We start from the raw sequence: 71070 nt of genomic DNA on the forward strand, positions 1-71070 counted from the left end.
AGCTGGCTGGGTCGCTGTAGACAAGCAACTTGATCTCTCTGCACCTCAGCTGCCTCAACCATGAAATGAGAGAACTGGGCTAGGTGACCAGGGTACGGGGCTAAGGTTTCTGTCACTGAGGTACAGGAAGTTAACAATTATGGGAGCAGTGTGTTAGGCATTCTGAACTTTCCTAGGAGATGGCGGGTGACTGAGCTGAGATTAGAACTGGAGCCCATTCAGTAGGCATCAATGCAGAGCACTGTGCCAGGCCTGGGGGGCCACAAGAGTGAATGACACCCCTAAGGCCCCCTTCTCATTCTCACTGGGAGAGAAGGGAAAGACAGCCAATCCAATGTCAAGGTTCAAGTGAACAAAATAGGGTTAACTAGAAGTAAGTGCTATGGAGAAAGTAAAACATGGAATCACGATTGTGATTTGGGGATTCTTCATTCGGGGGGCCTGGGAAGGCCTTTCTGAGGAGGTGGCACTGGGGCTGAGACCTGAAGGGCAGGAAGAGGTCAGCCTAGCTGTTGAGGGGCATCAAAGGCCCAGCTGAGGTGTTCAGATTTCTCAGCATGGGCTAGGCCCCCACTCTTTCTTTGGGAGAAGCAGTTGCTTTTTATTTTTCAAAGATCATGGAGGACAGAGAAAACAAGAGGGTGCCAATTATAGAGTCCAAATATGGGCGTAGGGCTGCCAAAGTAACATTGGAAACCTATGAGCAAAGCTGGGAGAGGACGTTCCCATGAGCTCTCCTCCCTTCCCTGTTAGAAATACCAGAAAACTTCAGAAGGTGATGATGGCAGTCATCCTGGAGGGCCAAGCAAGGCTTGGTGGTAATAATAATAATAAGAAGAAGAATAAGAAAATGAGAATGGTAACAGCACTGCTAGATAACGTTTTACGTATTAAGCACTTCTGAGCACCGTTTAGGTATTAACTCATTTAGTCCTTATGATAACTATAGAGATGGGTAGTATTATTATGCTAATTTTTGTAATGGAGAAGCTGAGGCTTTGGGGACTCACTGGACTGCACAGCTGAGGTTGGTGGAGCCAGGACGCACGTCTGGGTCCTCCAAGTCTGGGTTCTTCATTATCAAGCTATACAGCCTTCCACAGGCCGCACACAGTCATGCAATATTGGATCTGGAAGTGATCTTAGATATTTTTCTAGACCAGAGATTTCTAATGCAGTCTGTGACTGAAGACCTCTGACAGGTCAGTCCCTCCGCTTTTGACAGGTGAGAAAATGAAGTCAGAGAATTAGATCAGTGTTGCAAATGGGGTGACCGCTGCTCTCATGCGCTGCGTGCTCTACTCCAGCAGATACTAGATCCTCGATGCCTGGTTAGGAGCCCCTGGCACAGCGATTGACTAGAACTGCAGCTTCCCAAGAGGGGAGAGACAAGCGTTAAACAAGCTAATGTGCAGGAAAGTCTTGGTGCGGCGTTTAGCACAGAGTAAGTGCTCAATGTGTGCTAGTGCCTTTGAGAAAGTCCACACGTCGGGTTTCCGTGCTCAAGGGTGCGACAGTTGGGCTGTCACTGGGGAAGGGGAAGCTTGATTGACATGCTGCAGCCCTTGTCAAGAGTGAAAGTAAAATGTCTTTGGAAACCTGGTAACCCACCATTAAAACTGCTGGGTATAGGAAAACAATTGCTTGCCCTATATAAGTGGCTTATGATTGCCCTTGGTTGTCTGAGTTTTTCTTTAATTATAGGCCCTCTTTAAACACCCAGACACACAAGGCCTTTGTAAACTTGAACTTCCTCTCTCTCACACACAATCCCCCCACATGCACACTCTCCCTTTCATTTACAGAGCATAAACAGCCATGTCTTACTCATTCACATAATGAATTTCAGCCCCATGAATCTCCATTGAAGAGGGGCCCCTGGAGAGCTGTGGGCATCTGGGCAGTCTTCCTGTCCCACAGCCCCAGGGGACTCTGGGAAGAGTGGATCCTTTATGGGGAGAAGATAATGGGTAAAAAAGTGCTCTTCACTGATGGACTGGTCTCAACGTTCTTTTCCCTTCAACAAAATTATTTACTTGGGCAGTCACTTCCCTAAGAAAATTGCAAACTTCTCGCACACTTCCTTCTTTTTATACTTCATAATCCTGTCCTCTCTTCTTCTAAACTCAACGCAGAGCCGTTTGGTTCTGGGAAGATATTCTAGGCATCAGGAGAGACAAGGAAGACTGCCTGACTGTATTTGCCTTTCTTGCTTGCCAGAAGAAAGAAGTTGATTTTACCGAAAGATAAGGGGAATCTCAAGGACCGGAGCTTGAAACAGGGCTCTTCAGACTCCCCTCCAAATTAGATGGGGTTCCCGGCTTGGTGTCCCTACCGAGTCACACTCAGTCTCACCCCAGTGCCCTGTGTGATACTTGGTCAAGGATGAAATGAGATAAACTCATGGGGGAAGTGCCTTAGGATTCTTCTCCTGTCCGCCAGTCCCTCAGCCCCTCTCTGGCAGGAAGACAACCTCTTTCTCCACACCCCCTCCAGGCAGCGGCGTGCTGGTCAGTGTGGAACAAGGGCTCCCCTCTCTTCCCTAAGCCCTGAGTGGCAGTGTTTGCCCATTTCTATGGTGCAAATACTCTCACCAGGTTTCATTCCAAGCTCCTGTTGTGATGCCCTGAGTGGGGAGATGGAGAGTAGGTAGCTTGCCATTTAGCCTTTCCATCCTCCTTTCATGTCCCTGTGTTCTCTTCTGGGAGCTGTGGGCTGTCCTGCAGGGTTGGTGGTTGGGAGGCTAGTAGTTAATTAGGAAGTGATGAGGTTTGTTTTTAAACATAATTTAAATTGCAAGTTTATATAATTTAACTTTTAGTCATGGCTGTGTTTAACAGCTGACTGGCAACCTTCCTGAAAATTTAACAATCTGTACCAATCCATCTAACACACCATGGAACCCCCCCCCTCCCCGCCCCCCTCTCCCTGCCGCCCTTAGAGGAGACTGTGGGCCTTGTTTCAGAAGGGCTCTCCATGTTCCTAGGAAGTTGCCCTTCTGGCAATAGGACATTTACAGGGATAATTCTTGGTTCTGGGTCTTTGAGGGGACATAGCAATGAAGAAAGAGCAGGAACGCTGCAGCAGGAGGGGCTGGTAGAGAGGGTCAGTGGTGGGTCTTCATTCCCAACTCCTCACTAGACCTGCCTTGAGTTAAAGGCTAAGGCCCAGGGAGTGGACCGACAGAGGTCCGCTGGGGCAGAAGTAACCGGTGTGTAGGGCAATAGGACATAACTTGAGGGCAAAAAACGAGACCCGAGATTCCAGCGCCGGTTTCTCTGGCCAGCCCACGCCTCCTGCCTCAGCTCAACGCCACTCCCTCCCCGCCAAGTGGCTCTCGGCTCCGGAGGCGGGACCGAGTTCTCCGGTGGCCCCTGGAGGCTCCCAGCTGCAAGCTTTGGGAGGCTGGGAGACGAGAGAGGGAGGGGCGCTGACTGGGCAGTCCAAAGAGAAGGGGGCCTTTAATAGGCTCGCTCAGCGCCCGGTTTGTGGCGCTACGAGTGGCTGCGGTTCGGAGCAGAAGTCCGGCACCTCCCTCTAGTTCTCGGCTGCAGATCCTCGTCCTTACACTTGACAGCGATTGCACTTAGGTTCCCGGGGCGCGCTTTGCTTGGGAAGGCACAGGTAGGAGGCGCGGGCTGACTGGCGCACGCTCACCGTTCAGGGAGGAGGCGTCCTCGCTTTGCTCTCCTTTCTGGGAGCTGCTGGCTGCTGGAGCGTTGGTGGTTCCGGTGCGCGGGCTGCACAGAGACCGTGCCGGCGGCTGCTCGGATAGCACGGTTGTGCGCTGCACGGCGCCATGCTTCTGCTGGGCATCCTAACTCTGGCTCTCGCCGGGGGACCCGTTGGAGGCTCAGAGCCAGAGCGGGAGGTGGTGGTGCCCATCCGATTGGACCCGGACATCAACGGCCGCCAATACTACCGACAGGGTCCCGAGGACCCCGGGGATCAGGGGCTAATTTATCAGATTACAGCGTTTCAGGAGGACTTTTACCTACACCTGACACCAGATGCTCAGTTCCTGGCGCCCGCCTTCGCCACTGAGCATCTGGGTGTTCCCCTCCAGGGGTTCACCGGGAGCTCCCCAGACCTGCGACGTTGCTTTTACTCTGGGGACGTGAACGCCGAGCCGGATTCGTTCGCTGCTGTGAGCCTGTGCGGGGGGCTACGCGGAGCCTTCGGTTACCGAGGCGCCGAGTATGTCATTAGCCCGCTGCCCAACGCCAGCGCGTCCGCCGGGCAGCGCAACAGCCAGGGCGCACACCTCCTCCAGCGCCGAGGCGCCCCTGGCGGGCCTGCAGGAGATCCCACCTCTCGCTGCGGGGTGGCTTCAGGCTGGAACCCTGCCATTCTGAGGGCTCTGGACCCTTATAAGCCCCGGCAGACTGGCTTAGGGGAGAGTCGCAACAGGCGCAGGTCTGGGCGCGCCAAGCGCTTCGTGTCCATCCCGCGGTACGTGGAGACACTGGTGGTGGCGGACGAGTCAATGGTCAAGTTCCATGGCGTGGACTTGGAGCATTATCTCCTGACGCTACTGGCCACTGCGGCGCGACTCTACCGCCATCCCAGCATTCTTAACCCCATCAGCATCGTCGTAGTCAAGGTGCTGCTACTCGGAGACCGCGACTCAGGGCCCAAGATCACCAGCAACGCGGCCTTGACGCTGCGCAACTTCTGTGCCTGGCAGAAGAAACTGAACAAAGTGAGTGACAAGCACGCTGAGTACTGGGACACTGCCATCCTTTTCACCAGGCAGGTAAGTGGATCTGTCACCTCTCTGGACCCAGATAGCTTCATTTTCTCAGGATCACTGTCCTTAGCTCTCCAAATGCCCTTTGTGCTGCGCAGTGCCCCGGGGGTTTAAATTTCGTTGATGTCTTCCAACATCCACTTTGGATCTTCCAGGGAAAGCCGGCTCCTGTGCTCAGCAGAGCTCTCGCTCACGTGCGTCTGGATGCACGTGGGCGATCGGAGGAGCGCCTGCTCCTTCAGAAGGTGTTGGCCTGGCGTGGCCAATCAGCGCCTAGTAGATCTGGCGCCAAGGGGCCGGAACCCAGGAAGTTGCCGCCCAGGAGTTACAGTTCGACTCCAAGGCAGATAGGAGGCGCTCTGAGGATGGCGTTGGAGAGGGCGGGGAAGGTTCACCCCTTTCTGTTGGGGGCGTCTAAGTCGTTTCAGACACTCAGATTCCCACCCCCTGCTTGTAGAACTGGAAGGTAATCCAAACGGCCCAATTAAGCTCCTGGCTACATTTCTCATAGGTAACATGTTCAGTTAACCTCTCTGCTCTGGGCCTGGAAAAGCTGGACTGGGAGGAAGGGAATCATTTGGATTATTCTGTAGGTTGCTGTGAAAGGGTAGACTCAAGTCCTGGGGTCATTCCCTCTGTTATTGCTGCCTCTCCTATACCCTTCTGTGCTGGGCCTCTTCTATTTGAGGGGCTGCCAGCGCATCCAGAACAGGCACTGTAGGTAGGCCGCCTGTTTGGAGCCTGGAGTTTCACCTGGAGCTGAGCTGGGAAGATCTCTCTCAACTTTCCCATGCCCTTGTTGGCGGAGAGTGACCTGTTTGCCCTGAGGTATGCAATGAACGGAGCGGGTAGGGTTGCTCAGGACCTGAATCACTGCAACCTCCTGTGACCGCCCTTGACCGCAGCGCTCCAGCGTCTGCCCCTGGCAGTATGGAAGTGGTGTGAGCTCGGCAAATGGCATCTAGAGGCTCTAGCTACAAGGTTGGAAAGACACTGAATATTGAGATTAGAAAGCAGGTCAGAAAAGCAGCTCTGCCTTTTGCTCTGGATCTGTGAAAGTTTAGATTGGTAGATGTTGGAGTGATTGGGTACTGTGAAGTTTTTGGATTCTTGAAATTTCTTAGATATAGGAGACTGGGAGGAAATGGGGCAGTCACATGACCTGCTTCCTCTGATTTTGGGGGTTGCGACTTGAATCCGTGCCATGCTCTTATTTTGTTATTTTAACCACAGTACTCTGGGGATGGCACAAAATCCACGGTTACCTGTGGGGCTCTGAATCTCCATGGTTTCCAAGTGGCCCCTCGAAGCTGGACTGGCGCACTTGGGGCTGGAGCTGGAGTCTTCCACACTAACCCATTTGGCACAGCTAGTCCCTTCCTGGAGTTGAACTTCCTCCTTTCCCAGCCTTCTCCTCCCACCACCTGGTTTCTCTAGGGAGGTCTTTGGCCTGAGTCTGTTTCCTTGCTCTCATTCTTCCAGTGGAGTTCTATAGAGCTGCCACTGCCCAGCCCCGACGAACACTGCCTGAGTCACAGGGAAACTAAAGAGGAGGTGGCTTTGACCTCCGCTCACAGGCCAACTCGGCAGTCAGATTGCTGGGGGAAGAAAGCAAAGGCTGAGAACAGGATATCTTAATGGGCAAAGCAGCTGTTGTTCATCTGCTACCTGGGATGCCCCTGTGGAAGTCACTCGCTGGCTCTGAAGTACCAGACCTCAGTCTCTGCTGCCTAGTGGCTAGGCTGACTTTTGGAACCAGCCCTTGGAGGAGGACTCCTACTGCAAGCATGAGCCATGCCATCAGAAGGACCTGCCTTTTGAAGAAGAAGCCATCAAACAGCACGGCAGCTTCTGTTTGTCAGTGGTGTGTGCGAGACCCCCAGGGGGCTATGTTGACCATGCATAATGGGTACAAGATGTATGACCGCTTAGGTCAGAAGCAATGAAGTGCAAGATGGGACTTTTAGAAGCTGTCTTTCTCTTAGGCATCTAGCGGGCAAAGCCAGAAAGTGGGAAGGCTGTGTTGGCAGGTCCATCCTGCACGTATGTGCTTTCCACTTTAGAGTAAACATCGCTCCGTCACCTCGTTGCCAGCAGAGACTTCAGAGCCTGCTGCATTCTCAGAGTCTTAGGAATTGCTCATTCCTGAGCTCCCCCGGGAAGGTACAGTATGCGATGAGAACATGCGTGCACAGCTGTGCTTTCTAGACTAAGGCAGATGTGGTCTCCGGGAACCTGGAGGAGTCTCTTGCTGCGCTCCAACACAAGAGGGACTTTTGTGTTACTTCGTAAGGGTCAGTAGTAATCTTTCCAGTCAGATGTATGAGCTCCTCTGCTTAAATCTGGCTCATAATGTTGGTGTAATCGATGCATTGCAGACTAAAATGTGACTATATGTATATACTATGTATATATAGTTTCTTTGGATAAGAAGTTTTTAGAAGCGTGTTTATTTTGTAAATCACCTTTTGTTTATAAGGCATCTGGAAATGATGGGCACCTTTATTTTTTTTTAATAGTTTATTTATTTTTAGAGAGAGAGGAAGGAAGGGAGAAAGAGAGGTAGAAAAATATCAATGTGTGGTTGCCTTTTGTGTGCCCCCTATTGGGGTCCTGGCTTGCAACCCAGGCATGTGCCCTGACTGGGAATTGAACCGGTGACCCTTTGGTTCACAGGCTGGCACTCAATCCACTGAGTCACACTAACCAAGGCTGATGGGCACCTTTAGAGTCACCTACTTTTTTGATTCTTGCAGAGATCTGAAAAATGGCTAGTGACTCTTTAAAAATTTTTAAACTATTTTTAAATCCTCATCTGAGGATACATTTATTGATTTTAGAGAGAGAGGAAGGGGGAGAGAGAGAGATGTGAGAGCGAAACGTGCATCGGTTGCCTTTCATATGCATTCCGACAGGGGATTGAACCCCAACCTAGATATGTGCCCTGATGGGGAATTGAACCCGCGACCTTTTTGGTGCATGGGATGATGCTCCAAGCTACTGAGCCACCCGGCCAGGGCAGTAACTCTTTCTAACTGATCAGACTCTAGTGTGGTTTCCACAGAGAGAAAGCGGTTAGGAAAGGGTCGGGCTCACGGCGGTAGGGGTACCCGACAGGAGAGCGGTGAGAGTGACGTGACCTGCAGGCACTGGAGCCCCCGCTTTGACCAACAGTCAGGGCTGCTGTGCATGAAAACAAGTCCGGGCCAGGCCACGGGGAGATGCTGCTGTCCTCTTGGCAGGCAGAAGGAGGGGTGTGGGGTGTTGAAATGAAAACATTGGGAAGACAAGACCCGGGGAGTATCCTGTGCACAGAGGAGAAAAAATTGATCATACGACAAGTATTTTGACAATTGGAGGAGTTTACTTAGAGATTCAGAGAAAGTTCACGTTCCTGGAGAAAGAGCGCACATCTGATTTTACAAAGCGATCAGCTTTCAGCCTCATAACAGCAGGGTGAGGTCAGCACAGGATGGGAACCAGGCTTGTGCAGAAATTGAGCCAGGCTTTCTGGGTGGACATTCATTTCTACGAGGAGAAAAGTTTCTGAGGCTTCTTGTTGCATTGGCCAGCGGGAGCCAGATATTTCATGCCGAGACTCTCTTCTCCCTTCAGGTCCAATGCCTCTGCTGTTGGGGTAACTTTGTGATAGACTCGTTTTCATTCATTTACTTGTACATTCTTTCAATACTTATTGAGCATCTGTTACTTCCAGTAATGACCCTGGGCTGTGGAGATACAGATAGTAGTAAGATGGGGCCTCTGGCTTCCAGGAATTCACTGCCTGTCAGGGAGCCCAACAAGGAAACAGCTCATTACAACATGATGTATTAAGTGTCCCAGGGGAGGGAGGCTTGGACCCTCGTCTGCTGGAAGTCGAGTCGGGGGCGGGGGTCATTCTTCTCACACTAGAGCTTGGGAAATGCGCAGAGCGACAGGTCTCCAGAACAGCACTGGGGTTGGCAGCTGGTGGTGATGGGGAAGGAAGCTTGTCCACCTTGTAGGTGACCTCTCCTCCATTCAACCATCCGTTCTGCTAGTTGTGACATTGCCTCTTTTGGACTGCCTTTGTTTCTTCAGGCTTTGTGATTTGTGGGTTTTCTGCCTGCTTCATCCTTCATTTACTCTACTTTGCTGTTGTGCCTGGTCCCGCTTCATCCCATTCCCTCGTCCTCTTCTCCTGCCCCCCTTTTCTTCTACGCTGTCCTCATGCTCTTTTGGGATGACCGAGGCTCTCTGTCATCTTTCTCTTCTATCTTCTTCATTCATCTTCTCCCCTTTCCGAAGCCTTTCACGAGCCCAGGCTTGGTGCTTATTTTCTTGGTTGCGCCTTGAGTACTTCTAGATCTTGGGGAGGGGAGATATATGGCAGTGAAATTTAGTGTTCAGATAAAAAATGTTAAAAAACAAAATGATAATATGTATTTTACACATATCTTCCAATACGATAAAAAGAATCCCAGTTTTGTCAGGATCCTTTTCCAAGTCAAGCTTTGGAAGATGTTAACAGAGAGGGGCATCTGTAGATTTGGTTTGTAATAGTTTGTAAGTATCACTATATGGAAACACAACGCCGCTCCTTTTGGGAGGGGAAAGGGTGAGGAGGAAGAGAGGAAGGCGTGAGAGAGAATTGCTCTCGAGTCCCTGGTGATTTCTCTTCTCCCTCCTTTTCTTACTGACGCCAAGTAAGCCAGCCAGTGGTAATGTGCACTGGGATCTATTTGTTCTTTTTTTTTTTTTTTTTTTAAACACTGCTTTGGTCAGGAACACAAATGAAGTTTGTCCCTCCTTAGGTTTTGCTCTTCTTCCTTCGAACCTCTCTGCAGTTGTATCACTCTTGGCACTTACCCTCTCCTCGCCTTGACACCTGGCTTCGGTTGCTTGGCACGATGGGAAGAATAATGCACTTGGAGTCAGGCAGAGGGGAGTTTGAATCCTGACACTTGCTCTTTTATAAATAAGCATTCAATGAATCGGCCATTTGGTCCATAGACTGAGGATAATGATGACAATGTTGGTCCCTGACTCACTGGCTGTTCCGAGGATGAGCTACCTAGTCTTCCAGAATGGGTACCCAGTTAATGGCAGCTGTTCTCATCACGACCTCAGTAGTCGCCGAGGGCAGCAGTCCCCCTTATCCACAGTTTCAGTTACCTGTCTCAACTGTGATCTGAAAGTATTAGATGGAAACTTCCAGAAATAAGCAATTCATACATTTGGAATTGCACACTGCTGGCCACTTAGCAGCCCTCTGGGTTACTTGGTTGATTGTTGCAACACTGCAGTGCTTGTATTCGAGTCACCCTTGTTTTACTTCATCATGCTCCAAGGTGCAGGGGCCGTGATGCTGGAATTCTGTAGCCAACGAGAAACTTGTAAAGTGCTTCCTTTAAGTGAAGAGGTGCGTACAGGACAGTAAGATATTTTGAGAGAGAGAGACCACATTCACATAACTTTTATTACAGCATATTGTTATAATTGCTCAACTTTATTATTAATCTCTTACTGTGCCTAAGTTACAAATTAAACTTTATCATGGCTATGTATGGATAGGAAAAAAGAGTATATCTAGAGTTTGGTGCTATCCACGGTTTCTGGCATCCACTGGGGATGGCGTCTGGACCGTCTCCACCATGGACGGGTGTGGGGAGGCTGTAAATGTTTGTTGTTGAATGATTACCTACAGGTCTTTGCCAGACTTTACAGCTGGGATAGGCCTGATTTAAAGCATTCTGTCCCATTCATTGCTCTTGCAAGTTTACTTAACACTTGTCTGATGACATTCCTGCTTTTATGGGGAAATTGTGGACTCCAGCATTTGCCGATCCTGCTGACCTGTAAACTCCTTTAAGGCAGGACCATGTCACGTCTTCGTAGCCCTCCAGTGGCCCCTGCACAACGCCGTTGCTAAGTGCGAGTTCACGGAAGGAAGGCGCTGACATGGTGAAAGGTCTGCAGGTAGCTATGGGTGCTTAGGTAGCTCACCACTCTGGCCGGGGATCATTAATCCAGCGTTGATTTCGGCTGTCAGGCTGCAGGGCTGGGAGAGGGAGTTTTAGGTTCCTCTGGCATTACATCTTGGCTCTTTGCCACAGGGTTTTCCCTGGAAAAAGGAGGGGCCCCAGCGAGGAGCCAGCAGGCTGGGTACACAGCAGGGATGGGGTCAGGGTGTCAATGCAGGTGTGGGGCTGGAGCCAGGGACTCACTCATGCAGGAGGAAGTGCGGACCATGGTCTAAGAGCTCCAGGCACTCAATCCAGCTGTTCTCCTCCCACTGACCCCTCCCCACTCAGAGATCAGCCTGCGTTCTGCAGCCTTGGGGTATGGGGCAGACAATCTTGCCCTCTTGAGATTCTCCAGCGCATTCATTCTTGGGGTGCATGTGCACCAAAAACACTCTGGATTCCCGGAATTGCTCAGTTTTGACGCTGTACTGCCTGGATTTCAACCCTCCCTCAGCCCCTCAACTTCCTTGCCTAACCCCGGGCTCACTGTTTTATCCTGGTCTAGTTACTTATCTTCTCTGGGTCTTACCTGTAAAATGGGACCTTCTTCTTCTTCTTCAAAGATTTTATGTATTTATTTTTAGAGAGGAAGGGAGGGACAAAGAGAGGGGAAGAAACACCTATGTGAGAGAGAGACAACTATTGGTTGCCTCTTGCACACCCCGCAATGGGGGACCTGGCCTGCAACCGAGGCATGTGCCCCAACTGGGAATCAAACTGGTGACCCTTTGGTTTGTGGGATGATGCCCAATCCACTGAGCCACACCGGTCAGGGCTAAAGTGGGACCTTCTAATGGCATCATCCTCCCAAAACTGTTGTGAGGATTCAAGGAGCTACTACAGGTAAAACTGTTAGAACAGGGTCTGACACAGTAGCGACTCAGGGAATGTAAACTAGTCTCATTATATTTGGTGTCCACCCCCTTGTGAACGGATGATTGCTGGAGAATGTTTGGTCTTCCTGCAAGCTTTGGCTCCTCTTCTTCCTCACTGAGGTAATTCTTGTGTTTTGATTACCTTCTCCTCTTGCTATAATATCATTTCTACATATTGAGGGGTTTATATTCCAGTGAAACCAAATCTGCTTAGAGAAATTGCGGGGCATCCTTAGTCATGTTGCCCAGCACTGAATCGCTAGATTTTTTTTTTCTTCTAGCAAAGGTCCTTGGGGATCATAAACAAGTGGATTTTGGGTTGGATGAGAAAATACAGTGATGCATGACAGAGACTCAGAGGGGAAACGAGTTAAAGGGGCAGTACCAGTACTAGGCCAGGCAGTTCTTGCCAGTAATTATGACATCCTGACCAGAGTGGTGCTATTTGGACAAGGACTGCTACTGGCCTCGTGTCCAAAAGCATGGATTCCCAACCCCGTTCTGAACTCAGTAGCCTGTGGCCTTGGGTGATCAATCTGAGTTCACTGAGCCTCTGTTTCCACACCTGCAGAGGGACAGGATGGCTCTGAAGTTCTGTGAGTATGATACTGGATGCCGTGACGTGGCCATGAACATGGGCCTTGGATCGCATGCCAGGAGTTCAATGTCAGCAGGCAGTCAGCTACATGAGAACACGTGTACCTTCTGCCACATTAAAAAAAATTAGTGCAATTGATGTTTGTGGGCCTCTCCTTCCTGTTGGAAAATATCGAGCATCTCAGCACACAGCAGTGGGAAGAGTCGGGCAGGCGGTCTGCAGAGAAGAGAGCTGCTGGCAGTGGTGGGCGGGTAGGGAGCAACCTTGGTAAAATGGGCCTGGCCACAGCAAGGTGTTGTTCTTACTTACTTATTTTCAAATCATGGCTCCAGTCTTTTAATGTTTCCTATTTATTTATTTATCCTCACCTGAGGATATATTTGATTTGAGAGAGAGAGAGAGAGAGGGAGAGGGAGAGAGATGTGAGAGAGAAACATCAATCTGTTGCCTCCTGTATGCATTCCTACTGGGGATTTGAACCGTCAACCTTTTGGTGTATGGGGAGATGCTCCAACCAACTGAGCTACTGGACCAGGGCACTCCAATCTTAAAATATTTTATAAAAAGGGACAGTTAAAAAAGAATTATCCAAGAGGATTAGTTCTTGGCCAAGATGATACTTGGGTCATCTGGAACAGCAGCTGCAGCCACAGGAGAAATGACAAATTATCAGAAATAGTGAGGCAGGTAGGGTCTGCGCTGGGAAGTGTGTACATTCTCCAAGAGAGGCCAAGAGAGCCAGAACGGTTTCCACTTACGGACACAGGAGCCTGAGCTGAAGAGGTTAAGGCAGTCTGAGTGCATCTGAGTTCACTCCAGAAGGGTGGAGACACTTAGTGCCACGAAGGAGCCCCCGCTGGGCCTACACACGGCCTGCAGGCCTTCACAGCACTGTGGCCCAGTGAGTCTGAAGGGGGAAGAGGGACAGGCAGAGTCTCTGACCCCAAACAGCCGCATTTTTCTGCAATGAAGAAACTGCTTACTGTAGGACAGTTGCTCTCAGCTATACCCTGACCCTCAAGAAATTTGCCGGTTCTTTCCTTGTTCCTCTTGTTTGATCCAGAGAAACTGGGATTTCTTAATGGAAAGAACAGGTTGCTCCTGGCCAGGAACAGCCTGCAGCTGCAAGTCTTTGCTCCACAGAGCATCCACCTTCCTGAGAGGAAGGAGGCTTTGGCTTTAAGGACCTCCCAATTGCAGTAGTTCCAGGGGCGGCCTGGACCCCGGTCTGAGCTCCCCATCTGCTCTAGTCATTTCTGATGGGCAGCGGAGGGTAGGACTCGAAACTCCCACCTGGGTGACCTTCACTTTCTGTGAGTGTGTTTCATTCTACACAACATGGGTCCATGGACAAGATCATCCTCAGGGTTTTTCCACTCGGAAGGCATATCATCCTCTGTGTTCCTTTTATAGCCCAGAAGGCCAGACGGGGCTGAGCGCCCTGGGACTGGGGAGGGAGAAGAAGCTTAAGGTCTTGGTATAGTCTTGGTTCTAGGTGAGAATGGACCCTTCCCTAGAGTTGGAAACAGGCCCTGGGGAGAGAAAGGACTTGCCCAAAGTCCCACAGCTACTTAGTGATCAGACCAGGACCAGAATCTGGGCTTCTCTCTCCTGTGCCCTCTCGCTCCATGAGGCCCACAGTGAGTGCACATGGTGGCTCAGGGCAATGTTGCCTGGTTGTCCTACAGGCTCTGACCGTCAGAGGCTACCACCATAGTGGGGATCCTGTACTCTAGTGTCCAGGGGCATGAGGGCCCTGTTGCCCACCCCCCCCAGTTATGCCCTTGCATGAACCTTTGTGCCTGCCTTCCTCATCTCAGGCCCCTTAGCTGCATCCACAAGCTGGCCCTATGACTCAGTTGTGTTCCTCAGCAGTCAGATTCCCTACAATGCTTGTCAGGTGAACGTCCCCTCCCAAGTGTTGACAGTGCTTGTCTTCTAGGTTTCAGAATTCCAGGGAAGGAGAATTTCTGGGTAGGGAGACTTTGTAGTGAGAAGGGTATTTGAAGTTCCCCATGTGAGGGCTCCCAGAAGTGGAAGAAGGGCCATGGGCCAGCGCAGGACAGCGGATCAGGGCTGCACATGCGTTTTGCTGGTTGTTGACTAGGGCTTCCATCTGACCACCCTGGAGGTTCTCTGGCCAGGATAACTTAACTCCTTAGGAGGTGTGACTATCGCCTGACCATGGGCAGCCACGTTTGACTGCTTAGGTGGTAAACTTCAGGGGGCTTCGGATTAAATTTTGCTGATTTTTCTGTACTATGACCGCTTTTCCTCCCATGCCCTCTGACCCCACGAACTGTATTGCCCACCTTTTCCCCACGTCAGCACGCACCTGCCCACCCTGTGGGCATACATGCGCATGAACACAGGTCTAAGGAGAATGAAGTTGAGAACAGCCCTGTGTGTGTTTCTGCAAACACTGTGGCTCCCAGGGGAGAACACACACACACACACATACACACACAGAGCCTCCTCTGGAGTATTAGCTCAGGAGTTGCTGGACAATCGGCTGTGGTGTTTTGGGAAGAGCCCTGGCTGCTCACTTATACAGACCTCGAGGGCACATTTCTGCTGCAGACTTGAGCCTCTCTGAGCCTCAGCTTCTTTGTCTGAGGAAGGTGATAATATGGGGTGGTGTGACAATTCAGTAGGATCATGTATGTAAGGTGTATGTACAGTGCCAGCGTTTAATAAATCACTACCCTGACTATGATCGTGAGTCTCAGTTTCCACCTTTGACAAATAGGTATAGAACATATCTGCCTCCTAAAGTTGTCATGGGGATGAAATGAGGTGATAGCTGTGATAGTTTCTTGTCAACTATAAGTTGCTCTCCACATTCAAGGCAAAGATGTAGAAAGGAGAATGCCAACATCACCGATTCAATGCTGTCTGCTTGAATGTGAGGAGGAGCAGAATGTGAGCAAGTGTCTTATCCTCTTTCCATCCCCTGGGCTTTTCAGGTATCTGGATGCATTGCTGGCCCATGTGCTCACTAAGGTCTTTGAGATATCCACTCCAGGAGCCCCATTTCTTTGCCCTTCCACATCCCCTGGAAGTGCTTCCTGTCGGGTTGCTGGTAGAATCCCTGCCTTCTACTGCAAGTTACATTTCAGTACAAAAAAGAAGGACCTTCCTGCTCAGGTCATAATACATTTAATTTGTTTTTTCTTCCTAGCACCCAGCGAGCCTGCGGTCCCCTCGAGCTTCTGTAGCAACTGAGCTGTGTTTGGGTAGAGGCTTGTGTCCACCTCAATGCTGCCTCCTCCCAACCCAAGGAAGCCAGAGCTCAGGCATGGGTGGGTCCCTGGCCAGGGACTGTTTGGCTGAGAGTCTGAGCTTAATTCATGGTTGTCCAAAAGCAGTCACTTAGCCATGACTGAGGCTGCACAGAGCTGACCGAATGCAGAATGTGCTAGCCTTCCACCCCCGCCTGCCTCAGTGAGGCATGCCCGGAGACTCACCCAGCCGAGGGAGTCACCATTCCCTGGTCTGGAGGGCCAACGCTATATAAAGCAATGGCCCTTGTAGTTTAATCTTGTACCTCCTCATTTTCTCCCACAGGACCGCCTTGGATAGGATAGTGAGCCACAGAGCTTTCTCCCTGAGGCCTCCTCCCTCAGCCCGCTCAATTCCATGAATAGCCTCAGAGCCCCCTGGGAAAAAGGGCTGGCTGCAAAGGTGCTGCATCTGCTTAAGCTTGGAGTGGGAATAAGCTGGAATGCTCTTTCTTCCCTTCAGGTCCTTTCTGTTACTGTCTCTAACTTCTGGCTGGCTTCTGTTTTTCCTCACCCTGGCAGGACCTGTGTGGAGCCACCACCTGTGACACGCTGGGCATGGCTGACGTGGGCACTATGTGCGACCCCAAGAGAAGTTGCTCTGTGATCGAGGATGATGGGCTCCCATCAGCCTTCACCACTGCCCATGAGTTGGGTAAGGCTGGAGGGGGCTCTTGGATGGGGTAGGAGAGCTCCCCTCCGGGGTCTTCCTGGGGTTCCCTGGGTGCTCAGGTGATGGGTAGACACATGGACTTGTCTTTGCTTTCTCATGTCCTGAAGCCTTAGGGATCCTTTCTCAGGGTCAGAGTCTTCCATAGCAATGGCTTTGGCTGATTTTCTCTGATGGCCTTGGCTCAGTTGGCCAGTGATACTGTCCAAGGTCCTAAGCAGCCAGAGTGTCTCATCAGTTAGGTGCTGAGAGGAGAATAAGTTAAATACCCTGCTGTCCTCAATGAGCCCACAGTCTGATGAATGGGACAGAGAACACAAGAACCTGATCTTGGGGACATCTGCAAAGGAATCTACCCCTACATAGAAATGACCCTCCTGAAAGCCATTGACAGGGGCCTCTAGCTTCCCAGCTGATGCTCCTCACAGCCATACCCACGCCCTCAAAACTGCACAGCCCTATGTGTCTTCTTGTCTCACCCCAGGCCATGTGTTCAACATGCCCCATGATAACGTGAAAGTGTGTGAGGAGGTGTTCGGGAAGCTCCAAGCCAACCACATGATGTCCCCAACGCTTATCCAGATAGACCGCGCCAACCCCTGGTCAGCCTGCAGCGCGGCCATCATCACCGACTTCCTGGACAGTGGGCATGGTAAGCCAGGGTGGGAACGTCTGAGCTGTTGCTGTTGGTGGCGCTTGCCACTTCTCTGAACCTGTGCTCTGTTCCCTAAGGTGTGCCTGACCCTAGAGAGCTGGGCTCTGAAGTGGGTCCATTCCATTGCCCCTTGCTTCCTTCTCTCCCTACCCTTTACCTACTGGGTTGGCCAAGCCTCACCTTCCCTAGCTTATTCCTAATGAATGCCCTGGGCTCTCTGCAGGAGACTGCCTCCTGGACCAACCCAGCAAGCCCGTCGCCCTGCCTGAGGACCTGCCGGGTGCCAGCTACACCCTGAGCCAGCAGTGTGAGCTGGCCTTTGGCGTGGGCTCTAAGCCCTGTCCCTACATGCAGTACTGCACCAAACTGTGGTGCACCGGCAAGGCAAAGGGGCAGATGGTGTGCCAGACGCGCCACTTTCCCTGGGCCGATGGCACCAGCTGCGGTGAGGGCAAGTTCTGCCTCAAGGGGACCTGTGTGGAGAGACACAACCTCAATAAGTACAGGGTGAGTGTGCTGGAGGGGTTCAGACTCTGGGCCCTCTGCTGGGATCTGGACTCATCCCAGATTTGCTCTGTGACAGTAACTGTACCCCATTGCTGTGCTGTGCCTTGACTTCCCTGTCTGTGGCTCTGTTACCTTCTTGACTCTAAGATGTGAGAGAAAAGATATGGTAGGTGAGGACACTTGGTGAGAGGTCTTAGGCAGGTAGGAAAGCCCTTCAACCTGAGCGAGGGGTCCCAGCGCTGAGCTATGCGCCTTGTCCTCTCTGGGGAGGAGCTGTGGACCCAGAGCTGAACACACTTGAACGTTTGAGTTGCTCTTTCTCTGGTTCCTTTCTTTTTTCCCTCACCAGCTCTTTCTGAGTGTGTGCCATTTTCAGGGAGCTGTGGGCCCGTGATGAACAAGGCTCAGAACTGCAAGGAAGTGGACCCCCGGGCCAGCCTCAGTAATTTGCCACATCCTCGACCAAGTGTTAGTTTCTGCTGTGATGGTTGTTTTCTGAAGCTGAATCATAATGGAACACTCTTTATTTTTCCTGATAAGGAGGAATAGCAGTCAAACCAGAACAAATCCAAAACCCCAAATACTCTCTGAATATAATAAACCCTTTAGGGCCTGGGTTGGGACAGGAAAGGGATTTGTACTTTCCAAGGCAGGAATAAGAAGTCCCTCCTAGTCTGCCTTCTCCACCCCCGGCCCGGCTGCAGGAGGGCTTGGCGTGGGGTTTTGTGTACACAGAAGCAATATAATCAAAAAGCATTATCCCAGCACTTTAGCAATTGCCTTGAGATGGGTGTGGTACAGAATTATGTAAAATCTTTTTCTGTGTTCTGAGAATACATATTTAACTCAACTTTAGCCATTTATGAGGCAACGACCCATTGTGTGCAGGGAGCTGTGTAAGATCCAGTGGTGGTCAGACAAGTAAATAAAAGTGGGCCGTGCTCAGAGGGCTCATGGGCTAGTGGGGAAGCTGGAAATGGAACGGTGGAGAGGTGCGCGTTACGTGTTAAGGCAGAAGTATGAATACGTATCATGGGAGAACAGGGGGCGAGAGATTAATGATCACTAGAGGGGTCTGAGAAAACTTTGATGGGGGGTCGGATTTGAAGAGAGCCTTGAGGGATGAGTGGGGAGAGATGGAGCGGAGATGGAGAGAGGTCAGGGAGGTGTGCAAGCTGGAGGGGTGGGCGGATGAGGGCTCTCTCAGAATCAGCTTTGGGAAGGTGGTTTGGGCCTGGACTGCAGTTGCCTTGACCACTGGGCTGATGTGTTTAGACTAGAAGGTCCCGAGTGCAGGCCAGTCATGGCTGGCTCCTGCTCTCGAGATGAGTCAGGAGGGTAAGGAGATTGGTCAAGAAGATAATGGATATAAGAAATGTGATCTGAGAAGCACAGTCTTTCCACATGCGTTCTCGAATTCTCAGTCCATCAGCAGCGAAATCCACCATACCCTCAACCTTTTACATGAACAGTCTCTTTACCAAACTTGTTTCAACTGACACCTAGCCCTTCACATAGGACACAGTCCTAAGCAGCCAAGGTCAAACACACAAAGCTCCTGGTAACCACTGCAGCCCCCAAGGGACCTCAGCTGCAAGAACACCACCCAGACCACCAAGGCCCTATTTTCCAAGCTTGTTCCTTTAGTGTTTGGACTCCAACAACCCTTCCATCCCATCTGGACCTAGAGTCTAATGATCAGGCCATTGTGTCTTTGTTCCTCACTCTTCTCATGCCCTCACCAGCCTCTTTGCTGAGCCAAGAGTCCGTGGCTCATTGTTCAAGGTGCTCCTTCACGCACACTGCTGACTCCCATGCTCCCATTCACTTGGATGAGACACCACCTTGGTGGAATCCAACTCTCTCGCCTACTCAGTTGTGCCAGAGTAGATGAATGTGGCTGGAGAAGGACATGCAGGTGTGCTCGCTGGTCTCAGTTTAAATTCAGGACCTGGTAACTTGGGTGGGCCTGTGATGCTGCCCAGGGGTCACATCATAGGTTAATTCTCTAGTTCACTCACTCTCCCAACCTCCTAAACTATTATTTCACACCATCACCCCTCTCCTATTACCAAATGTTCCTCATTTTTACTTTTGCCAGGAATATTTCTCCCTATTTCACTAAGAAAAAAGAAGCAATAAAATAATCAGATGAGAATTTCCACCAACTCCCAGCACTACATCCACCATCTGCCCTGCTTCTATGTCCATATTCTCTCCTTTTTCTCCTTGATGATGGGTGACCTGTCCTCGCTCTTATCTGAGGCCAGCCTTTATGCTTTGCAACGGCGTACAGTCCCCTCTCATCCATTCCAGGAAAGCGCTCTATCAATTCTCTCTCCTGCAATATCAGATTTCCCCCTCTTGAGTCAAATCATTCCTGTCAGGGTGCAAACTTACTGTTACTTTTCCTGTCTTACATAAAACTTCTCATGATGCTACATCCTCTCCATATACTGCAACTGATTGCTCTGACTCCCTTTATGGCAGAGTTCCTTGAAAGAGTTGTATGAACTTGCCCTGCCCAATTCCTGTGTTGGCATTTTTCTCTGAAGTCCATTCCAATCAGGGTCTCATTCCCACCATCCCTCCAGAGTAACTCAGTAAGGTCATGGAATGGCCTCCATATCGCTGAAGTCAGGGATCAGCTACTCACATTGCCTGACCTATCAGCAGCACTAGTAAATCGACCACTCTCTTCCCTGGGAAGCAGTCTTCACTGTCTCTTGGTTCCCTCCTCTCTGACAGGCTGCCCCTTGCCAGTCTCCTTCACCGATTCCTCCTCGCTCTCTTGTCTTCCCAGAGCGGGAGAGCTCAGAGGCTCCGTCCTTGCCCTCCTCACTGTTCACACTAACTTCTTTAGTGATTCGTCTAGACCATTGGCTTTAATCACTATATTTCTACATCAAAGACTCCCAAACTTGTACATCCAGCACAGACCTCTCTCCTGATCTACAAACCTGAGTGCCCCACTGAATCTCGATATCTCGATGTGGATAACAAATAAACATCGTCAACCCAACATCTGGGAAACCCAGCTCCCGATCATTTCCCCTAAACCTCCTTTGGTGACTCCATCTTCCAGGTGCTCGTGCCAACATCACTTTTCTCTCACCTCACATCCAATACTTCAGCGATTCCTGTTCACTCTGTTTGCAAAACAGATACAGGATTGAACCATTTCTCACCACCTCATCTGCTGTGACCCTGGTCCAAGCCTCTATCACATCTTCCTTAGGGTGTTGTGTTTGCTCCCTGACTGAGCTGCTTGCTTCTGATCTTACTCCTTACACGCTATTTCCACCATAGTAGCCAGAGTAGTCTTTAAAAATGTAAGTCAGGTCATGCCCCTTCTGGGGCTCTCCTCATCTCTTAGAATGAGTGAGCCCCACCCTGACCGGGTAACTTAGTTGGCTAGAGTGTCGTTCCAATATGCTAAGACTGTAGGTTCGATCCCTGGTCAGGGCACATACGAGAATCAACCAATAAATGCATAAATAAGTAGAACAGAAAACCAATGGCTTCCTTCTTAGAAATCAGTTAAAAAAATGAGAATGAGTGAGCCCTAACTCTCCCTTCATCTCCTGCTTCACTCACTCTTGTGACCCTGGAGAACTCCAGGGACCTCCCTCCCCCCGGCCTTTGCATCTGCCCCTCTGCATGGGGTGTTCTTTCCCTAGCATCTGCACAGCTCCTTCCCGTACATCCTTTAGGCATCTGCAGAAATGTCAGCTCTGTAGTGAGGCCTCTGTGACCCCTTACAATACTGAGCACCCCAACTCACTGAGGCCCTTCCCATCCCTTTCCCCACCTCCTGCCGTTAGCCCCACCCAACACTACGACACTATGTGCACAGACTTATTTACACTGTCCTCCTTGCCCTGCTGGGATGCAGTTGCTCTGAGGACACAGATTTGCTGCACGTGGGGCCAGACATGTATTAGGAACTGAACAAATACTTGGTGGGTGAACGAATGAATGGCATGTGGGAGGGGCACGATGCATGTTTCCTGTGGGAATGGGTAGGAAGAAGTGAGGCCAGGCAAAAACAAAAACAAAAACAAAAACCCTCAGCATCATCTCAGAAGCCACAGGAACAAGGTGAAGAACTACAGAAAAACCGAGACAACTGGGCCCAGGCACAGACTCTTTCAGTCTTTCCAAGGTCCTTGCTGACTGAGGGCAGCTTCCGTGGCGCAATGGGGATGAAACCCACGTTGCCAGGCACTGAGTGGGGAGGAGACGGAAAGAGCAAATGTTGAGGACTCTCTGAGAAGCAGAAGGGTGGTCTGCGGTGAGCCGCCAGATTGAGGGGAAGGCGGGGCTCAGGGAAAGCGAACTTTTCCAGGGTGAGACAGACATGTTGACACAATGAAACCAGAACTACCTGACAGAAGGACAGATAGAATAAATAGGCTGAATACATACATAAACTCCAGTGTTTGCATTGCATGCAGCCAGCTCCTGATTAGCTCCATGTGGATTAGTGGTTTTGGATGATCTGTGACAACGTTTTAATCCCAGGCTCCTACTACGGGGCTGATTCCTTTTATTGCCCAACTGATGTGTGCTCGGGGGATAAAAACTCACTTTACTGTCATCATAAGAAAAACATCATGAAGACTATAAATTTTCTATCCCCTCTCCACCCTCTTAAAAAATAAGACAACACTGCATCATTCACCCCGAAGCCAAATGGAGTTTTAAGATTGCTTAATAGTTTCATGTCCATCGCCTCTTAGCACAAACATTAGAACTGCTTATAGTGAGACTTTTTCAAATTCAGCCCCCAACTGAGGTGAAGATCAGTCCGGTTTGGAGAAAAGCCTGAATGATTAAACATTTATAGATACAAATATTCAGATCTCTGTGGCTTCCTGGCAAGGCTAGGGGCTGGCCATGCCTTAGGTTTAGAGACTTGTAAAGGCACTAACACTTCACAAGGAGAAACTTGGAACTCCTTGCATGACAAGCACCATGCTAGGGATTTTCTTCCATGTTATATCGTGTGTATCTTCTGTCTGACCACACAGCTGAGGGCCCCGTTTTTGCAGATGAAGGATCTGAAACTTAGGAAATTGTAGCATTTGGCTTGCCTGACTTCACAGCCCAAGATGCTTCTCTTCTGAGTGGCCTCATTTGTTCCTGGGAGCCGTTGGCATCTGCTAATTAATAGGTTGAAGTGTTGTGTGGGCCTTGTGTACATTGACCATTTGCTTGTTGTTTTTTCCCTGGCGACACAAAATGGACTTCGTTCTGGTGGGATGGGACAATGGAGGCTTTTCTGCAGGCTCAGGGTGTGGTGTGGCACCCTGACCCCTGCAGGAGGATAACAGACTCTTCCTCACAGGTGGATGGCTCATGGGCCAAATGGGAGCCCTACGGCCTGTGCTCTCGCACCTGCGGCGGGGGCGTACAGCTGGCCCGGAGGCAGTGCAGCAGCCCCACCCCGGCCAACGGGGGCAAGTACTGCGAGGGAGTGAGGGTGAAATACCGATCCTGCAACCTGGAGCCCTGCCCCAGCTCAGGTGAGGAAGGAGGGCAGCGGTGGCCTGTGCCTGGGGAAGGCCAGGCTGGGGGTCACAGCCCCTACTCTGGGTAATTCATGGCCACAAACATATTGAATCAAGAATCTGTGCCTTAGGACAGAGCCTGGGAATGCACAGGTGCACATTCCTTTTGGGATAACTTCTTGGTCTACTCCCTTGGCAAGGATGCTTCCTTCCAGATACTTAGACCGGGAGGCCAAGGGCCCCAAGGGGATGAAGTCCCCTTGTTAAGTATTCCCAAGCCCAATGTTCATAAGAGGAATTCATTGGGTTGTCCAGGGCCCATGACCTTGGGTGGGAACAAAATTACATCTCTATCTTTACTGACCTTTTTTTAATGTAAAATTTCAAATTTCCTTCAAGTAGAAATTTAGTATTTTTTAAAAAGATTTTATTTATTTATTTTTAGAGAGAGGAGAAGGGAAGGACAGAGGGAGAGAAACATCAATGTGTGGTTGCCTCTTGCGTGCCCCCTACTGGGGACCTGGCTTGCAACCCAGGCATGTGCCCTGACTGGGAATCAAAATGGAGACCCTTTGGTTCACAGGCCTGCACTCAATCCACTGAGCCACACCAGCCAGGGCTAGAAATTCAGTATTTTTTTACTAACCAAAATTTAGTAGTAGCAGTACCTGTGACTTTGTCACCAATAAAGTCATGGAAACTTCACATTATATTTTAGTTGTCACAGATTTCTCAAAATGCCATTTGTACTTGTCACTAATTCACAATTACAGTGGTTATAGACTCATTATTGAGTCTTGTTATTTGTGTTAACAAGGAAGCACATATATCACAAACATGTTTCAAAATATATTGGTGATTATATGTGTATATAATTGGTATTCTTTGTAACCTATGTAATGTATTTTACATATTTAATAACATTCTGAAAATAGTTTCAGTAGACTGTTGAAGGGGTCTATAGCAGGGGGGCATAGGAGGCGGAGCTCAGGTGGTAATGTGAGTGAAACTTTGCTGGCTGGCCCGCTGCTCACTCCCCCTGTTTGGCCTGGTTCCTAACAGGCCATGGATCAGACAGATACCAGTCCACAGCCTGAGGGGACCCCTGTTCTATTGCACAAAGGACTAGGATACCTGTGAAAGCTGGCTTCCAGGCCAGATTCCTGGAGAAGGTGGCACAGTGCCTGGGAGATGCCTTATCATCTGTGCCCTGCATCCTGTGGTCCCAGCCTGATTTGGTCCTTTGAGATGGGGTGGCTTCAATGCTCAGGATCACTCAGCTGAGGGTGGGGAGGAGCTGTTTAGAGCCATGGGAGGCTGAGCACCGGGAGGGCTCTTTACTTTGCCCTCCCCTCAGCCCTTCCCTTTAGCTTTCTGCACGTGCTTTCCCCTCCACAGCCTCTGGCAAGAGCTTCCGGGAGGAACAATGTGAGGCCTTCAATGGCTACAACCACAGCACCAACCGGCTCACCATCACTGTGGCATGGGTGCCCAAGTACTCAGGGGTGTCTCCCCAGGACAAGTGCAAGCTCATCTGCCGCGCCAACGGCACCGGCTACTTCTACGTTCTGGCACCCAAGGTGAGTGAGCCTGGCTCAGGAGGTCAGAGGAAGTTCAAGGTCTTCAGGGCAGCATCCCATTGAACTGCCCCTCTCTCCTTTTCTCCCCCTCTGGGGGTGCTACAGGTGGTGGACGGTACTCTGTGTACCCCTGACTCAACCTCAGTCTGCGTCCAGGGCAAGTGCATCAAGGCTGGCTGTGACGGGAAACTGGGCTCCAAGAAGAAGTTCGACAAATGTGGAGTGTGTGGGGGAGACAATAAGAGCTGTAAGAAGGTGATGGGACTCTTCACCAAGCCCATGTGAGTTCTGGGCCCTGGAGGGTGTGGCCAGGGTGCAGGGGAGACGAGGGGGTGGGGGTGAGTGGTATTGTGCCAGGCATTGGAAGTTTGTGTTCAGTTTCAGTAAATGTCAGATCCTGGCCAGTCCCCTTGCTGTGGAGACCACTGACACTCTTCTAAGAGTATGACATTCATTCATTCATTTATTCATTCAGCAAAGAGGAATGCTCAAGGAGGACAGCACTCAGCAGGAGATGCTATTCTGGGAGATGGCAGAGAGTTGTTAGGGTCCATCAACAGTCCTAGGCTAAGACTGACCTGGGTTCAAATTTCGGTTCCCAATATTCTGGGTGGTTTGGAGCAAGTGACACAGTCTCTCTTTTGTTTACATCCTCACCTGAGGACATGCTTATTAATTTTAGAGAGAGAGGGGGGAAAGGAGAGAGAGAAGGAGGGAGAGAAACATTGATGCAAGAAAGAAACATTGATCTGTTGCCTCCCTCACATTGCCTCATCCAGGGACAGACCCTGCAACCCAGGTGTGTGCCCTGACTGGGAAATGGGTTTATGGGACGATGCTCCAACCAACTGAGCCACAGCAGGCCTGGGCAGTCTCTAGAATCATAGATTTCCTCACTTATAAAGTGAGCATGTTATTAATATAGTTCATGCAGTGCTATTGTTGAGAATTAAGGGAGTTAATCCAAGTAAGACGCTTAGCATACTACCTGGTGCATAATAAATGCTCCCTAAATGTTCATAATGATAAGAAAATGTAACTGTACTGGAGGCAAAATGGGACAGCCTGCCCCTCTCCCTGAGCTGAAGCCCTGGCCTTGGAGACCAGGTCAAGGTGAGAATGGCACTAACTGTAGAGAGAGGCAGGGTGGGAGGCTGGGACTGAAGGAATCCCCCTTCCTGGGAGGCCTGTGCTGGGACAAGCTGTGCGAGTGTCTCTGGGCCTCTTCCATTCCCAACCCCGAGCCTTCAGCTTCCTAGCTTGAGCTCTCTGAGGTCCAGTACATTCCCTTTTATTTTCCAGAGGAGTGTGCTCCTTTGGAAGTCCTGACCCATGTCTGGGAGCAGCTGGGCCAGGCAGAGTCCCTGGGGTCTCATTGGAGGGGCAGGTATGGTTGGCTCTGAAAATTTGGGAGTCCAGGTGCTGATGATGGCTGGCCAGGAGCCTCAGCTACACATCCCCCCAACTGCCCTCCCCCGCCCAGAGCCAGGGCCCTCTGCTGAGCCCCTAGGTGGGCACCTTCTCTGGTCACTTGGACACAGCAGGCCATTGGTGTCCTAGGCTGTCCTTCACAGGGAACTGTAGGGGGCAAGGGGCAAGCTAAGAGTGAAAGGTTAACACCTCCAGACTTGTTTCACTGGTGAAATGACAAGTGTTCCTTTCACAGAATTTTGGAACTGGAAGGGACCTTTGACGTCATCTAGTTTAACCTACTCATTGTATAGATGAGGACACTGGGACCCAGAGATGCCGACTTTCTTAAAGCCACCAGGGAGTTGGAGTCCCAGCCAAGGCTTGATCGGTTCCCCGACTCCAGGGCTGTGTGTGCCTCTGCACTGAGGCCCCAGCCTGGGACTCTGGGACTGTAGCTCGACTCCCTCCTCCTCCTCCTCCTCTCTCCTCACAGATACCCATGGCAGGCCTAGTCTGCCAGGTGCTAAGCTTCACGCTTTATGTGCTGTAGCTCATTTCATCCTAATACTGTGCCACGAGGTGTGTGTGGCTGGGACCTCTAAGTGAGTTATCTAAGGCCAAGGGCTAAGGGTGTGGTAGGCATCCCTCGGGCTCCACCCTTCTGCGCTCAATCTGATGCTGGAATTTACCAAAGTGTAATTGTGCTGGAGAGAGAAAGATCACGAGGTGACACAGCAGGTGTGTTTAGTTCAAGGTGGCCTGAAGACAGTCCCCTCCACCTCGCAGCTGTGTGCCTCCGTGCCCTCCAGGGCTGTGGTGGGGCAGCCCGGTCAGTCTGTGTTCTTGGCTGTCCTCCTGGTCCACCCCAGGCTCTGTGACGGGGGAATTCATTATGACTTTGGAGGGACTGAGGTCTCGCTGTCCAGGCATCTGTCTAATGCTCCTCCCCTTCCCACCACAGGCACGGCTACAACTTCGTGGTGGCCATCCCGGCGGGCGCCTCCAGCATCGACATCCGCCAGCGGGGCTACAAGGGGCTTGTTGGCGATGACAACTACCTGGCCCTGAAGAACAGCCAGGGCAAGTACCTGCTCAACGGGCACTTCGTGGTGTCACCCATGGAGCGGGACCTGGTGGTGAAGGGCAGTGTGCTGCGCTATAGTGGCACGGGCATGGCGGTGGAGAGCCTGCAGGCGTTCCGGCCCATCCTGGAGCCCCTGACCGTGGAGGTCCTCTCTGTGGGGAAGATGACGCCTCCGCGGGTCCGCTATTCCTTCTACCTGCCCAAAGAGCCTAGGGAGGACAAGCCCTCCCATCCCAAGGACCCCCGGGGCCCCTCCGTGCTCCACAACAGCGTCCTCAGCCTCTCCAATCAAGTGGAGCAGCTGCACGACAGGCCTGCTGCACGCTGGGTGGCGGGCAGCTGGGGGCCGTGCTCCGCGAGCTGTGGTGGTGGCCTGCAGAAGCGGGCAGTGGTCTGCCGTGGTGCGCCCGGGCAGCGCACAGCGTCTGCCTGCAACACGACCCATCGGCCGGTGGATACACGCACGTGTGGGGACCCCTGCCCCACCTGGGAGCTTGGGGCCTGGTCGCCGTGCTCTAAGAGCTGTGGCAGGGGATTTAAGAGGCGTCCGCTCAAGTGTTTGGGCCACGGAGGGCGGCTGCTAGCCCGGGACCAGTGCAACCTGCGTCAGAAGCCCCAGGAACTGGACTTCTGCATCTTGAGGCCGTGCTGAATAGGACCATCCCTTTCTCCTCCTCACTGTCCACCCATGGGTGCTGCCAAGTGCTCTGGCCAGCTGGAGTTGTGGGCACAGGGCAGTGGCCAGGGGCCCATGCCAGGATGTCACCACATCCAGGGACTAGGATCATGGGTGGGAGCGAGCGGTTCCCTCCTCCTCCCTGGCCTGGGCGGGGAGCTAAGTCACTAACGCACAGTCTACCTCACACCTGGCTCCTCTGGTGCCCAGTCTCCGGGAGAGGCTGAGGGGTGCGGGTGCTGGGCAGGAAGGTGCTGGGGTCCAGCTGCCAAGAGACCTGGAGGATAGGCACTACCAGGCAGAACTTCAGGGACCTTGGCCCCCGTAAGGGAGGCCGTAGGCTGCTGGAAGAGCCATGGCCCAGCAGCTTGGCACCCTCAGGTGGCCCCGGGGGCTCTGAGCCATCTCTGAACAAGGTGCTTTTAGCCTACATTCCCTTTCTGACTGACATGGACTGAACCATAAAAATGGGCTGGGGGTGAGCAGGAACCGAGGGGAGACTGAGGTGAGGTAGGCCTGTGACTTGGGCCAGTCTCTTTGGGAAGAGCTGGATGCATAGGGGGACTCCTGAGGCTCCACATCTTCCTTCTACCCTTGGCCTCCCATTATAGAGACACCACTTCTCCCCATGTCACCCAGGACACCAGACTTGTGGGAGGGCTTTCACATGGGTGTGCTCTGAGGCTTTGCAGGTAGAGCTAGGAAGTCAATAGGGAGCCTGTTGTTTTCTTTAAGAGGGATCCGACCATTCAAAAAATGCCGAGACTTGTAAGGGGAGGTGGATTCTGGGGCTGAAGCAGGGAGCTGGGGAGATCCAGAGGGCTCTGCTGTTGCTGGGGCCCTAGGATGGTGAGCAGGAAGCCCCAGTTCTGATGGCTTGTCCCTCCAGGGGAGGCAGGTATGAATCAGGCTGATGCCTTAGGCTCTGCATCATCTCAGAGAACCTTCAAAGTGGGCACAATCCTGTGCCTACTCAGAGGGCATGGGATGTGCCCAGGAGGGCTGGGTGCAGGAAATCCACATGCTGGTCTTCATCTGGACAGCTCCACCCAGTCTGGCCTTGGGCGTGTCACGTTGCATCCCAGTCTGTGGTTTCTGCAGTTGCAAAACGGGGTGCACGACTTGCTACCTCAGGCTGTGCTCTCTGGGAACCCACCCTGTCCCTCCCCCGGGGCAGTGGTGTCCTGGTGCTTCCTCAGGCCTTGGCTGTCATCCTCTGTAGACTGAGCTGTCCAGACACAAAGAGGAGCTTGGGTGCCTGGCTTTCTGCTCCCCACAACCTGGCCACTCACTGCGGCTCCACATACAAAGACAGGGTCTGTTTCTTCAGGTGCTCTGGAAGCTGGTTTTAGGAGACCCAAGAATCTGTCACCTGACCCAGGGGTCCTTGATAATCACCAGTGGGGACCAATGCAGACCTGTCTTATCTTGGAGACATGTTAGGGGCGTAGAAACCAGGACATTTCCTAGAGCTCCAAGTGGGAAGATGTTTGCGGTTAAAGATTCTTTGGCCCAGGAAAGCATTTCTTGAGGGTTCAGCTGCCCCAGTATACACTTGCAAGATTCTGCTTCTGAGTGTAGGAAACGTGTCCTGGACTTCAGTGAGGGGATGTCAGGGCAAGTGTCTTTTATTTGGTTTCCCCTAAGAGTCAGAATCCACCAACCAACCAGCCAGCCAGGCAGGCCCCCGGGGTGGCATTCTCATCCCAGTCGAACCCTGGGCTGAGCCCGTGGGCAGAGCCCCCTCAGTGGGGCAGTGGGCTGAAGTCTCCCTGGGAGACCCAAGTGGGCAGGAGTGAATGGCGGGCCTGCAGGACTAGAAGGAGCCCAGGGCGTTGCGCTGGGTGCAGACCCCACTACCTGACGATAGCACTGCGCCCTGCGCTTGGTGCCCCCGTCCTCAGACAGGAGAGGGTGGCGTGGGGGCTGTGTGGAAGGGGCAGGGGAGTGGGTGGGTGGGAGGGGAGCTGCCGTCAGTGGGGTGCTTGGCCTGCTGGCGGAGCAGCTTTACAAATCATTTCAAGGAGGGACAACCGAATTTGTCCCTGACACAAGCTGGTCTCGATGTTCTTTTCTGTCTTGATGTTTTTCTCTTTCATTTTCTTTTCCTTTTTAAAAGAATTATGACCCAGACAACTTGGGAGGTTTGTCCCGTCTTTGACCATTTCACTACTCCAACCACGCCCTCCGAGGCTCAGTAGAGAGAAGCCTCGCGGCACAGGTTTCTAGTGATGGAATAAAAAGTTAAGGTGGCATCTCACGTCTAATGGAAGAAGAGGAATGTTGTGGGGGCTCCAGCAGCTTCTTTGGTGGGGCGTGGACCAGAAAGGATCTGGGCTCAGGAGCCCTCTGCCTCCTCTGCCCGTCGTGTGCACTGATTGGAGGAGTCGGAGCTTAGGGGCCTTGCCAGGCTGCAGTGGGGCGTGGTGGGGAGCCAAGGACAGGTGGAGAGACTGGAGCATTTCCTCCCTGGCGTTGGCTCTGGAAGGCACGAGGCACTGCCCTGTAGGGAGTGCCCCTCCTGTGTCTGGTTCTTTTGCATTCCATGTACTGAGGAAGGGTGGAAGGGCCTGGGTACTGGCTGGGCGGTGTATACTGTGTATACACGGGGGCTGGCTGCTGCAGGGACGACAGCCTGCTCTAATAAAAGCTGTTAAGTATTTAAAATCTGTGTCCTGCCTCTGTGAGCTCACCTCGTCTATGAACACCTTCCCCATTTCCACGGAACACCCACCCGGTGCCGGCCTCAGTGCCAGGGGCTGTGGTGTAACAGGGATAAGGACGGACACAGTCCCGGTCATGCAGCCAGCTGAGGGGGCAGGGCAAACAAGGAGCAGGCAGAGGGGCAGGACAGTGGCAGACGTGGTAAGAGCCAAGAAGAGATGAACTGATGCTGAGAAGGAGAACTAAGGTGTGGGGGGGTGTGGGGTGCGTGGGTAGAGTGACTGGGGAAGGCCCGGTCTAGGAGGGGACACAGCCCCATTGAAGGGGGACTCAAGCCTTCCAGCAGGGGAGCAGCCTGCGGGCTTGGGAGCTAGAAGGAGCAGGGTGGCCTCGGGGATGGAACTGTGGTGAGGAGGGAGGCCCAGGAGAGGCCAGAGTGTCCACCGCACAGGGCTCCTGGTTATCTGCCTTAGGCGGAAGGCCCATGTTTCCCGAGGGCAAGCTCCATTCTGTGTGGAGACTGTTTCTTGCTTCCTAGTTCTGCTTTGGTTTGTCAGAGTTAGCAAGTAGGCAGGAAAGGGGTGGGTCTTAAAAACCTCCAGCTGGGCCCGGGCTGGGTCACTTGGTTGGGGCGCTGTCCCCATAACCAAAAGGTGGTGGGTTCAAGCCCCAGTCAGGGCACACACCTAGGTTGCAGGTTAAATCCCTGGTCGTTTGGGACGCAAACGGAAGACAACTGATCCATGTTTCTCTCACACATCAATGCTTCTCTCTCTCCCTTCCTCTCCCTCTGAAATCAGTAAACACATCCTTGAGTGAGGATTAAAAAATTAATAATAACATCTAACCGGGAGTCCAGAAAGTTGTGTTGCTCTCAGGGCTGAGATCTCTCTTGGAATCCCATTTCCTGTCTGCGAGGTGAGAAAGGTCACTTTCATACAGGGTGCTTCTAGCATTCACCGGCTGGGTGTCTGGGTGCAGTTTGGGTTTAGACTCTGGGAGAGGCCTCCGGGAGAGTGACTTCTTCAGGAGTCGATTCTAGACGCAGAGGGCTCCAGGGTGAGGGGTCCCGAGTGGGGAATGGGACACAGCTTCCGCAGTGGAGGAAAGTTCTGGTGGGGGGAGGGGCCAGCCAGAAGAGCGCACTTGACCAGATGAGACGTTGGAAAGGATCTGGAGGGGTTCACGTTGATGTCTAAGCTAGAAGTCAGCAACTGTAAGATCTTTGAAAAATTACTCAAAACGCTGTCACATTCCTGGGCTTGTTTTTGTTATCCCTTCTGTTTTCCATTATAGCAATTGCCAATAAAACCTTTCTAAGGAAAAGTTCCCATGGGTTGGTTTAGGGGTAAACGAGAGCTTTCTCTGCTCACAACACTCTTGCCATCAAACATGTGGGTGTTTTCCCCACGCCAACCAGTTCTCCAGCTCTCCGGACACCACCTGGGTGTCCTATGATTTAATGTATTTCTGACTGTAACTCGGTGGAATCAGCCGCAGACTCCACAGGTCTGGGGGCTCAATTCCACAAGGTTACCCCCACTTGGGACTCCGATCGCAGTCATGGGGTCCTGGTACACCCACACTTCTGATAGACTTAGTGCAAAGGTGAGGGTTTCCATGACCTCCTCCCCCAGGGTGGGATGACTCAGAAAATTCAGGGGAACAGTGACTATGCTTCCTGGTTTATTAGACAGGGTCTGATAAAGGATGCAGGTGAACAGCCACAGGAAGAGGAGCACAGGGCGAGGACCGGAAGGGTTCCAAGAGCAGGAGCTTTTGTCTCTGTGGATTTGGCATCCGTCACCCTCCCTGCACATGGCTGTGCTCGCCTGTAGTCTAGGGATTTTTATGGAGACTTCCTCCATAGGCATGATGGATTGTTAAATGAATCTCCAGCCCCCTCCCCTTCCCAGAGGGTGGGTGGTAAGGCTGAAAGTTCCAGGTTTCTTAGCATGGTTTGGTCTTTCTGGTGATCAGCTCCCTCAGGGGTCACTCAGGAGCTCACCTAGAGTCACCTCATTGGAACAAAAGACACTTCTATCACCCAGGAAATGCCAAGGGTTTTAAGAGTTCTGTATTGGGAAGGAGGGAGGCAGAGATCAATATACATAATCAATGTATAAATATATTTCTTACTATGTTGCAGAAAATAAAGAGGAAGGAGAGGGGGCTGGGTCTCACCTCAGGAGAGCTGCAGGTAAGGTACGGGGGTAACAACTTACAATTACACGGGAACTGGGAAGGCTGCCTGCCTTTTTAAGGCTTTCTGGCGATGGAAGGAGCAGTTTCCTAACCTCGCTGGCCTTTGAGGAGAGGCAGGAACAATTTGCTTTGTAATTCATCCTCGGGAGAGGAATGTATTTTTTTGTCCCAGTAGAGAAAAAGCCTCAATAATTGTCAAAAGGTCTTGACTCCCTGGGGCATGCTCCTCCTGCCCAGCGAGGCCTGGTCGGTTCCCAGCAGGCTGAGCTGGCAGGGCTGGTGGCAGCGTGTGTGACCCAGAGAGTCTTTCCGTGGCTCCTTGGCAGGCTCCCAGCCCTTTTGGGTGAGTCAGCCCCGAAGTCTGCAATCCTAGCAACAAATCCCGGAAGAGCCGAATGTCTCTCCCTTCAGGCTCTCCAGAATTCACCGCATCACCCCCAGCCCATGACAGCCCGGGAGGATGACAATATCATGGTCACATCTCCCAACCGAGGGGCTTGGCCACCCAGAGGCTCAGTGCTGGGTCCCCTTGCCACTCCGCTGGGAAGCCCTCGAGTGTTTGTTCTCCTGTGTTTGGTCAGCAACGTCCATTACATTCCAAGTACTGACTTGAATGCTGTGGGGGGAGATAAGAGTTCCCGGCTTCCAGCGGCATTCTGAAGAAGAAACAGAACTATTTGTTTCCAAAAGAGAGTGATTTTGGCAGAAAGAGCAAGAGGCAGAGGAAGAGAGAAAGGAACCTCTTCATGAGAAACCAGACCGGGGAACATGGTGAAAAAGTCGTCATGGCGAATGGTGGGAGGTTGATGAGATATTAGCCACATCCTTAAATTGTCACAGTCCGTTCTTCCCGCCTCCTCTCTGCTGCCCCTTCTTGGGGCCACATTGGACTTCTGACCAACTGTTCAAATGACCTCATGGGACTGGGCTTCTAGTCGCAGGAGGAGGACTAGAAGGACTTCTGCTGTGAGTGATGGGGTGGCGTTGGTGTTGAGGATTTTGAGAAAAGACCCCTTGGGAGGTGCAAGGAAATGTGTTCAGGAGAGAGGCGTGACCTCTCTGGGCTGCACTTGCAGTGACCTGGGCAGCAGTTACACTCGGCACCTAGCCGGCGCTTGGGGCATAGTCATCTGTCAGTGACTGTTTCCAAGAAGGAGGCTTCCCTGGGAACACCTATCAAACTGAGAGGGTGGACGAGCCATCTCCTCTGAGCCATGAGGACCCTGCTCTGAGTGGGCACCGATCTGGGATCCAGACGTGATCCCGTCTGGTCTGCACAACCATCCGCCGAGGGTTGATCAACCCAGAATGAAGTCAGCATTTCCAAATGTGGAGTAACTTGTGCAAAGTTGCCCTGGCTGGTGGCGGGGCCAGGATTCAAACTCAGGTGTGCTTCCTTCCTGAACCAGGCTCTTCACCACTCCACTGCAGTTTAGGAGGTCTCCTCAGCCCCTTGGTAGGGCAGGGAGATGATTACCTGGTTATTTCTTTTTCCCTGAAAGATTCCTTGGAGTGACTCAGGAGTATGTTCTTGAGGCAATGTTTTGTAATTTCCAAAGGACCTAGTAATGCAACCCAAACTGGCCCTGATTCCTATAATCTCTCCTAACAGGAAATCTAGTCACTCTATTGGTTTCTTGTATGTTTCCCAGTGGAGCTTCTTCTGCGGTTCCTAGGACTGGCATTTGGCTTTCCGGAACACCCTGCCACTGAATGAACCTGGAATTCAGAAGCACCGTGAATCTGGAACAGTTTGAGCTTCTCTGAGTGTCGAAGGGCAGAGAAGAATGATGAGAAGTGAGTGAGGCCCCACAACGGAGTCCAGCAGCCCCTGTGGCTCTTTATTTTCTCCGGAAACCTCCAGAACTTCTTTTCTCCCCTTTCCTTTTCCTTAAAATAATCATTAAATGTTTACCACATACAGAAGGAACAACAAAAAAAATAAAATAAAATAAAGCACCTAGGCTTTATTTTATTAATCAGCCAGCATAAGAAATAGAACATCACCAACAGAGTTGAAGGACCCCGAGGAAGCCCCCTCACCCCCCATCAGGGGTAACCATCATCTTGAGTTTGCTCTTTATCATCCCTAGACATTCCTTTATTCTTTCCCTACATATATCTGCGCCCCTCAACAGTGCACAGCTGTCTTCGCAGGCATTCCAACTGTGTGTGCAGGGTGGTCCTGCATCTACCTGCATATTTCCGGTGTTTTTCTGCAATTTACTCTCTTTGCTTAGTGTTACATCTGGTGGAGTCATTGCCGTGGATACATGTAGTCCCAGCTCACTTGTTTTTCAGTCTGGTATATTATTTCATCATTTGGATATGATGGACATTGAGGTCGTTTCCAGAATTTTGCTAATACAAACAATTCTTCTGTGGAAAGTCTTGTACATGTTTTCTGGTGCGTGTATTATATGAGAGCTTTTAGGGGTGAAATTTCTGGGCCATAGGGCACCGTCAGCGTTATCGGGAGCTATTTCCAAATTGTTCTCCCAGTGGTTTTACCATGCCCGGGATTTTGCCAATTTGCCTTTCTTTTTTCAGGGCCTCCTTCTCTGCCAACTGGGATTGCTTCCTGACCCACTTACTGTTAGGTAGGACTCACATTTCTCCAATTTCTCTCTCTCCCTCCCTCCCTTTCTCCCTTCCTCCCACTCTCTCCCTCTCCCCACTTCTCTCCCTTCCTCTCCCTCTCACTATCAGCCAGGATTCCACCAGGAAGTGAATGGCAGACTCAAATTAGGATAATTTGAGGAGAGAGTTGAATAAATGAGAGTTTACAAAGTGTGTGGATGTGGGGTAGGGAAACCCCAAGAGCTAGTGCTGTTCCCCAGGCTGGTGCTAATGGCTGGGCTCAGTCTCCACATGTACTCTGAAAGGAGAGGAGAGAAAGGTTATGGCAACCAGAGGTAGAGCGTTCTATGTAGATAGGCCAGTCAGACAGATGCTGAAACTTCTGACAGGGGACACCGTTGTGGTTGCTGTATCTACAAAAGGGGAAATCATAGTACTCGTACAGCTACTGTGTGAATTCGATGGGCTGATGTGTTTAGTACCTAGCATGTAGTAAGTACTCCAAAAAGGCCAGCTGGTTATTGCTCTAAACCGGGAGTAAGTTCAGAGGCTCAGGAATTCTCAAAGAATTTTCCTAGTTGTCATTTCCCAATCTGTGTTGAAATGTAAGTGGGTTAAGGTTATTCTTCTCAGAGTTGTTTCCTGACATTTAAAAATGTAGCAAATGTGGCCTTGACCGGTTGCTCAGTTCGTTGAAGAGTCATCCCAGGCACCGAAAGGTCGTGGTTTGACCCCTTGTCGGGGCTTGTATGGAAGGACTGGTGATTCATTCTCATATCACCTCTCTCTCCCCTCTGCCTCTCTCTCTAAAAGTCAGTGAACTTATCCTTGGGTGAGGATTTAAAAAAAAAAAAGCAAATGAGGTATCTCCATTTTTTTGTACTTTCCTGGGACTCGAGGCTTTTATGTAGCTCCTCAGAAGTCAATATGATTCCGGCTTTCTACATATTGCAGAACTGTTTTGGGAAGGTGAATCTCAAAGATTCTGGAGACTATATTTCTCATCCTTCTTCCAAAGTTTTATTATGAAAAATATCGGACATATAAAACTGGAAAGAATAATGGATGATCATATATCCATTACTTAGAATCCACAATTATTATTTTACTGTATTTGCTTCATCTCTTTCATAGACTTTTGTGTGTGTGTGTTAAACCTCTTGGAAGTGACCTCCCGACACTTCACTCTTAAATACTTCAGTTCCTAACAATGAGGACAGTCTTAAAACCATTTTTGTATCTAAGAAAACTGACAGTTCCTTGATAGCATTGGATATCTATTTAAATTTCCCAGTTGTTCCAAGAATCACTTATCGGGCCCAGTCAGGGTCCTCAGTCTCTGACTTGCCCCATTTCCCCTGTGCTTCCTGTGTGGCTCTCCTGATGCCGGGTTTTCCACTAGCAGTGAGGCTGTTGGACTCCTTGGTTTCCCTGCCTCTTTTCCACATGGCCTTGAGGGACTGATTCTCTCTGTCATTCACGAATGGGGTTCAGCCCACCTTCTCTCCTTGAATATCCCTACTGAATGCCAAGGTCCCTCTCTCCTTGATCTTAAATATGCGAAAGATTCTACTAGGGAAAAATAATAGGTGTGTTCCTATTCCTACGAAAGGCCTTTCATTTGTCTTCCGTTTTAAGTGAGTCATTTAAATGCAGTGATTCATTCGTTTATTCTGCAAATATTTGTATATGTACCAGGTACCGGGCACCAAGAATATCTCCACGTCCTTGGCTGCCTCTGTGCTGGGCTCCTGTTTTTTCTCTGGTTGTTCCTTCTCAGTTTCCCTCCGGAGCTTCTCTTCCTGCTGAGGATTCAATGCTCCTTGAGGTCCTCCTCGGCTCATTTCACACTTTCGTTCCGTTAAAACTGGTATAGCAATGGCTCATGAATCTGTGTGCCTAAACCTTTCCCAGACCTGTGCTTACCCACATCTCTAGGCTCACCTAGACACATGACTTGATTTCCATCCCCCTCCCCCACCCCCAATGTCTTTAAAATTGGTCCCTTTTGTTCTTTTCTGGTGCTGCTGCCTTAGGGCAGGCCAGTGTCACTTCTCACCTGGAGTATGTCAACAGCCCATCCCCAACTTCTCTAGTTCAAATGCATCTCTGCAGTCCTCCCTTCATGAATGGCTTCCAGTCAGATGCCTCGTTTAGTGCTATCCGGGTACCCTCTGTGCCCAATAATAGAGATGGGTATAGAGATGTGTGGGATTACAGAAGAGCAATTGCTGTAGTAACTTTCGGTGAATCTGAGAAGACCTCACAGAGCAAATGATGCTGGAGCTGGGTCTGGAAGAGTGAGTGGAATTTGTTAGTAGATAAGGAGGGGAAGCGTTCCTTCCAATGGGGCAAGCAGGTACAATGGCATAGGAGCTGTAAAAGTGGTAGCTGGTGTGGCTCAGTTGGTTGGAGCATCTTCCCATGCACCAGAAGTTTGCCGGTTTGATTTCTGGTCAGGGCACATCCCTAGGTTGTGGGTTCGATCCCTGATCAGGACGTGTATGGGAGGCAAGCGATCAGTGTTTCTCTTTCTTTCTCTCTATTCCTCCTTTCCTCCTCCCCTCTCTAAAAATATAAAAAAAAATTTAAAAATGGAAATAGCTTAGTATGGCTGGACTGCAGAATGCATGGGGTAGAGTGGTGGGAAGAGGGGCTTGAAGGTTGGCCTGGGGTCTCAAGAGAAGGGCCTGCTCTACCATGTTAAGCAATCTGAGCTTTGTTTAGTGGGACACAGGGAGCCATGGAGGGATTTTAAATCGTATTTCTAAATTGGGTCAGATTTTAATCAGCTCACAACTCCAGTGAGCTTGTAGTAAGCTTGATTAGGATAGGAAAAGACTGTTGGCAGAAAGACCAAATAAGGCTCCTGCAAAAATCCAGACTTAAGACCATGAAAACCTAGGCCGGGGCAGTGTAAATGGACCGAAGAAGATGACAAATACGTAGGATTAAGTGTGAGCAGGTCTCGATGATGATCTGTGCACAGGGTCTGACAGCGAAAAAAGTGTCGGAAGAAACTGCAGAGCCATGTTTCCCCAGTGACTCCCTGGCTTTGCTGGAGGAAGTCTACAACGAGCCCGTTCCTAGGCCCACGGGTACGAGCACAGAACAAGGGGAGAGGACGTGGATATTCTTGATCTTCTCCCTGGATGGAGTTCTCAGACACAGTGCTGCCAGCATTCTCAGGAAGGGAATGGCTGATGTTTTTCTTTCTCCTGCTGCTCCTCACTTCCCACCACACCTCCTTACTGACGGCCGTGTCTCCTGGCATCATACGCTCCCCACCTCTAATCTTACTCTTCTGTGGTTAGCTTGGCACCAGGAAAGCATACAGGGAGGCGTGGGAGATTGAAGGAAAAAAAAACAGAGCGATTAGAGGAAAAGACAGAGAGAGAGTCCACATACATGGGTATGAAAGCAACTGTATGGTATTTCAAATGCATTGCAGCATAGGTCATATAAACAGATTTATTTTTTAATATACCCCCTGTATCTTTCAATTAACCATACATTGTGCATAATATGTTTTAATACACATATCTGAGAATGGGAATAACGGAAACAGATGTTAACTGAGTTATATTGACTCTAGGGGTAATACCCCTGGGCTACGAGATATTATGGCTCCATGTGTTACCCATAAAGAAACCTGTGGCTTTAATGTGGAACACACTCTGCTTTGGATTGGCAAATGGATTGGAGTCAGGGTGAGAAAAATGAGGATCTTCTGACTGAGAAGGTTTATGCACTGCATCAGGGCGAGAAAACCTCCCTACATCAACCCGGGTAAATCTCCTTGCTGCTCGATTTCTGTGTAAGATGGAGGTTCCAGTGGTTTAGGCCACGACTATTTTCTCTCTGCCTTCCTGAGAAAGTCTGACACATAGAGATTGCTTTTGAGATAATTAGATAAATACATAATTGCTTAATAAGAGGTCTTCTAGTTGCCATGAGTTCAGGGCACTATGTCTTGGTAAGTCACTTTGCTTTTATGTCTTCAAGGGCCACCAGTTTGTACATTGGTCTGGGGGCCTAGACAGCCAGGGCCCTGGGTCAGGAGACCCACCCTTCTGTCCAGGCTCAGCTGCCCTGGGGCCCAGTGACCTTCTGCAAATGAGGGTATCCATTTCCTCTTTTGTTAGAAGAGGCATTGTATTTGTGTCTCTTTCAAAGCTCTAGGACTCACCAATCATAAATGGAAAATCTCAGGGAGGTTTTCTGAAAGAAAACCCTGCAAGAGGGTTTTCAAAGGCTTTTGTCTGTTACTTCTTCTGAAACAAAAGATGTATCTTTGGCTTTATAGTTTGTAAATTCTATGCTTTTCCACTCCTTTTGAAAGCTTCCTACGGAAAGCTCTCCTACCAGCCCTTCTATGTGCAAATTGCCCTGGGAAGAAGAATACATCTTTGAGAAATCTCAGTACATAGGCCTGCCACTGGCCCTGAGGTTTCCTTAGTCCTTCTTGACTCTTAAAGTAGTTTTGGATGTCAGGGAGCAGGAAAATGATACTTTAATATTTCTATTTCTTCCCTATACTTATCATGCCCATACCTAGACACCAAAATCCATTTTGAACTCTGCACTGCCGCCCAGTGGGTAGCTCTCATCACTGCATTCTCTTGGTACTGGGCCTTGGGGAAAGAAACCTGGATACATTTTGGAAGAAGGATAATAAGGCGGCTGCTACTAATAAGGGAAGGCCTACACGCTGTTAAGTCTCTATATGTTGTATATGTTGTATGGTTTCATAGGTTATAAATATCTATGTGTTACATGTTGTCCATGCTCAGAGCAGATGGATGAGGTAGGTTCTATTTTTAGTCCCATTTTGCAGATTAGAAAACTGCCATTGGTAAGTGACAACTAGCTTGCTAGGACTTAGGGTTAGAAACAGAATGGTTCCTCTTAGGCCTCTGATCTCCCAGAAATTCTTCACAGCCATGTTTCTGGTTAACTGCCGTCTCAGCATCAGAAGAGGGGGGTTGATTGCTGGGCAGTGTTCTCTGTCCAGTCCAGTAGCTCTGTGTGGCCACGTGTGTGTGGAGCTGTGGAAAAGAAGCTGGAGAAATGGTCCTTAGCCTTACAGGCCCGACAGTCCAGCTTGGAGGGTTGTTCATATACTTAAAAAGTAACTGAGAATGCAGAGTAGTTCAGAAAGTTTCATAGAGGAGAAGGAGTCGAGACGGATGAGAAAAGCACAGATCACATTTGGAGACCGGAGGAGAGACACGGGAGGTGGCCAGGGAACAGATGGATTGGAAGGTAATCCTTTCAATATTTATCATTTTCTCACCGGAATCCAGGACTATGGAATGTGAGACATAGGATCTGCACTCAGAGAGTTCACTGTCTGATGGAGGAACTGTACAGTTGACCTAAATAAAGGCAGCGGGCAGGGATAACTGAGGCCTCATTGCAGGGTAATGAAGAAGCTGGCTTAAAGCAGAGGCACTGTGCCGAAAAGGGGTGGCGGGTAAGACCAGACTGTGCAGGGCTTGAATTCCTGCCCAGAAAGTTGGGGCCTTATGCTGAACCATAGCGATGGGGAGTCTGGTTTCTACACAGAAGACTAGCATACTGAAATCACACAGCACTGACTCTTTTTAAGTAAGAGAAATGAGGAGAAGAGAGAAGAATATAGATTTATATATTCTGTGCCAGTAATGAGCCTCTGCGTTTATGTGTTGAACTCTGAGACAAACTATGGAGGATTTTCGAACACTGCCACGCTGTTGCCTGGCTCTGTCCATGGCCATGTCTGGAGGGACCTAGCAATGACCACTGCCTTCACTTCCTAGGTTGTTTAGTGTGGTCTCTGTAAGTCTAAGAAATTGCTCAGGGAACCCAAGCGATGAAGAGCCCCACCCCAAACTGAAGCTGGAGAGAGAATAGGCTCCCTGACTTCGCGACATTGGGGGTCCTGTCACTTTTTGGAGTTAAGCATGTGACTGACTCTCTTTTTCTTCCTTTTGTGGCTCCCTTTCTATGAAAAAGGTCAAATGCAATCCCCAAAATGAAATGGGCCATACAGAAGAGAGAGCAGGAAGACAGTTCAGCATGGAAAAAGAACAGTGATGAACTATTTCACAAACTATATGCATGCAAAACTCAAAGCTCCCAGGCAATATATATGGACTTAGAAAACATGCTTCTTATTTGGTGGGAGAATTCTTCTTTGTTGGATGTAATCTATAGAAACACTCATGAATGAATGTGCAAGATTACAGCTAAGCATGTTTAGTACAGCATTATTTGTAACTGGAAGGAGGAAAGAAGAGAAGGAAGGCAGACTTACATCCCTATTGCAAGGGAACTATTTAGAGCATTCGGGGCACGTGTATGAAGTGGAAGTCTGTGTGGCAGTTAAGAAGAACCGTGGTGAAGCCATGTCCTAGTTTCCCAGGGCTGCTGAAACTAGTACCCTGGACTTGGTGCCCGAGGCAATTTCCTCAGAATTCTGGAGGCTAGAAGTCCAAGATCAAAGTCCCAGCAAGTCTGGTTTTTCCTGAGGCGTCTCATCTCTTCGTGGCTTACAGCTGTCTTCTTCCTGCGTCTTCACGGGGCCTCCCCTCTGAACAGGCTGTGTCTCGTTCTCTTCTTATAAGGACCTCAGTCACACTGGTTTGGGACCCTAATGATCTAATTTTAACTTAATTACCCCTTTGAAGGTCCTATCTCTAAATACATTCTGCAATACAGGTGGTTAGGACTTCAACATACACATTTTGGGGGGCACAAGTCAGCTCATAAAAAGCTACATATGCTTATATGGAAAGGTGTATAGGATTGTCAAAAATAAATAAATTGAAATCAGTATAGCAAGTATGATACCATCTTGAAAACAAATGCTATATATGTAATGTACATGCATATATTATACCCCAAAGCATGTGGAAGGATATATGTCAAACATGTAACAGTGGAAATTCATGAGGAAGAGGTGGACATTGTAGAGAAGGGGATGTGGCTATGTAGGAATGGATTATGGGGAATTTTGCCCACTTTTATTTATTGTATTAGTTTCATTTTAACATGTTTTATTTTTGGTATAATCTTAGTGACAAAGAGCATGCATGCTAGAGTCAAGTTGTTTAATTCACGCTTTGAGGACAGGCTCAAATCCTTAGTCTGCGCCTTTGTAACTACTTCTCTAAACCTCTGCACCTTCATCAGGAAAACAACAATGAAATTTTTTTACCAGGGGCTTCCGGCCAAGATGGAGGTGTAGGTAGACACACTGTGCCTCCTCGCACAACCAAAAGAAGGACAACAATTGAAAAACAAAAAACAACCAGAACTGACAGAAAATCAAACTGTATGGAAATCTGACAATGAAGGAGACAAAGAAGAAACATTCATCCGGTAGGAGGGGTGGAGACTGGCAGCTAGGGAGGAGAGGACTGGTGGCAAGGCAGCGGCTTGCGGACCCAGTGAGGTGGCGGATTGTGGAATGAACGGGTCAGGCCAGGCTGCAGCTAGCAGACCCTGGGGCCCCACATTTGCATACAGATAAACCGGGAGGAAGGGTGGGGAGTGAAGCAGACTATGCCACCCAGGACTCCAGCTCGGGGAAATAAAGCCTCAAACCTCTGATTGAAAACACCTGCGGGGCTTGAGGAGGCAGCAGGAGAAACCCCCAGACTCACAGGAGAGTTCATTGGAGAGACCCACAGGGGCCTAGAGCGTGCACAAGCCCACCCACTCGGGAATCAACACCAGAGGGGCCCAGTTTGACTGTGGGTAGCAGAGGGACTGACTGAAATCCGGCAGAGAGTGGAGCACGCGCCATTGCTCCCTCTCAGCCCCTCCCCCATGTATAGCGTCACAGCGCAGTGACCAGAATTATCCCACCCCAGTGAACACCTAAGCCTCTGCCCCTTTATGTAACAGGTGCACCAAGACAAAAAAAATGGCCCAAATGAAAAAACAGATCAAAGCTCCAGAAAAAAATACAATTAAGCAACGAAGAGATAGCCAACCTATCAGATGCACAGTTCAAAACACTGGTAATCAGGATGCTCACAGATTTGTTTGAATTTGGTCGCAAATTAGATGAAAAAATGAAGGCTATGCTAAGAGAAACAAAGGAAAATGTACAGGGAACCAATAGTGATGGGAAGGAAACTGGGACTCAGATCAATGGTGTGGACCAGAAGGAAGAAAGAAACATCCAACCAGAAAAGAATGAAGAAACAAGAATTCAAAAAAATGAGGAGAGGCTTAGGAACATCCAGGACATCTTGAAACATTCCAACATCCGAATCATAGGGGTGCCAGAAGGAGAAGAGGAAGAACAAAAAATTGAACACTTATTTGAACAAATAATGAAGGAGAACTTCCCCAATCTGGCAAAGGAAATAGACTTCCAGGAAGTCCAGGAAGCTCAGAGAGTCCCAAAGAAGCTGGACCCAAGGAGGAACACACCAAGGCACATCATAATTACATTAGCCAAGATTAAAGATAAGGAGAGAATCTTAGAAGCAGCAAGAGAAAAGGACAGTTACCTACAAAGGAGTTCCCATAAGACTGTCAGCTGATTTCTCAAAAGAGACCTTACAGGCAAGAAGGGGCTAGAAAGAACTATTCCAAGTCATGAAAGGCAAGGACCTACATCCAAGATTACTGTATCCATCAAAGCTATCATTTAGAATGGAAGGGCAGATAAAGTGCTTCTCAGATAAGGTCAAGTTCAAGGAGTTCATCATCACCAAGCCCTTATTATATGAAATGTTAAAGGGATTTATCTAAGAAAAAAGATCAAAAATATGAACAGTAAAAATGACAGCAAATTCACAGTTATTAACAACCACACCTAAAACAAAAACAAAAGCAAACTAAGCCAACAACTAGACCAGGAACAGAACCACAGAAATGGAGATCACATGAAGGGTTATCAACAGGGGAGTGGGAGGGGGAGAGAGGGGGAAAGGTACAGAGAATAAGTAGCATAAATGGTAGGTAGAAAATAGACAGGGGGAGGGTAAGAATAGTATAGGAAATGTAGAAGTCAAAGAACTTATACGTATGACCCATGGACATGAACTATGGGGAGGAAATGTGGGAGGGAGGGGGTGGGCAGGATGGAGTGGAGTGAAGGGGGAGAAATGGGACAACTGTAATAGCATAATCAATAAATATATTAAAAAATTTTATACCAGTCACATTAGATAATGAACGTAAAGCACTGGGCACAGTGCTTGGCACCTTGTGGAATCCGTCCCCTCCTCATGTGGAATTGGATTTTTTAAAAAAGATTTTATTTATTTATTTCTAGACAGGGGGAAGGGAGGGAGAAAGAGAGGGAGAGAAACATCAATGTGTGGCTACCTCTTGCGCACCCCTGCTGAGCACCTGGCCCACAACCCAGGCACGTGCCCTGACTGGGAATTGAACCAGTGACTCCTTGGTTCACAGGCCAGTGCTCAGTCCACTGAACCACAACAGGTGGGGCTGGAATTGGCTTTTTTGGTGAGAGAGAAGAATACAGTCACGTGCCACTTAATGATGGGGATATATTCTGAGAAATGCATCGTTAGGTAGCTTTGTCGTTGTGAGAACATCAGAGTGTAGTTAAACAAACCTAGATGGTCTAGCCTACTGCTTCTAGGCTGCCAACCTGGACAGCATGTCACTGTACTGAATACTGTAGGTAACTGTAACACAATGGTAAGTATTTTTGTATCTAAACACAGAAAAGGCACAGTAAAAATAAGGTATAACAAAGATTAAAAATCATGCCCCTGTACAGGGCACTTACTATGACTGGAGCTTGCAGACTGGAAGTTGCTCTGGGTGAGTCAGTGAGTGAGTGGTGAGTGGATGTGAAGGACATTACTGGATAACACTGTAGACTTTATATACACTGTCCACTTAGGCTACATCAGATTTATAAAACAACACGAGATTAAATCAACTGCAAGAGAAACTGATGCAATCGAGAGACATGGCATACTGTTTTATAGCAACTATTTTTTTAATAAGTGGAAAGAGTATACTTTAACCATAAAAAGTATACTGTAGCAAATACGCAAACCAGTAACACAGGCGTTTACATCAGTATCCAGAATTATGTACTGTACACAATTACATGTGCTTTACTTTTTTATACCTGCAGTGCAGTAGGTTTGTTTACACCAGCATCACCACAAACACAGGAATAACATGTGTTAACATGGCTACGAAGTCACTAGGTGATATTTCAGCTCCATCATCATCTTATGGGACCACTGTTGTACATGCAGTTTCTCATTTACCAAAATGTTGTTTTGCGACTGTGACTGTATATACTTACAGGCTTTGTGCCAGCGGCGTTGGATTTGGGAGCCTGGCCAAAGGGCTCCAAGGAGAGGCCCAAGGGGCTGAGCAGAGTGAGCAGAGGGGAGGGGGCCTGTCAGCATTGACTGTAGGTGGAACACTAGTCATCGATGGAAATAAGCTGCCAGGGAGGCTCAGGTGAGTAGCTTGAGGGTGGGACTCACACCTGGAGTGGAGTGCAGGGGTGTGGGGGTGGGGTGTTCCGGGACGCCCTGCAGCCAGCAGGCTCCAGGAGCCAAGGATCCAGGTTCTACTTGGGTGAACTGTGCCTGACCCAGTGATTGTTGCTCTTCCTGGTGCTTTGGCGCCCTTATCTGTAAGTGGAGATGATATGAGTACCTGCCTGGTAGGTTTGCAGAGCAGAGTAAGAGAGATAACATATGAAAAGCACTTAGAACCAGGAGTGCCTGGCGCTTCTTATCACCACCCCCAGTAAGCCGGACCGGAGTGGGGTGAGCAGTTAGGAGTACGCAGGCGCAGTCACCCAGTGGGAGACAAGGACAGGAGTCCTGCAGCTCCTGAGCTGCAGGGCTCCTGCCTCTGAGCTCCTGTGTGACTCAGGCAGACTCTCAGTGGAAAACCTTCCTCTCCCAATATAGTCATTTTCCTAACCCCCAGGGTTGGGAGGTGGCACCTCGTTGAGCCTCAGCTGCCAAGGTCCTTTTGTAAAGATCTAGCTCTTTCCCCCTTGTATCCTATTGGCTCTGGACACACAGGCCCAGCCCGCAGAGAAATGTGCCTCAGCTACCACAGATGGTCCCTCTTGGCGTATAGGCCTGTGCCTGAAGGAGGACAGTGGGGCCAGCAGCCGCTCCAGGCCCGGCCCTTCTTGGGCTTTCGGGTTGGAAATATGAAGTGTGACTTCCCTTGCTCAGGGAAGCCTGAGCCAACCCACTTTTGGGCTTATCTCTTTACTCAACGCAGTGTTTGTTTTAGGAAAATCAAAGCGCATTCTTTTTCTGCTTCCTTCAAAGGGAGGAAGAGCCAGGCTGACTGCTGCTTGGGAGCAGGGGCTGCTGCTTTCCGAGGGGTCAGATCAGAGCTTCTCTCTTAGCTGCTTCTCGCGGGTCGCTTGAGTTCATCACAGCACCCACACTCAGGGCTCACAGTGGGCAGTCTCTCTGAACCTGGCTCTGGGAGGGGAGGATGTGCCAGGTTCCCCCACCTGTACAGACCTCCTGGCTCCAGGTCCCAGCCCTTCACCCTTTGCACAGCTGAGGCCCTGCCTCCACTCCCGGCTCCTCCTTGCTGGGCCAGCCCTCTGGAGTCTGCAGTTTCTGCAGCTCAACTGGAAGGCTAACACGCCTGTCTGCAGCCCCAGAGGCCTTGGCGCCACAAGAAAGTTATCCATCCCCTCCTCAAGTTCTGCTTCTTTTCTTTCCTTCTTTCCATCTCAGGCCCACGAGTCCCTAGGTCCAGGGCCACATTCTCCTCCTCCCTTCCAGGGAAGGTCAGAGCCCCTGTTCTCCCCCACTGGGGTCAGAGTTTCTTGTTGCAGGCACCGAAGGGGTGAGACCTGCTCTCAAGGCCCAGTCACGGGGAACAAGCAGCTCATCGTTTGAGATGCTTCCAGGAGCCCCGGGAGTCCTCTGGGTCACTGGATGCCACAGCCAGGACTGGACAAGTCCTGTGTGCGAACTCTGGAAGGTCCCTTGGGCCTTCTGGAATGGCTGAGTCACTGCAGGAGTTAAGAGTTGGTCACACCTGGCTAGGGCTTTGCAGGGTTCAAATCACCTTTCATAGCCAGAATCTTGCAGTATAAATTGCAATGCTTTGAGTCTTAAACAAATTAAAAACAAAACAAAAGACACTGGCTGGTGTGGCTCAGTGGATTGAGCGCTGGACTACGAAGCAAAGGGTCGCTGGTTCGATTCCCAGTCAGGGCACATGCCTGGGTTGCAGGCCAGGTCCCCTGTAGGGAGTGGGCAAGAGGCAACCACACATTGATATTTCTCTCCCTCTCTTTCTCCTTCCCTTCCCCTCTCTCTAAAAATAAATAAATAAAATCTTAAACAAAAGTAAATCAAATGCATTCTTTACTGATTCTAAATGATTTAAAAATTGTAAAAAAAAAATTAAAAAAGAGATATGGGTGTTTCTAAACACACAAAAGTAGAGAGAATAGAACAATGAAAGCCCAAGTACCTTGTCACCAGATTCAAAAGGCCCTGACTTTCTGCCATTGTCTCCTGAGCCCCCACATCTCTCCTCTGTGTTTGCAATACTCTTTTTGTTAACCTGCGCACCACCAGTGGCTTTTAGATAAATCTGGCCCATGCCCTTCTGCCACAGCAAACAGAAAACCAGTGCCGTGGTCTTAGCCTATGAACGTGGCTTTCTTCTTTGCACTCAGGAGACATGATCTGTTTTCACAGAGATCTTAATCCAATGGCAAATTCCTGTCACAAAGAACAGCCCAGCCTCATTCCAAATGGAAAATAGTTGTTTGAGGCAGGCATTTTTCTACACCCAATCAGGCTGCATTAAATAATGATGTGACCGGCCAATTTCTGCAGCTGCTTGGGGCTGGGGGTTTGGCTGGGGGCTGGCTCTGCACTGAGAGCCCTTTCCAACCTCCGCAGAAGCTGGCCTCTCTGGGCTAAAGGCTCTTCTGCAGCCTTGATCTTTGGTGGGGGTGGAGGGTGGAGTGGGGGGCAATGGAGGATGCTGTCAATGACGTTACTCATCGGCCTTTTTAAAGGAATGGCACCATTATTTCTGTGAAAGGCAGCTCTCGGAAAGGGCTTGTCTTTCCTGATACCTGGTGTGATCTTTTTTTTTTCTCCTTGGTGACAATGAGAACTAAGAACACTGTTGTGTTTCGCTTTTTGCCTTGGCTACCAGGAAGCGTGGTTCTCAATTATAGCCCAGTTACAGTAACTGCTTCACCTGTGGTTCCAGTTAACTTATCTCATCCCATTTCCTCAATATGACTTCCGATTTCTCACTTTTATCTTCATGTGCCATAGGTACAGGGGTTTTATTGTACCCGACCTACATTTTCACTTCTTTGAATTAGGAGTGGTAGAAATTAACTGCAAAAGCAAATAGAATAAAAACTGTACTTCCTCTACCCATAGAACCTTTGTGAGAAATCCAAAGAGGTGAAAGCACTGGGCCAAGACCACACAATCAGTATGTGGCAAGGAGGGTAACCAGAACTACTTATATACAGTACATGTATACTTTGTAACTTACAGTTCTTACTTTTCAAAGGGCTTCCTCATATCTTGAGCAAATTGTCTCAATTTGTCCTTGATTTGTTCTTTCAAGGAATACTCTTTGCTCACTTTATCTGTATCACAGTAGGCACCATGGGTGGGTAAACAGAGATAAAACAAACTCTGTCTTTAGGAAATTTACAGTTTAACAGGGGATATCAGACATATTCATCCTATTATAACACAAGATAAAAAAGGTGGGAATGTTTTAGATAAAGTTTGTTGGAGATGAGAGGAGGAGGAAGAAGTCATTTTAGATGAAGAATGAGGGCAGACTTTGTGTGAATAGTTGGCATTTAAGTTGATTCTTAAAGGCGAGGGAAGGTAGTGACCTTTCATCTTGTTCACACCGAGAGGGTGAAATCACACAGACCCAGGAAGGGCTGAAGAACCAGCTTGGGACTCGGGGAGGGACAGCTGGAGCCAGGCTGGACCCGTCACAGAAAAGCCATTCTTTTCACAGAACTGTTTTGTTGATTTTTTTTCTCTATTGATTTCTTTCTAATTTCATTGACTTCTGCTTATTTTGGATTTATCTGTTTTCTTTTTCTAGTTTCCTAAAGTGTTATTCTTAGATTAATACTTTTACATTTTTCTTTTCTTATATATTTACTTAATGCTATAAATTTCTGCTAAGCACCATTTTCTCTGCATCCTGTGAATTTTGATGTTTTATGTTCATTTTCATTTAGTTCAAAATTGTATTTAAAATTCTTTCTCGAGACTTCTTCTTTGATCCAGGTGTCATTTAGAATTATGCTGTTTAAACTCCAAGTACTTTGTTCTAGTTTTCTGTATTCATTTCTATTTTAATTCTGCTGTGCTCTGAGAGCAGATATTGTTTGATTTCTAGTCTTCTAAATTCGTTAAGGTTTGTTTTACGGTCCAGAATGGGATCCCTCTTAGTGAATGTTCCACGTGAGCTTAAGAAGGATGTGGTTTTTTGGAGGAGAATCTGTGTGCTTCTGTTATTACATGAAGGAGTCTGTCGATGTCTGTTATATCAGGGTAATTGTGGGTGTTAGTGAGTTCAACTATGTCCTTACTGATTTTGTTTTCTGGATCTATTTTTGACAGAAGGGTAGAGAGGTATTGAATTCTCCATCTATAACATTGGGTTCACCTACTTCTCCTCGAAGTTCTATCAGTTTTTGCCTCACAGAGTTTGATGTTCTCTTCTTAGGTTTGTACACATTAAGTATTGCTACGGCTTCTTGGGAAATTGACCCCTTTTCTCCTGATTAATTTCCTTACTCTGTAGTCTGGTTTTTCTGAAATTAAGATAGCTACTTCCACTTTCTTTTAGTTAGTGTAGCATGACATATATTTCTTTATTCATTTACTGTACTTTTGATCTATATGTTATATTTAAGGGGTTTTTTTATAGACATCATATAATTGGGTCTTGTTTTTTTGATCTACTGTGACACTGTCTTTTAATTGATGTATTTTGACCATTGACATTAAAAGTGATTATTGACATAGCTGGATTAATATCTACCCTATTTGCTACTGTTTTCTATCTGCTACCCTTGTCTCTGTCCTTATTTTAGTCTTCTACTTCTTTTCTGTCTTTTGTGGTTTTAACTGAGCATTTTATAATTTCATTTTCTCTCCTTTCTTAGTGATACTTTTTAAAAAAGCTTCTTTTAGTGGTTTTCCTAGAGTCTGCAATATACATTTACAAGTCTACTTTCAAATAACACTGTACTGCTTCACAAGTACTCCAACTACCTTATGGTAACAAAATAATCCTAATTCCTCCCTCTTGTCCCTTGTATCATTGCTGCCATTCATTTCACTTATACATAAACACACATGAATATATATGTATATGTATACACACAAGCATACATAATTGAATATGTTGTTGCTACCATCACTTCGAACAAACTGTTATCTGTTAGATCAATTAAGAATAAGAAAAATAAAAAGTTTTTATTTTACCTTCTCTGATGTTCTTCCTTTCTTTATGTAAAACCAAATTTCTGAGCTGTGTCATTTTCCTTCTTTCTGATAAACTTCTTCTAACATTTCTCTTAAGGTAGTCCTAGCAACAAATTCCCTCAATTTCTGTTTATCAGAGGAAGTCTTTGTTTTTCCTTTTGAAGGATAATTTCACAGGGCAAAGAATTTTAGGTTGGTGATTTTTTTCTTTCAATACTTTAAATATTTCCCTCCATTCGCTTCTTGTTGCCTGGTTTCTGAGAAGTCAGATATAATTCTTGTCTTTGCTTCTGTAAAGGTAAAGCATTTTAAAACTCCGGCTTCCCTGAACATTTTCTGCAATTTGAATATGATATGCCTGTGTGTTTTGCTTATTTGCTTCTGCATTTATCCTGCGCGGTGTTTTGAGCTTTCTGGGTCTGTGGTTGGGTGTCATTAACTTGGGGGAAATGATCAGTCATTAGCGACTCAAATGTTCCTTCTGTTCCTTTTTTTCTTTCCCCCTGGTGTTTCCATTGTACACGTGTTATGTCTTTTGTTGTCGTCCCATGATTCTTGGATATTCTGTTCTGTTTTCTTTTCAGTCTTTTTTCTCTTTTCAGTTTTGAAACTTTTTTCCTTAGCCATGTCCAGTCTACTATTGAGCTTATCAAAGACGTTCTTCATTTCTGTTATAGTGTTTTTTACTTTTAGCATTACTTTTTGGTTTTTCCTTAGAATTCGCATCTTTCTGCTTACAGTGACTATATATTCTTACATACTTCATCCATCTGAGTTCTTAGTACATTAATCATAGTTCTTTTAAGTTCCTGGTCTGATAATTCCAATATCCTGCCATATCTGAGTCTGATTTTGATGCTTGCTCCATCTCTTCATACTGTGTTTTTGCTGTTTAGTGTGCCTTATAACTTGTTTTTTTTTTTGGTAGCTGTACATGATGTACTGGGTAAAAGGCCTTTAGTGACATGGTGGTCAAGTGTGGGAAAAGGAAGCTCTCTATAGTTCCAGGGTTAGATCTCAGTTTTCCAGTGAGTGTCTGCCTCTGGAATGTGAACTTTACACATGCTTCTTGGTTCTTCCACCCCCTTAGGTGGTAGGATAGCCAGGAGGGAGTGGCGTTGGGTATTTCCCTTCTCTCACAGGGAAGGCTAGGGTGGGTTGGAGTGGTATTCCCCTTTCCCAGGTTGCTCAGGCCGGAAGAAGACCTCAATAATTCAGCCTCTGGGAAGATCGTTTCCCTTGAGGGCAGGCCTCCCTAAGAAGAATGCTCTGGTGAATTTCAAAATGGTTCATTTTCTCCTCTCCCTGCTGGGAGCACGTTCCCTTTGGCATTCAGTGCGAGAACCCCACCACGGAGGTAAAAGTCACCAGAGTCCCCTGCAGTTGTTGACTCACTCTTGTCCACACTGGGGTTCCAGAAACCCCTCAATTACAGTTCAGATTTTCCTGTCCCAGGGCTGGTTCCCACTGAGGTTTCTGCTCCAGTAAGTTATGACTCTCCGTTCTTGCCTGACGGTTCTTCCAGGTCTGGGGACAGCAGTTTGCCCTATGACCTCATTTTGCTGAAGGATCTAAGAAGAAGTATGTTGGTTTTCAGGTTTTTAAGATTTTTCCTTGTTGATAGGACAGAGCGATGACTACAGAGTTCCTTACATGCTGGGCCAGAGACCAAAAGTCAGGCCTGGCTGTTTTTCACTCAGTATAATCCTCTGGTGACTCATTCCGGGTGCTGTATACATAAATAGTTCATTTTTCTTCATTTCTGAGTACTATTCCATGGCATGGATGTGCCACATTTGTTCCCCCACTCATATGTTGAAGGGCACATAGCTGCTTCAGGTGTTTGGCTCTAATGAAAAAAAAAGCAACTCCAAATATTTGTGCATAGTATTTATGCGAACATGTCTTAACTTCTCTGGAATAAATGCTCAGGAGTGCAATTGCTGAGTCACATGGTACTTGTATGATTAGTTTTTTTAAGAAACTGCAAAATTGTTTTCCCAAGTGGCTGTACTATTTTATATTCCCACCAATAATCTGTAAATGATCTTGTTTCTCCCCATCACTATTTTAAAAAAAATTTTAGCCATTTTGATAGGTGTGCAATGATATCTCCTGTGGTTTTAATTTGCATTTCAATAATAGCTGATGATGTTGAACATCTTTTCACGCGCTTATTTTCCTCTTCGCATCCTCTTTGGAGACGTGTCTTCGTGTCTTTGCCCGTTTTCTAATTGGATTGTGTATTTTTCTTCTTCTGGGTTTTGAGTTTTTAAGAACTATATTCTAGATAGTAGTTCTTTGTAACATATGTAGTTTAAAAATATTTTCTCCCCGTCTGTAAACCTCTTGACGGGGTCTTCTGCAAGAGCATGTGTTTTTAATTTTGATGAGGTTCAGTTTCTCATTTTTCTTATTGTGAACTGTGATTTGGGTGTTAAGTCTAGGAACTCTTTGCCTAGTCCTAGGTCCCAAAGATTTTCTCCTATTTTTGAAAGTGCTTTAAACCCTAATAGCTTTATGTTTTATATTTTAGACCATGAGACATTCTAAGTGAAAATTTTCAGTAAGGTGTGAGACTTACATTGAGGTTCATTTGGTTGCCTCCGAGTGACCCACTACTCCACCACCATTGGCTGAAAAGGTGACCTTTCCCTCCATGTTGCTTCCGCATCTTTTTCAGTAGTCAGGCCTATTTGTGTGGGTCTGTTTCTGGGTTCTCTGTTCCATTGATCTATATTTTTCCCTTTGCCAATACACAGTCTTTATTACTGTAGCTATATAATGCCTTTAAGTTGGATAGATGATTTCATCTTATTTACTTTTCTTAAAAAATTAAAAAAAACTATTCTAGTTCCTTTGCCTTTTCATACAATTTTTAGAAAAATCTAGTCTATAGCTACAAAACCCCTTGATGGCATTTTCATAAGAATTATGTGAAATCTATATATAAATTTGAGGATAATTGACATCTTTGCTATGTTGAGTCTTTCAGTGCAAGACCATGGTGTGTCTCTCTATTTATTTAGGTTTTCTTTTTTTTTTTATCGGCATCTCATAGTGTTTAGCATAAAACATCTGTATGCTTTGTTAGATGTACATTTTTAGTGTTCAACTTTTTTTTGGCTATTGTAACCACTTACAATATTTATATTTTGGTATCTATGTTCATTGCAGGAATATAGAAGTATAATTAATTCTTGAAATGTTTATCTTGTATCCTGTAGGCTTGCTGAACTGATTCAATTCTAGGACTTCTAAAAAATAGATTACCTGAGATTTTCTATGTATATAATAATGCCATCTGCAAGTAGGGACAGCTTTATGTCTTTATTCTGGGTCTGTATGCCTTTTATTCGCCTCCCCCTTTTTGCCTTACCCCACCGGCTGGAACTCTCAGCACTGTGCTGAAGAAGAGCGGTGAGAGCCCACTCTTAACTGCACACTCGGAGGGGAGAGCGTTGATTATTTCACCATCAAGTACGATGTGCACTGTGGGTTTCTGTAGATGTTCTTCTTCAGATTGAGGAAGCTCCTTCTATTCCTAGTTTCCTAAAAGGGTTTTTTAATTATAAATAAGTGTTGAATTTTGTCAGATGCTTTTTCTGTATTGACTGATACAAACTTTTCCTCTTTAGTCAGTTAATATGATAGATGCCATTGATTGATTGTGAATTGAATCAGCCTTGAATATCTGGAGGAAATTCTACTAAGAATTAAGAAAGTCAATGATTCTTTTATGCATTGCTAAATTCTCTTTTATAGTATCTTGTTAAGAATTTCGGTATGATAGGCATGAGGGATGTTGGTGTGCAGTTTTTTTATATGTAATATCTTTAGTATCAGAAACTGCTAACGTTATTAAATTAAGAAGTGTTTCACATTCTTCTATTTTCTGGAAGATTTTCTATAAAATTGTTGCTAATTCTTCTTTCAGTGTTTGGTAGAATTCTCCAGTGAAACCATTGGGACCAGATGTATTTCTTTGGGGGATTTTTAAAATTACAAGTTTAATTTTTTTAAATAGTTATAGGGTTACTCAAATTTCCTGTTTCATGCTGGGTAAGTTTTGATAGTTTGTGTTTTTCAAGAAATCGGTCCATTTCAGTTAAGTTGTTAACTTTATGTATATAGAGCTATTCATAGTATTCCCTTATTCTCGTAATGCCTATGAAGTCTGTAATGATATCCTCTATTTCATTCCTAGTATTATTAATGCTATTAATTGATAATTAATTTCTCTTTTTTGTCAATCTTTTTAGAGGTGAGTCAATTTTATTGATCTTTTCAAAGAATTAGTTTTGTGTTTCATTAATTCTTTTCTATTGCTTTTCAGTTTGCAATTTCTTTGATTTTTATTTTCCTCCTTATTGTTTCCTTTCTTCCTTGCTTTGGCTTTATTTATTTATTTTCCCAGGCTATTGAGGTGGGAGTTTAGATTATAGATTTGAGACTTATTATACTGTTCTCTAATATATATTTAGTTCTATAAAATTCTCTCAAAGCACTGCTTTATCTATGTTCCACAAATTTTGATATGTTGTATTATCATTTTTATTTAGTTCAGTGCATGTTTTTGATTTCCCCTGAGACTTCCTCTTTGACCCATGGGTTATTTAGAAGTGTGCTATTTATTTTCCTGTTATCTTTCTGTTATTTCGAGTTTAATTCCATTGTGGTTGAAGAACACATTCAATATGACTTCAATTCTTTTCAATTTGCTGAGGTTTGTTTTATAGCCCAGAGTATGACTTATCTTGGTTTCTTATCTATAGCCCAGGGTATGACTTATCTATAATTCATATGAGGGAACTTGAAAAGAATATGTATCTGTTCTGGAGTATGTAGGTGGAGTGTTTTATAAATGCCACTGAGATCCTATTGGTTAATGGTGGTGCTGAGTTCTTCTATATCCTTGATGATTTTCTGTCTAGTTTTCCTATTAATTGTTGAGAGAGGGGTGTTGAAGTCCCCAACTAGAATAGGTTTTTTCCCCAAGTCTATCCATTTTTCATGTTTTATAGCTTTGTTATTTGGTACATATACATTTAAGATTGCTATATCTCTTGGTAAACTAACCCTTTTATCATTATATAATGTAGCAATTTTCTGCCTCTGGCAATTTTCTTTGTTCTGAAGTTCACTTTATATAGTATCAATATAGCCATTTTTGCTTTTTTTTTGATTGATGCATGCCATATCTGTTCCCATCCTTTTACATTAAATCTGCCTATATCATCATATTTGAAGTGAGTTTGTTATAAACAATGTATAGTTGGGTTATGTTTCTTAATTCACTCTGCCAATATCTGTGTTTTATTGGTATATTTAAATCATTTGCATTTAATATAATAATTGATATATCCAGGCTAAGTCTGCCATTTTGTTATTTATTTATTTATTTTCCCCCCTCTGTGTTTTTAGTTTCTATGTTTTTTTCCCCTGACTTATTGTGGGTTACTTGAACTTTTTTAGACTTAAATTTTGATTTATCCACAGTGTTTTTGACTGTAATCCTTTGAAAAGCCTTCTTAGTGGTTGCTGTAGCTATTGTATTGTATATACATAGCTTGTCAGAGACAACTGGTAAGGTCATTTTACCAGCCTGAGTGAATTGTGGAAGTCTTACCTCCCTTTACATGCTTAACCCTAACCCTAATATAATTGCCTTACACATTTTCTTTAAATACATTTGGAATCAGATCTGACAGAGTTATAATTTTTTGCTTCTATTGTCAAACATCATTTAGAAAACTCAACATGAAGAGGAAAATATGTTGTATTTACGCATATTTTTATTATTTCCATTGAATTTTCTTTCTGATGTTTTAACATTACTTATTTTGTTCTTTTCTTTCTGTTTGGAGAACATCCTTCAGCCAGCCATTCTTCAGGAAGGCTTGTTGTTGATAAATTTGCTTAGTTTTCCCTTCATCTGAGGATGCCTTACTGTTTCCTTCATTTTTAAAGATTTTATTTCTCCATTTTTAGACAGAGAGGAAGGGAGGGAGAAAAAGAGGGAAAGAGCAATGTGTGATTGCCTCTCGTGTGCCCCATACTGGGGACCTGGCCCTGAACCCAAGCATATGCCCTAGACCAGGAACCCAACCGGTGGTCGCTTGGTTCACAGGCTGGTGTTCAATGCACTGAGCCACCCCAGCCAGGGCCACTTTAGGAGGAAATTTTTGCTAGATAGAGGATTCTGGGTTGACAATTTCTTTCTTTCAACACCTGAAAAATATTATGCCACTTTCTCATGGCACTCACCAATTTCTGGTGAGAAATCCATTGCCATCTGAATTTTTCCCCATGGAAGTTTTCATTTCTCTCTTGCAGAATCTTTTATTTGTTTTCGGTGTGCAGAACTTTTTCCGTGATGTGTGTTTGGTGTGGGTTTTTTGAATTTTCCTATTGGGCTTTGTCAGGTTCTCTAGTCTGTATGTTCTGCCTTTTGCTAAAATGGGGAAGTTTTCAGGAATTACTTCCTCGAGTACTCTTTCAGCCTGTCTGCTTTCTCCTCTCTTTTCAGGGCTCTGATGATGTGAATGTTAGATGTATTCTCTCCCTCTCTCTCTCTCTCTCTCTCTCTCTCTCTCTCTCTCCAATCCCCACATATCTCTAAAGCTTTGCTCATGTTCTTTTTTCAGTCTATTTTCTCTCTGTTCTTAGTATTGAATCTTTTTTATTGTTTTATTTCTATTGTTCACTGGTTTTCTAATTTTCTGGTCTCTGTCCCTCTATTCTACCATTGCACTCATCAATTAAGTTTTTATTTGAGTTATTGTATTTTTTAGTTTTAAAACTTCCTTTGATGTTAAAATGTCTTTTACTTCTTTGCTGAAACATTTTATTTTTATTTGTCTCAAGCATGCTTATAAATTGCTCAAAGAAGTATTTTTTTATGATGGCTGCTTTGAAATCTTTGTTGGACAATTCTAAAATTTGTATTATGTTGCTATTGGTGTTTATAGATTGTATTTTTTTCATTCGAATTATTTCCTGGTTCTTGGCATATGGAATAATTTTCAATTGAAACTTGGACATGCTGGTTACTATGTTATTTTCCTTAAACACTGTCCTGGCAGGGAAAGGGCACCTTACCAACGTCAGACGAGAGTGGAAATCTGGTCCCCTCATTGGGGCTCCAATAACTCCTGTGGGGCGCTCACCATTGCTGCTGGGCAGAGGTGAGGTTCCTGCCCTCACTAGGCCTGCACTGAAGCTTCTTGGCTGGCAGAGGTAGAGGTGCCTCATTCCTGCCCCCCACATGGCCTTTACTGACACCAGTGGCGGGGAGGTGGCGGGTGTATGTGGTGGCTTTATTACTGCTAGGTGACAGTAAGTCCTGATTTTCCACTAGGTCTCCTCTGAAACAAGCTCTGCTGAGGGAAAGGGAGAACCTCATTATTTCCATGTGTCCTTGACATCCAGGTCCCCTTTGGTCTTCACCTATAAGCTGAGGGAAGGTGACTTGTTACCTTCCAGTGGGGATAAACCCCTAGCTCCTTCCTTGACCCCCTGTGTCAGTACCAGGCAAGAACGTCGGGGGGCATCTCACTGCAGCCTGATGACGGTGGTGAAGAGTTGTTCCCCACTCAGCCTTTGCTGGCAGAGATGGGGGGACACAGCTTTTTCTCTGCAGCATAGTAGAACACTGACTGTCCCCACATTTTCTGTCTTGCTAGGCTCCCCTCTCCTGGTTCTTTGGTCTCACAGAAAAGGCTTTTGTTGGGAGTTTGTCTGCCTTCTGATCTGTTTGCCTCCTTCTTCTGCTCCAAGTCTGGTATATATGAGGCAATAAACAAGCCCAGGGAGCTCGTCACTGTGCTGTGAGTCCCAAAGTCCCTAGCCAGTCTGCCCTCTTCTCTCTATCTTTAAGTATCACCAAGTTTGTTTTATGTCTCTGTCCAGGGCTTTTAGTTGTGCATGGTAGAAAAAATATAGACAGGTATGCCTGTTCCATCTTCCTGGAAACGGAAACCAACCCTCTTTTTGAACCCTCACGAGAGTTATCACAATGATCTAAATTGGGGCCTGGGATCCTCGGGGAGGGCAGCTCTTATAATTTTTTAGTTTAACTTTTTATACTTTATTTGTGAAAATATATTTAACATTTAACATGAAGACTTAATGGTCAGGAAGCATGCAAGCCGCTTTATATATACCCTCCCACTTGACCTTCCCCATCACCCGCGTTGCACGCGCACTGTGGTAGCCCTGAGTTCACACGTTAGAAAGCCGGAGTTTGGTCAGCAGCTTACCGAAGGTGGCAGAAGGTCAGTGCGGGGCTGGGCTCTGAACCTGCACCTGACTTTAAAGATTCTACCGAGAGGCCGACGGCCGCATTCTTCTGTCTTGGAGGCCTGGCAGGCTGCTGGCTTGTTGATGGACTGTTGACTAAGAGAGTTATGTGGTTTGGCCAAGATCTTACGTGCTGTGGTCGTTGGTGCTTTTCAGGACTCCCTCTAACCCGGGAGGTTACTTGGGGACAATTCTTAGAAAGTCAAGGGTTGAACCCAGGTTCTCTGGGCCATCTCCTCTCTTTTCCAGCCTCCAAACCAAACCAAGTTCTTTCCTTTACAAGGGCTCTGTCCCATCAGCACACCTCGCAGGAAATTGAATCTGTTTAAAAGTTTGACCACAGTATTTGTACTAGCACCTGACTTTGTTTGCACCCCCGAGTCTCTAGACTAGACGAGGTAGCCTGTCTTGCTCGGTCTGAGGAGCCGCTCACTGCCCATGAATGCCTGTGAAGGGTGATTTTCTCCCTTCATAGCTCACTGGGTTTTTAGCTCTGGAGGCCTGGTTTAAAAACAAACATCCAACATTTGTCTTGGACCTTAACCAACCCCACCAATCTAACTTACTCTTTAAAGTGTGGTTGACTCCAAAGTCTGTGGTGAAGAAAAAAAAAGGAACACCCTTCATACTTCACGTCTCTGTCCAGGGCTGGAGCTGAAAGCCCACTTTTAATGCTGTTGCCTGTGTGGGGCCTGCTTCTACCGGGGAAGTGACTTGGGCTGAGTATCAAAGAGATAGAGTTCAGAATTTATAGGTTCCTAGGATGTTTTGCCATATGCAAACAAACACATGGAGTGTTCCCTGAGTCCTACCCTCACATTTTAGGGCTGTGATGAACCCCCAGGTAGAAAGAATACATTGAACTTGAGATGAATAAGGGTCAGGGCTTTGGAATCCAAGACATGTTAGTTTGGTCTCAGCTTTTCCACATACACCTGTGCGTCATCGGAAAAGTTCAGTAATCGCTTTGAGCTCCGGTGAAGTGAGGACACCACCACCTGACTCCCAGGGCTGCTCTTGTGAGGATTACATCAGACGATGCAGGGGAGATGCCTGGTACGCCTGGTACGTAGTGAGCACTGTGTAAACATCGACAACTCGTGCCATGATCAAAACGCTAAAAATATTTTTGTGTGTTCTGTGTTTATCATCCCTTTAAAATTATTCAGTGGGTATGATTTTCCTTTGCCCTAGAAGGAAACTCCAGCAGGTACATCTTATCAACATCTTATTACCGTATTTTACCATGTATTATGTGCACATTTTTGCCCAAATGTTTGAGGGAAAAAAAAGGGTGTGCGTTATACATGGGTAGTGCCTGAAATACCTTGTATCTATTCTTGTGTTTTGTAATTATTTGTTACATAAATTTCTTGTACAATAATATGTTAAAAAATAAATGCTAAAATTCCTTTAGAATACAAAAAACAAGTATCTAAATATAAACAAATTAAACATTGAATTGAAAAAATCAAAACAAAAGATCTTTTTCCTGAAAGTTTGGGCCAAAAACATGGGTGTGCACTATGTACTGAAAAATACGGTAAATCCAACAGCCTCAGTTCAGAAACTGCAATGTCTTGTCCAAGATAACCAAAATTCTGAACTCAGTAAATCGAATGTTAAATCTCCTCCCCTCCCTTGGCTCAGGTGAAGCTGGCAGTGGGAGGGAAGTCGGGATGTGCTTGGTATCTGTATTTTTCAGCTCTTGCTTCTCATCTCCATCTCTCCCCTCCTGGCTGGTTTCTGTTCTCTCCAGTGTGGGAAGTGGAGGGGAGTGTCCAGACAAGGGGTGTGTGTGTGTGTGTGTGTGTGTGTGCGCGTGTTGGGAACACAAGGAAAGGTATTTCTTGACTGGAGACGTCCCGGAGTGGCTTAGTGCTTTGGGAGTATAGAGCACTCTCTACTCGTGGGGACCTCAGTGGGCTCTTTTGTTGTTCCCAGCACACTCCCTTCTGCAGGCCCCTGGACCCAGTGGCTGTATATATTTCTTCACAGGGACCATAAAAAAGGAAACTTAGACAATATTATTTCCTTTCTTAAAAAAATTGAATCCTTCTCATTACTTCTATGGGGTACTCTAAAAGTACAGGTGTATTTGGTGAAATCCAAATCACAAATAATTTGAGGCAAAACATCACCTTGAAGTGATGGATAAAAATGGAAAAGTGCTGTGTTAAGAAAGACACACGTGCTAAGTTTTTGCACAGTGAGTTGCAAATGAGGGTCAGCACACTGAAAGCATCACAGGTGATGTCAGTGAACGTGTCTCACACTGTCAGTAATATGTGCCGTGTGTACGTTCCCCTGTGTCTCCAGACTCACGGTCCTGTGTGGGTGGTTGCGTACCGCCCTCCCACCGGCCCCGGCAGTCCTGCACCGTTGACTTCCCCCTTGTGTCTGGGCCTCCTCTGCCACTTAGGTGAAATCCTTTGGCAGAATTTACGAGCTAGTCCCACTCTGCCTCTCTCTCTCTCCTGAGTTGATATCTTCCTACTTGGGAGATCTATGTGTACCCTGGGGCTCGACAAACTGGGGAAGTGAACTGATTTCCATGCAGCCACCTCTGGTCACCAAGATGATGACATAGGAGGCTCCTGACTGTCCCTTCTGCCGTGGGTGAATATATAACGAGTCAATCTCCCTCTGAGAGAAACCCAGAAACTAAGTTGTGTAACTCCTACACATCAGGCACCTGAGAAAATACCCACATTGCAATGCGTAATAAAGGCTGAGAAACACTCTCACCATAAACTCCAGCTGCGGTGCAGTGCCTTGCCATTGGGAAGCGACCCCCAATTCCCAGCTTCTCCCTGAGCCGTGAAGAACTAGTACCACGCGTCTAGGACCCCAACAATCAAAGCTGCCACCTGAAGGATGGGCCTCCAAATCTCGGAGCTCTGAGAGCCTGTGGGACTTGCACTCACAAGTCCCACAGGACTATTGTACACAGAGAGACAGTTGTTACCTGGGCGGGTGCACAGACATCCCCTGTGACTCTGGCCTTGGACTCTGAGCTCAGGATCTCCCCAGCAGTGCAAGTCAGCTGCAGGCTGAGCTTCGAGCTGGCACAGGGAGGGAGCCTGCCTGTCCTCCCCATTTGGCTGGTGCCCTGTGTGCTGGCTCAAATACAACACACACCTAGTTCTCACACTGGGGGTCAGGCCAGGGGGCCTCATCCCCCTGCAGGATCCACATGGCTCCAGCTCATGACTTCTGGCTGCCAGTTATCTCTATTTAAATGGCTTAGCTTTCAGGAACATCTGCTCTGTGGCAGAGCGTGTTGTGATATTTGCTTATGGTCAGGCTCTTCTGGAGACAGATTAGGCTTACAAAGGGACAGAAGCCTGAACTTCTGCTGCCTGGGGAAAGCCAGGCTTCTTATTAGGTCATCAGAGAGCAAACAGACCTTCTTCTTACTTTTAGCCACAGCCCCAAAGTGCAGCAGGGCCCCAGGGCTCTCTCTGTCTGGCTCTCTAAGCCTCCCGTACCTCCTGACTAATACCTCCTGTACTCTCCTATTCTGGCTCTGATGGAGGGAGAGGAGATCATAAGTCTAGGCCAGTGCTTCCTAAACATGGTGGGCTTCTGAAAACACAGATTGCTGGGCCCAGTCCTAGAATTTCTTATTCAGCAGGTCTTATTTGCATTTCTGACAAGTTCGCAGGCAGTGCTGATGCCATTGGTGTGGGAGCTCCACTTTGAGAACCACTGGTTCTGACCTGGAACGAGGATCCCTTCTGGGAAGGTTGGAGGGGTGCTCGAGCAGAAGTAGAGGGTTGATCGGCTGATGAAAGACTGATTTGGGCGAGAAAACTTTGAGACGCTGAGTTCTAAGCAGAGGTTGCAGGGAATCAGTGTGCCGAATGCCAAGTTGTTCTGGAGTGCTGATCTCTGAAGGCTCCGAGTGGGCTTGAGGCAAGTTGCATTTATTGATTTAATATCAGAATCTGGGTAGAGAGGCTGCTGGGTTTGGTTTGTGGGCACACACATGGTCGCACCTGAGGTTGCCATTGGGAGTCTATTGATGAGTGTGGCCAGCCCAGTGAGCGTCCTGGGCAGGGTCCACAGTGCAGAGGTTGAACCGAGGGCCTTCTGGGGCAGCCGAGAGATCCCAACATTGACTCCCTACCTCTGCTCCTCAAGGGCCCTGCCTTTGGACACCTCCTCCCCATCTCCTGTGCACACACTCCCAGAATGAATGAGGTATTCTCCCCCACACCAAAGCACCCCCTTGGAATCTGATGTGAAGCTGTGGAGCAGATCTCAAAGGTCAATGAAATCTCTGAGTCTCTGCTGCACGAGCATCTGTTCTGGTCACCAGCTCCTAGGAGGCCACATGGTATTTATTCCTGTTTTGTAAAGCACAAGGTTCAGTTCCAGCTGAGGCAGAAGACATGCTGCAGAGATCTGAGGTGTCAGTGTCCACGTGGAGGGGAGGGGACGACACCTGGGCAGACTCGGCCACTCCCCTTTCAGCAGCGCAGAAGGTGGCGGACAGTGAATCAGCTGACCGAAGCCACACTGCATACTAGAGGCTGATCTGCAGAGACAGTCTCACTACTGGATCTCAGGAAAAGTAGCCCTCTGCTCTGAAAGCCATCCTGTGGAAGCGTCCCAGTCAGGCAGCTTGGGGAAGGCCAAGTGAGGCCACCTCTCTCTTCGCAGATGCTCCCTGTGCCCTGCTCCTTCCTGGATCTTTCTACTGCCTCCTCTCTCACCCCAGCCCTTGCTTGTCCAGCTGTGGAAATTCTCCCTTCCCCAGCTGCTGCCCCTCGGGTGTGGGATTTGTGGCCAGTGTGGAGAATCGTTGGGATGGCATGTCAGGAGGAAGGGGGTGGTGACATTCAGTTCCCTGTTTGTTTTTTGGTGTAGCTTGGGTATTGCAGAGGGAGAGAAGTGATGGAGGAGAACATAGAGACTCCAGAAAGTTATCCACTTGCCCAAGGGAGCTATTAGTCAGCCAAACTGGGATTTGGTTCCAGGAACCTGTGGTCCCCAAGCCTGGACTCCCCTTGCTTTACCTCCCAGCCCTCCACATCTGAGCTCTCCTCGGGGGCCCTTCTTAGAGTCACCAGTGTGGGTGGGGATAACAGGAGGCCAGGGTGCCTTTGCATATAACTTGCCTGCACCTGTGCAGATGACACATCTCTCTCTATATGTGTCCATCAAGATTTAATCAGGGAAGCAGATCCATTATGAGTTATGGGAGAACAGATTTCTTACAGAAATGGATTCTTATATGATGTGGGATGTACTGGGCAGAGTGGAAGTTATGGTCAATTTGAGAAGCCCAGTTGCCTAAGTGGCCTTGTGAAGTGGGAGCAGGTGGGGTAGGTGACCAGAGGCCAAGTCTGGTGATGGCCTTGGGCGCCCCCTGGAGGGCAGGGCTGGTGATGAGAAGAAAAGCTGCACAGGCAGTGGAGGATGAGCAAGGGACTCAGGTAGTTCTCTGGAAGCCTGGATAGAGTGGTGACCTCTGCCCACTTCTGCCTCTGAAACCACCAAAAGTCCCACTTCTGGCCAACTCTAACCCAGGAACCATCCAGGGCAGGGGATTCTGGGAAATGGCACCAGTGTAACTGTGTTGTCAATATGACAATTGCCACAATATATTTCTGAGTTTCTGGGTTACTAGTAGTCTGTGCCTTTAATCCCCTCCCATCTGTTTTCACTGACTCCTAACCGTCATAGCAAAGAGGAGAAAGAGACAAAACCCTTCAGGGCTCCAAAAAAGTCTATGGGAGAATCTGCCTGACACAGACACCAGCTGATTTTCCTTAAAAGGCAAAGTCCTCACGGATTTCCCTGAGCAGACTTTGCCCTGAGCCCTATAACTAGAGGACTGAATGCCCTAGTTTGCCCCAGTTCCAGTTTACATTTGTCCTCCCAGCATAATTCCTAACAATGCCTCCTTGCATTCCCAAGAACAGACTGGTTCGGATGACCAACTTTACAGTCACTTGGCTGTTAGCTCCACATTGAACTTGCACTTGCAGATGAGGGGTGGGGAAGCCGAGGGCAGAGGAGTGGGGCTGCTGGGATGCCCCGGAGCCCCAAACTCCTATCCTCTACCTCTCAGTCCCGCTACGGTTACCACGGGCGTGAGGTGACTGCTTCATGAAGACCTGCAGCCAGAATAAGGAGAAAAAGTAGACTAGGTTTCCCCTGTCCCAGTGTCCCTCTGTTTTTCCGGAATTTCAGGAAAATACCTGCTGTGTATCTGGTCCTTCCAGTGCGTCCCCAACACCTGGGTTTGGGGTTTGATCACATGGCTCAGGGCCTGCCAGCAAGCTCTGCTCTTCCTTATGCTCACAGACTGAGCTGCCCAAGGGCTGATGCTGCACTTCTGACCTTGCCATTTTCTGAGACTGTCACTGTGGGGGAGGTTCGAGCCCAGAGAGGGTGGGGGCTGAGGGTGCATGGTGTCCCTAAAGGGCAGGAGCTCAGGCTTCTCCCAAGAGAGGTCCTGCCTGCCCTGGTGCTGTGGTGCCCCAGTCCCTCAGGGCTCAGAGGTTGTGGAGAGTCCCCCTGTGGAGGCAGAGCGTGGCCAGTGGCTTCTCTGAAGCGGAATGAGCTAACCATTTGAGAGTGGTTTCTCTTTTTTTTGTTTTTTTCTCCTTTGGCAGCTCAGGTACACAGGCCTTATGCAAAATACAGCACTTAGAGTGGTAGCCACCCAGTCTCTGAAACCAGGCAGATCCCGAGTTTGCATCTGAGCTCCATCCTTCACTAGCTGTGTGATTTTAGTTCAACTGCTTAACTTCTCTGAGCCAGCAGGGCTCTTCTTCAGGTACTGGGGAGAATAATCATTACCCTGCAGGCTGGCATTTGGATGAAATTAAACGAAGGCGCTGCACAGGGAAGATGCTCAGTCACCATCTCCTCGTGGCTCAGGGCTGTTTGCTTAGTCAGTTTTGGTTCTGCAACCCTGTCCTCAGCCGGCACAGCTCCACCTGACACTTTCCTGGAGAACCAGGGTTTGACTACGTCAGTGGTTGATTGAAATTCAGGGCTTTTCCTATCTCTTTCCTTCAGGTTCCTAGTTTACTACGTGAATGAGTGAATGGAATAAATGAAGAAATCACTTGCTTTATTAAAGGTGATATGTGCTGTGGGGAAACAGTGAAGAGAATCTTAGTATCATATCTGCTGCCACAGTTTTCCAGATCTAGTAGGAGAAAATACACAAATTCCTCTAGCTGTTGTAGATACTACGAAGGTTGGGCCCAGGTAACATGGGGATTCAAGAAGAGAAAGCTCAGATTTTGTTTGAGGAAAGGAAGTAGGGATGGGGCCTTCGACAAGTGCCTTAAGCTCACTGAGCTCACCTTCCTCCTCTACACATCTGGGACGACGCTACCTACTTCCCCAGGATGATTAGAAACAGTGAGACATTATTTATACGAATCAATCGACAAGGTGCCTGACACTAAGTAATCGGTCATAGCCACTTGATGATGCTGGTGTTTTCTCTTTCTTAAAAAAATATTTTTTGTTTGATTTGATGGGAGTTAATCCATTATTTATTGGTTTTTGTTTTTTAATTGTATTTTTTCCATTACCATTTATCTCCCTTATACCCTCTTCTGCATCCACCTCTCCCTCCCCCTCACAGTCACCACACTGTTGTCTGTGTCCATGAGTTCTTTTTCTTTTTAGCTCTTTCCCTCCACTCCCCCCTCGCCCCTCCCCAGACCTGTCAGCCTGCTCTCTATCTGAGTCTGTCTCTATTTTGGTTGTTAGTTCAGTTTGCTCATTAGATTCCACATAGGAGTGAAATCATGTGGTGTTTGTCTTTCTCTGACTGGCTTATTGCACTTAGCATAATGTTCTCCAGGTGCCTCCATACTGTTGTTGCAAAGGGTAAAATTTTCTTCTTGTTTTACAGCCGAATTCCATTGTGTAAATGTCGCAGAGTTGTTTTATCCACTCATCTACTGGTGGACACTTGGGCTGCTTCCAACTCTTGGCGATTGTAAATAATGCTGCAGTGAACATAAGGTGCATATATTTTGAAATAGTGTTTTGTGTTTCTTCAGGTAAATTCCCAGAAGTGGAATTGCTGGGTCATAGGCAGTTCCATTTTTTAATTTTTTGAGGTATAATTTTTAAAATTTATTGATTTTACAGAGAGAGGACAGGAGAGAGAGAGAGAGAGAGACAGACAGACAGAGAAAGAGCGAGAGAAACATGCATTTATTTTCCCACTCATTGATTCATTCATTGGCTGCACTTGTATGTGCCCTGACTGGGCTGAACCGTAGGTTGGCACATCCGGAGGGCGCTCCAACCAACCAAGTGAGCTACCGGCCAGCGAGTGCTGGCGTTTTTCTCAGTCATACCCCAAATGTAGCTCTGTTGCTCTGCTCAGCATCCTCTAGGAACTTCCTGCTCATTTCCACTCTAGTCTTCTTCAGGTTACGTTTTCTTCCTTGAAATGCTTTCTGTCCACCCTTTTTCCTGACTGAGCACTTTAATACCCCAAAGGAGTCCCACATCTCCGTGAAAACTCCCGAGCCCTCTGTCTCCGCTGAGCACCCTCTCTGCCTCGGCACTGCTTACACACGGCTTCGGAGTGATACAAAAGACCGAAGGCAGCCGTGGTCTTATCTCTCCAGTGAGACAGCAGGATCCTTGTGGACAGGAAATGTTTCCTTTCCATCCCCTGGGTCGAGCACGCAGTGCTATCTGATGACAGCTCACAGAAGGTCGGATGCATCCTTCCCTCCAGCACTGAATTTTCATGGGAACTTGAGGTCAGCAGAGTGTCTATTCCGCAGATTCCCCTCTTTCCCAACAATAGTCTCAAGATCGCATCTACTCTCCCCTCTCCCCTCATTTCCTAACAAGGAGTTCTGGGGTTGCAGAAACCCGTAAGATGCAGTGACCCTAGGGTCGGAGAAGGCTGCAGAACGCTGCATCTCAGCTAAGTAAGGAGCCTGATGCTGAAGAATAAACACACTTCCCAGACAAAATACCCGGGAGCAAAGATTGGTGGACACCTTGGCCTTCTTTGCCATTTAAGTCTGATAAGTAAGAGCAGCCTTTTCCCAGCCAAAGACAAGCCTCAGCTTGGGAAGGGTCACATTCGGTAGTGCGCATGCGTGCACGGAGGGGGCGGAGGGGCGGAGGGGCGGGGGAAAGGTGGGCTGAGTCTTCTCCAGGTTGAGCCCATAGAGTTGGATACTCGGTAGAAGTGCAGATATGGGAACTGCATGCACATTACTTTTTAGCTATGGCATTCTTGCTTCAAAGTAATGTTTACTTACAAATTCTTACATAAAACAAACCCAGGTGGAGCTGCTCTGGGGGAACCCAAGGGTGGGGGAGGGCCCATGGAAGCGGCTCCAAGCACTCTCAGGAAACCACTGGTATCTAAACCCCATTCTTCTTGCCTAAAAAGGAGGATAACTGGTGTATTTTCCCTGCTAAATAAGGCCTAGCACGGACAGGCCCTGACATTTGTAGCGCCCGTTTGAATTCCACATTATACAATGTAACGGTGGTCTTTTCGCTTAAGGCTCCTGCTTGCCTTCCTGCCACCCCCAAAGCCCTTGAGCATGACGTGGGGCAGACAGGAGGTTCTGCACACTCCGAAACGGCAGTGTTAGGTGAGCTGTGTGCTCAATAGCCTTGTTTCCGCACAGGCAGAGGCAGCAGGGTGCCCCCGCCAGGGGGGCTCCTGTGTGTAGCACAGTGTGTGAGGTGGGTGTCTGTGTGCGGCCTGGGTGGGGAGAGAAGCCCGAGGGTGGGGGTGTGTACGTCCTGCTGTGTGTGGTCCTTGCAGCCACGCAGGCCAGGCTCTGGTTTGAATGTCACTCTGAGTCGGAGGCGTTTGGGCCGCTTCCAGCAGAGCCGGTTGGTGTTGAAGGGTCTGGATGATGGCTGTGGGAATGGCACCAGCCTGCCTGGCCGCCAAGGTAGCTGGTTTCCTCTGAGTCCCTGGGAGCAGGCAGAGGTGTCACAGGCTGTGTGGGAAAGGAGGGACGCCCAGGGGTGGAGGACGGGATGCCTAGGGAGTAGCCTGGGAGGGGCCAGGGAAGGAGGCAGAAGTGGGTGTCTTGGGGGAATAAGGAGAAAAGGGCTTGAAAACCGGGATAAGGCATTTCTCCAGCACTTGGCTCTCTTTATCTCTTAAAATTAAAGCCAGGCCTCCACTGGAACGTTTCACTTGAGATTCTGCTGGGAAATTAAAAAGATTGGGGAGAAGTGGATAGTGAGTTGGATTTCTCTGCCTCAGTTGATAGTATGCTGGGATGGGCAACACAGTAATTTGGTATTTATTCGTTCATTAGTTGGTTATTGAGTACCTACTACGTTCCAAACCCTGGCTTAGGGATGGATAAAATAGAAGTCACGGCATTTGCTCTCAAGGAGCTCATAGTCCAGTGAGGAATGCAGACAAATAAAAAAATGATGATATGACATCATGTTATTCATCCTGGAAAATATCAGTAGTATGTTATCTATAGTATATTTATCAATATATAATATAGCACTAGTTTTAATATATTGACTAATAACATACACATTTAAAAATATACAATAATAATATAATTTATATGTATAAATTATATGACTATACACAGTAAATCAATAGTATATATACATAAATACTTATAAATGCATACATATATTCTATAGCATATCAGATTATATGTATAATTTATATTCTGTATTTGCATATATATGTATATATACACATACAAGTACTTTGCCATTGCCCTCTGCCTCTGTTAACTCGGATCATCTCTGCAACAACTCTATGCTAATAAGTGGCATTACTGCAGCAGAACCCGGGCACTCTTCCCTGGATCTCTCTCTTAATTACCCCACCATACAGCCTCTCAATAGAGGTGGACACAGGGTGCAAGAGGACATAAAAAATGAGAATATTTAACTTGGCCCCAGTGAGTTGAGAGCCTTCACAGAGAACAAGTCTTAGAAAGCCAGGGGTTTCAAGTTTGTGCCTCCATCTGTGTTGGGGATGGAGAGGGAGGGCGGAAGGTATTCTGAGTAAGGAATCAGACTTCCCGAGTGTGGAAGCACAGGAGAGCAGGGCGCCTCATTGTCGGTCAGCCCAGGCCAGGTACAGGAAGGCGGGGCACAGCCTGGACTCTCCAGCCCGAGCCCTCCTGTTGGTCCTGTATCATAGAAGGTGGTGTCAAGGCTGCCCAGATTCCTGTGAGGTTCCTGTCAGCTTACTGGAGTCCCAGCTCCAGGCACTGCTGATGACAACAGTGCTGAATCCAGCCAGTGTGGGAAGGGAGGGCAGGACAGTGGAGGAGGCCGGGAGCCGGTCCGTTTCCCAGCAGTGATGCCCATCCCGGCCGCCAGCTCCTTGCCAGAGGGGTCAGCATGGTGGTGGGGAGGGAGCCATTTAAGGAGCTGTCTGTGATATTGCTCAACCTCCGGCACGTGGAGTCCGATTGCCTGGGTCAGCTGGCCATCTGCCTCTTGTTTAGTATCCCTTCTCCTGGGAGTCCTGCTCTCTGGCCCATCTGTCCAGCTGAAGGGGAGGTTTGTAGGCAGAGGAGGCCCATCTCCTTGTTCTTGCTGTTTCTCTAACTAAACAGATGCTTAGAACAAATAAACAGTCCAGGAAGCGTTGGAGAGGTTGTGTCAGGCTTCGCTGAGACATGCTGTCCTTTTTGAAGACTGTGGATGGGCTTGAAGGGAGCAACATCTAGGGCCAGACCACATCTGAGAGCCCCTGCAGGCCAGGGCTCTCAGACCATCCATAATGACGGTATCCAATATTTGCTTAATGCTTCACAGTTTCCAAAGTCCCCCAACCACCAGCCAACAAAGAGTTAATGGGGGCCTTCAAGTTCTTGGACTCTGCCTGTGCGAGTCTCAGCCTGGGTAGGTTCGTCTAGAAAACAGTACAAGTCCCCTGGGAAACTGCAGGCTGCGCTGCGATTGCAGTTTATTGATGACAGCTCCCTTGCTTCCTTTAGGAGAATAGGCTGGAGGCAACTATAGGACAAAGCTCTGTGTTGTATTGGGGACCGTTCCCTTGTCAGACCTTGACTCTCCTGGGGCAGAGACTGAGCTTGCCTGGGCAACCAAACAGACTTGGGCTTTTGGACTCTTGCCTGCATTGAGCAGGACCTTGGACGAATTCCTTCACTTTCCTGGGCCTTTTGTTTCCCCTTCAGTAAAACGGGAATAGCAATGCCCTGCTCGGGAGGTTTTGTGAGGATTCACAGGGGAGCATTCAAC

The 71070-nt window shown here is 48.0% G+C and overlaps 1 protein-coding gene across 1 annotated transcript; it reads left to right on the plus strand.

Annotated features, from left to right (window-relative positions):
- The first annotated feature begins 3046 nt into the window (after positions 1 to 3046).
- On the plus strand, positions 3047 to 29542 carry ADAMTS15 (ADAM metallopeptidase with thrombospondin type 1 motif 15). Its single transcript, XM_024557502.3, has 8 exons — positions 3047 to 4756; positions 16032 to 16164; positions 16664 to 16831; positions 17058 to 17341; positions 22692 to 22869; positions 24253 to 24434; positions 24540 to 24715; positions 26809 to 29542. Exons 1-8 carry the CDS (start codon positions 3800 to 3802, stop codon positions 27581 to 27583), a joined length of 2853 nt encoding a protein of 950 aa, XP_024413270.2. The 5' UTR covers positions 3047 to 3799; the 3' UTR covers positions 27584 to 29542.
- The last annotated feature ends 41528 nt before the right edge of the window (positions 29543 to 71070 follow it).

Source organism: Desmodus rotundus, chromosome 7, assembly GCF_022682495.2.
Source record: "Desmodus rotundus isolate HL8 chromosome 7, HLdesRot8A.1, whole genome shotgun sequence".
Lineage (NCBI taxonomy): Eukaryota > Metazoa > Chordata > Mammalia > Chiroptera > Phyllostomidae > Desmodus > Desmodus rotundus.

Excerpts from the sequence above, each read along its gene's own strand:
- ADAMTS15 (XM_024557502.3), top strand. The coding sequence starts at position 3,800 with ATGCTTCTGCTGGGCATCCTAACTCTGGCTCTCGCCGGGGGACCCGTT. Across the intron at positions 16,165-16,663 it reads CACCACTGCCCATGAGTTGG|GCCATGTGTTCAACATGCCC; the intron begins GTAAGGCTGGAG and ends GTCTCACCCCAG. Across the intron at positions 22,870-24,252 it reads GGAGCCCTGCCCCAGCTCAG|CCTCTGGCAAGAGCTTCCGG; the intron begins GTGAGGAAGGAG and ends TCCCCTCCACAG.